The sequence below is a fragment of the Pseudophryne corroboree genome, chromosome 2 (assembly GCF_028390025.1).
Source record: "Pseudophryne corroboree isolate aPseCor3 chromosome 2, aPseCor3.hap2, whole genome shotgun sequence".
Taxonomy (NCBI): Eukaryota; Metazoa; Chordata; class Amphibia; order Anura; family Myobatrachidae; genus Pseudophryne; species Pseudophryne corroboree.
The window spans coordinates 814,940,725-815,012,813 of record NC_086445.1 but is presented as its reverse complement, the minus strand read 5'-3'; the positions used below and the strand labels follow the sequence as shown (position 1 = coordinate 815,012,813).

General features: G+C 44.6%; 1 long non-coding RNA gene across 1 annotated transcript; it reads right to left on the bottom strand.

Annotated features, from left to right (window-relative positions):
- Window positions 1-30,024: 30,024 nt before the first annotated feature.
- Window positions 30,025-54,547, bottom strand: LOC135051282 (uncharacterized). Its single transcript, XR_010242159.1, has 4 exons — window positions 54,477-54,547; window positions 53,648-53,792; window positions 33,116-33,191; window positions 30,025-30,433 (listed from the first exon to the last, which is right to left on the bottom strand). It is a non-coding gene; the product is annotated as an uncharacterized LOC135051282 (long non-coding RNA).
- Between the last annotated feature and the right edge of the window lie 17,542 nt (window positions 54,548-72,089).

Below are 72,089 nucleotides of genomic sequence, written 5' to 3'. Positions count from 1 at the left end.
GGTTTATATTGTACACAGCTGCAGTATTTTATTGCATTATAACAATATTTGGTAACAGTTACATCATATTAACTACCAAAGCATTTTGTACCTGGTCCAGGTTGCTCTCATCCATCAGTTACCTAAACGCTGCTGCAGTCCTGCTGTCTAAGTCCGTTGCCACTCATGGAAGCGCTCACGGGGTCCCAGGTCGTAGAGGGGCTCCAGTTGCTAACAGCAGTTCAAGCAGACGTCTTCATTTCTTCAAAGTCCAAGTTCTTCAGCCTCGTCTTTCAATCGAAAACCACAGTCTTCATTTCTTCAAAGTCCAAGTTATTCAGCCTCGTCTTTCAATCAGAAACCAGTCTTCATTTCTTCAAAGTCCAAGTACTTCAGCCTTGTCTATAAATCATTAAACACAGTCTTCATTTCTTCAAAGTCCAAATTCTTCAGCCTCGTCTTTTAATCATAAAACACAGTTTTCAGTTCTTCTTTACCGGAGTTCTTCAGCTTCACTCTTCAAGTCATTTAACCATAGACTCTAATTCTTCCAGTATCTTCAATTTCTCCAATATTCGTGTACAGCCTGATTATTTATTAAAACTACAGTTATCTTCCTACAAAATCCTCCTTTTCTTTATGCCCTCCGGACAACGTTAACATTTAGTATGGCTTTCACCCTATGAGGAGGAATTCATTCAGCCACCTCGTTTACTCTCCTCACAGGTAGCTGTCCCTTCAGCCAAAACTCGGTTGTTGGAACCCCAACTTACGCCGAGTGTGACAATGGTGTGTTTATGCATAGTTTTGGGTTTGATTATAATGTCCACTACTTTTAAAGATTTTATGTTTTTGACCGCCACTGTTGGACTGATCTTTTCCTACTAGTATTAGATAAGAAATGAAAGAGTGAAAAAGAGACTCAATAACACGCAATCCATGATTTGCTCACTGTGACAAACTGTCATTGTTTATTGGAAGAAGTCCTGATTGGCTCAAAAATGGTGCCAATTTAAAATGACATTTCCTGACCAATTGAGTATGAATCTTTATAGAGTAAGGCTTTCAAAAAATGAGAAACAGTGTCTTCTCAGGGGCCAAAGTTCCAGCGGTGGTGGCAACCTTCATGGAATGATCCTTCTTCGGACAGGTAAGTGCTACTAACAGACGTCGACAAGCAGACACTTCCTGCTACAATACCAGGAATAGAATTTCTCATGCACCAAAATCATCCTAACGATCCTGGGGCTCCATAGAGTCCCACATAAGGAACCCTGCCACACCTCTGAAAGTATTACATTCATATGCACAATGCACATAAAGTGTTATATGACATAGTGATAAATAATTATAGGCAATGAATACGGTTTATATTGTACACAGCTGCAGTATTTTATTGCATTATAACAATATTTGGTAACAGTTACATCATATTAACTACCAAAGCATTTTGTACCTGGTCCAGGTTGCTCTCATCCATCAGTTACCTAAACGCTGCTGCAGTCCTGCTGTTTAAGTCCGTTGCCACTCATGGAAGCGCTCACGGGGTCCCAGGTCGTAGAGGAGCTCCAGGTGCTAACAGCAGTTCAAGCAGACATCTTCATTTCTTCAAAGTCCAAGTTCTTCAGTCTCGTCATTCAATCGAAAACCACAGTCTTAATTTCGTCAAAGTCCAAGTTATTCAGCCTCGTCTTTCAATCAGAAACCAGTCTTCATTTCTTCAAAGTCCAAGTACTTCAGCCTTGTCTTTAAATCATTAAACACAGTCTTCATTTCTTCAAAGTCCAAGTTCTTCAGCCTCGTCTTTTAATCATAAAACACAGTTTTCAGTTCTTCTTTACCGGAGTTCTTCAGCTTCACTCTTCAAGTCATTTAACCATAGACTCTAATTCTTCCAGTATCTTCAATTTCTCCAATATTTGTGTACAGCCTGTTTATTCATTAAAACTACAGTTATCTTCCTACAAAATCCTCCTTTTCTTTATGCCCTCCGGACAACGTTAACATTTAGTATGGCTTCCACCCTATGAGGAGGAATTCATTCAGCCACCTGATTTACTCTCCTCACAGGTAGCTGTCCCTTCAGCCAAAACTCGGTTGTTGGAACCCCAACTTACGCCGAGTGTGACAATAGTGTGTTTACGCATAGTTTTGGGTTTGATTATAATGTCCACTACTTTTAAAGATTTTATGTTTTTGACCGCCACAGTTGGACTGATCTTTTCCTACTAGTATTAGATAAGAAATGAAAGAGTGAAAAAGAGACTCAATAACACGCAATCCATGATTTGCTCACTGTGACAAACTGTCATTGTTTATTGGAAGAAGTCCTGATTGGCTCAAAAATGGTGCCAATTTAAAATGACATTTCCTGACCAATTGAGTATGAATCTTTATAGAGTAAGGCTTTCAAAAAATGAGAAACAGTGTCTTCTCAGGGGCCAAAGTTCCAGCGGTGGTGGCAACCTTCATGGAATGATCCTTCTTCGGACAGGTAAGTGCTACTAACAGACGTCGACAAGCAGACACTTCCTGCTACAATACCAGGAATAGAATTTCTCATGCACCAAAATCATCCTAACGATCCTGGGGCTCCATAGAGTCCCACATAAGGAACCCTGCCACACCTCTGAAAGTATTACATTCATATGCACAATGTACATAAAGTGTTATATGACATAGTGATAAATAATTATAGGCAATGAATACGGTTTACATTGTACACAGCTGCAGTATTTTATTGCATTATAACAATATTTGGTAACAGTTACATCATATTAACTACCAAAGCATTTTGTACCTGGTCCAGGTTGCTCTCATCCATCAGTTACCTAAACGCTGCTGCAGTCCTGCTGTCTAAGTCCGTTGCCACTCATGGAAGCGCTCACGGGGTCCCAGGTCGTAGAGGAGCTCCAGGTGCTAACAGCAGTTCAAGCAGACGTCTTCATTTCTTCAAAGTCCAAGTTCTTCAGCCTCGTCTTTCAATCGAAAACCACAGTCTTCATTTCTTCAAAGTCCAAGTTATTCAGCCTCGTCTTTCAATCAGAAACCAGTCTTCATTTCTTCAAAGTCCAAGTACTTCAGCCTCGTCTTTAAATCATTAAACACAGTCTTCATTTCTTCAAAGTCCAAGTTCTTCAGCCTCGTCTTTTAATCATAAAACACAGTTTTCAGTTCTTCTTTACCGGAGTTCTTCAGCTTCACTCTTCAAGTCATTTAACCATAGACTCTAATTCTTCCAGTATCTTCAATTTCTCCAATATTCGTGTACAGCCTGATTATTAATTAAAACTACAGTTATCTTCCTACAAAATACTCCTTTTCTTTATGCCCTCCGGACAACGTTAACATTTAGTATGGCTTCCACCCTATGAGGAGGAATTCATTCAGCCACCTCGTTTACTCTCCTCACAGGTAGCTGTCCCTTCAGCCAAAACTCGGTTGTTGGAACCCCAACTTACGCCGAGTGTGACAATGGTGTGTTTATGCATAGTTTTGGGTTTGATTATAATGTCCACTACTTTTAAAGATTTTATGTTTTTGACCGCCACTGTTGGTCTGATCTTTTCCTACTAGTATGAGATAAGAAATGAAAGAGTGAAAAAGAGACTCAATAACACGCAATCCATGATTTGCTCACTGTGACAAACTGTCATTGTTTATTGGAAGAAGTCCTGATTGGCTCAAAAATGGTGCCAATTTAAAATGACATTTCCTGACCAATTGAGTATGAATCTTTATAGAGTAAGGCTTTCAAAAAATGAGAAACAGTGTCTTCTCAGGGGCCAAAGTTCCAGCGGTGGTGGCAACCTTCATGGAATGATCCTTCTTCGGACAGGTAAGTGCTACTAACAGACGTCGACAAGCAGACACTTCCTGCTACAATACCAGGAATAGAATTTCTCATGCACCAAAATCATCCTAACGATCCTGGGGCTCCATAGAGTCCCACATAAGGAACCCTGCCACACCTCTGAAAGTATTACATTCATATGCACAATGCACATAAAGTGTTATATGACATAGTGATAAATAATTATAGGCAATGAATACGGTTTATATTGTACACAGCTGCAGTATTTTATTGCATTATAACAATATTTGGTAACAGTTACATCATATTAACTACCAAAGCATTTTGTACCTGGTCCAGGTTGCTCTCATCCATCAGTTACCTAAACGCTGCTGCAGTCCTGCTGTCTAAGTCCGTTGCCACTCATGGAAGCGCTCATGGGGTCCCAGGTCGTAGAGGAGCTCCAGGTGCTAACAGCAGTTCAAGCAGACGTCTTCATTTCTTCAAAGTCCAAGTTCTTCAGCCTCGTCTTTCAATCGAAAACCACAGTCTTCATTTCTTCAAAGTCCAAGTTATTCAGCCTCGTCTTTTAATCAGAAACCAGTCTTCATTTCTTCAAAGTCCAAGTACTTCAGCCTTGTATTTAAATCATAAAACACAGTCTTCATTTCTTCAAAGTCCAAATTCTTCAGCCTCGTCTTTTAATCATAAAACACAGTTTTCAGTTATTCTTTACCGGAGTTCTTCAGCTTCACTCTTCAAGTCATTTAACCATAGACTCTAATTCTTCCAGTATCTTCAATTTCTCCAATATTCGTGTACAGCCTGATTATTCATTAAAACTACAGTTATCTTCCTACAAAATACTCCTTTTCTTTATGCCCTCCGGACAACGTTAACATTTAGTATGGCTTCCACCCTATGAGGAGGAATTCATTCAGCCACCTCGTTTACTCTCCTCACAGGTAGCTGTCCCTTCAGCCAAAACTCGGTTGTTGGAACCCCAACTTACGCCGAGTGTGACAATGGTGTGTTTATGCATAGTTTTGGGTTTGATTGTAATGTCCACTACTTTTAAAGATTTTATGTTTTTGACCGCCACTGTTGGTCTGATCTTTTCCTACTAGTATGAGATAAGAAATGAAAGAGTGAAAAAGAGACTCAATAACACGCAATCCATGATTTGCTCACTGTGACAAACTGTCATTGTTTATTGGAAGAAGTCCTGATTGGCTCAAAAATGGTGCCAAATTAAAATGACATTTCCTGACCAATTGAGTATGAATCTTTATAGAGTAAGGCTTTCAAAAAATGAGAAACAGTATCTGCTCAGGGGCCAAAGTTCCAGCGGTGGTGGCAACCTTCATGGAATGATCCTTCTTCGGACAGGTAAGTGCTACTAACAGACGTCGACAAGCAGACACTTCCTGCTACAATACCAGGAATAGAATATCTCATGCACTAAAATCATCCTAACGATCCTGGGGCTCCATAGAGTCCCACATAAGGAACCCTGCCACACCTCTGAAAGTATTACATTCATATGCACAATGCACATAAAGTGTTATATGACATAGTGATAAATAATTATAGGCAATGAATACGGTTTATATTGTACACAGCTGCAGTATTTTATTGCATTATAACAATATTTGGTAACAGTTACATCATATTAACTACCAAAGCATTTTGTACCTGGTCCAGGTTGCTCTCATCCATCAGTTACCTAAACGCTGCTGCAGTCCTGCTGTTTAAGTCCGTTGCCACTCATGGAAGCGCTCACGGGGTCCCAGGTCGTAGAGGAGCTCCAGGTGCTAACAGCAGTTCAAGCAGACATCTTCATTTCTTCAAAGTCCAAGTTCTTCAGTCTCGTCATTCAATCGAAAACCACAGTCTTAATTTCGTCAAAGTCCAAGTTATTCAGCCTCGTCTTTCAATCAGAAACCAGTCTTCATTTCTTCAAAGTCCAAGTACTTCAGCCTTGTCTTTAAATCATTAAACACAGTCTTCATTTCTTCAAAGTCCAAGTTCTTCAGCCTCGTCTTTTAATCATAAAACACAGTTTTCAGTTCTTCTTTACCGGAGTTCTTCAGCTTCACTCTTCAAGTCATTTAACCATAGACTCTAATTCTTCCAGTATCTTCAATTTCTCCAATATTTGTGTACAGCCTGTTTATTCATTAAAACTACAGTTATCTTCCTACAAAATCCTCCTTTTCTTTATGCCCTCCGGACAACGTTAACATTTAGTATGGCTTCCACCCTATGAGGAGGAATTCATTCAGCCACCTGATTTACTCTCCTCACAGGTAGCTGTCCCTTCAGCCAAAACTCGGTTGTTGGAACCCCAACTTACGCCGAGTGTGACAATAGTGTGTTTACGCATAGTTTTGGGTTTGATTATAATGTCCACTACTTTTAAAGATTTTATGTTTTTGACCGCCACAGTTGGACTGATCTTTTCCTACTAGTATTAGATAAGAAATGAAAGAGTGAAAAAGAGACTCAATAACACGCAATCCATGATTTGCTCACTGTGACAAACTGTCATTGTTTATTGGAAGAAGTCCTGATTGGCTCAAAAATGGTGCCAATTTAAAATGACATTTCCTGACCAATTGAGTATGAATCTTTATAGAGTAAGGCTTTCAAAAAATGAGAAACAGTGTCTTCTCAGGGGCCAAAGTTCCAGCGGTGGTGGCAACCTTCATGGAATGATCCTTCTTCGGACAGGTAAGTGCTACTAACAGACGTCGACAAGCAGACACTTCCTGCTACAATACCAGGAATAGAATTTCTCATGCACCAAAATCATCCTAACGATCCTGGGGCTCCATAGAGTCCCACATAAGGAACCCTGCCACACCTCTGAAAGTATTACATTCATATGCACAATGTACATAAAGTGTTATATGACATAGTGATAAATAATTATAGGCAATGAATACGGTTTATATTGTACACAGCTGCAGTATTTTATTGCATTATAACAATATTTGGTAACAGTTACATCATATTAACTACCAAAGCATTTTGTACCTGGTCCAGGTTGCTCTCATCCATCAGTTACCTAAACGCTGCTGCAGTCCTGCTGTCTAAGTCCGTTGCCACTCATGGAAGCGCTCACGGGGTCCCAGGTCGTAGAGGAGCTCCAGGTGCTAACAGCAGTTCAAGCAGACGTCTTCATTTCTTCAAAGTCCAAGTTCTTCAGCCTCGTCTTTCAATCGAAAACCACAGTCTTCATTTCTTCAAAGTCCAAGTTATTCAGCCTCGTCTTTCAATCAGAAACCAGTCTTCATTTCTTCAAAGTCCAAGTACTTCAGTCTTGTCTTTAAATCATAAAACACAGTCTTCATTTCTTCAAAGTCCAAGTTCTTCAGCCTCGTCTTTTAATCATAAAACACAGTTTTCAGTTCTTCTTTACCGGAGTTCTTCAGCTTCACTCTTCAAGTCATTTAACCATAGACTCTAATTCTTCCAGTATCTTCAATTTCTCCAATATTCGAGTACAGCCTGATTATTCATTAAAACTACAGTTATCGTCCTACAAAATACTCCTTTTCTTTATGCCCTCCGGACAACGTTAACATTTAGTATGGCTTCCACCCTATGAGGAGGAATTCATTCAGCCACCTCGTTTACTCTCCTCACAGGTAGCTGTCCCTTCAGCCAAAACTCGGTTGTTGGAACCCCAACTTACGCCGAGTGTGACAATGGTGTGTTTATGCATAAGTTTTGGGTTTGATTGTAATGTCCACTACTTTTAAAGATTTTATGTTTTTGACCGCCACTGTTGGACTGATCTTTTCCTACTAGTATTAGATAAGAAATGAAAGAGTGAAAAAGAGACTCAATAACACGCAATCCATGATTTGCTCACTGTGACAAACTGTCATTGTTTATTGGAAGAAGTCCTGATTGGCTCAAAAATGGTGCCAATTTAAAATGACATTTCCTGACCAATTGAGTATGAATCTTTATAGAGTAAGGCTTTCAAAAAATGAGAAACAGTGTCTTCTCAGGGGCCAAAGTTCCAGCGGTGGTGGCAACCTTCATGGAATGATCCTTCTTCGGACAGGTAAGTGCTACTAACAGACGTCGACAAGTAGACACTTCCTGCTACAATACCAGGAATAGAATTTCTCATGCACCAAAATCATCCTAACGATCCTGGGGCTCCATAGAGTCCCACATAAGGAACCCTGCCACACCTCTGAAAGTATTACATTCATATGCACAATGTACATAAAGTGTTATATGACATAGTGATAAATAATTATAGGCAATGAATACGGTTTATATTGTACACAGCTGCAGTATTTTATTGCATTATAACAATATTTGGTAACAGTTACATCATATTAACTACCAAAGCATTTTGTACCTGGTCCAGGTTGCTCTCATCCATCAGTTACCTAAACGCTGCTGCAGTCCTGCTGTCTAAGTCCGTTGCCACTCATGGAAGCGCTCACGGGGTCCCAGGTCGTAGAGGAGCTCCAGGTGCTAACAGCAGTTCAAGCAGACGTCTTCATTTCTTCAAAGTCCAAGTTCTTCAGCCTCGTCTTTCAATCGAAAACCACAGTCTTCATTTCTTCAAAGTCCAAGTTATTCAGCCTCGTCTTTCAATCAGAAACCAGTCTTCATTTCTTCAAAGTCCAAGTACTTCAGCCTTGTCTTTAAATCATTAAACACAGTCTTCATTTCTTCAAAGTCCAAGTTCTTCAGCCTCGTCTTTTAATCATAAAACACAGTTTTCAGTCCTTCTTTACCGGAGTTCTTCAGCTTCACTCTTCAAGTCATTTAACCATAGACTCTAATTCTTCCAGTATCTTCAATTTCTCCAATATTCGTGTACAGCCTGATTATTTATTAAAACTACAGTTATCTTCCTACAAAATACTCCTTTTCTTTATGCCCTCCGGACAACGTTAACATTTAGTATGGCTTCCACCCTATGAGGAGGAATTCATTCAGCCACCTCGTTTACTCTCCTCACAGGTAGCTGTCCCTTCAGCCAAAACTCGGTTGTTGGAACCCCAACTTACGCCGAGTGTGACAATGGTGTGTTTATGCATAGTTTTGGGTTTGATTATAATGTCCACTACTTTTAAAGATTTTATGTTTTTGACCGCAACTGTTGGACTGATCTTTTCCTACTAGTATTAGATAAGAAATGAAAGAGTGAAAAAGAGACTCAATAACACGCAATCCATGATTTGCTCACTGTGACAAACTGTCATTGTTTATTGGAAGAAGTCCTGATTGGCTCAAAAATGGTGCCAATTTAAAATGACATTTCCTGACCAATTGAGTATGAATCTTTATAGAGTAAGGCTTTCAAAAAATGAGAAACAGTGTCTTCTCAGGGGCCAAAGTTCCAGCGGTGGTGGCAACCTTCATGGAATGATCCTTCTTCGGACAGGTAAGTGCTACTAACAGACGTCAACAAGCAGACACTTCCTGCTACAATACCAGGAATAGAATTTCTCATGCACCAAAATCATCCTAACGATCCTGGGGCTCCATAGAGTCCCACATAAGGAACCCTGCCACACCTCTGAAAGTATTACATTCATATGCACAATGCACATAAAGTGTTATATGACATAGTGATAAATAATTATAGGCAATGAATACGGTTTATATTGTACACAGCTGCAGTATTTTATTGCATTATAACAATATTTGGTAACAGTTACATCATATTAACTACCAAAGCATTTTGTACCTGGTCCAGGTTGCTCTCATCCATCAGTTACCTAAACGCTGCTGCAGTCCTGCTGTCTAAGTCCGTTGCCACTCATGGAAGCGCTCACGGGGTCCCAGGTCGTAGAGGAGCTCCAGGTGCTAACAGCAGTTCAAGCAGACGTCTTCATTTCTTCAAAGTCCAAGTTCTTCAGCCTCGTCTTTCAATCGAAAACCACAGTCTTCATTTCTTCAAAGTCCAAGTTATTCAGCCTCGTCTTTCAATCAGAAACCAGTCTTCATTTCTTCAAAGTCCAAGTACTTCAGCCTTGTCTTTAAATCATAAAACACAGTCTTCATTTCTTCAAAGTCCAAGTTCTTCAGCCTCGTCTTTTAATCATAAAACACAGTTTTCAGTTCTTCTTTACCGGAGTTCTTCAGCTTCACTCTTCAAGTCATTTAACCATAGACTCTAATTCTTCCAGTATCTTCAATTTCTCCAATATTCGAGTACAGCCTGATTATTCATTAAAACTACAGTTATCGTCCTACAAAATACTCCTTTTCTTTATGCCCTCCGGACAACGTTAACATTTAGTATGGCTTCCACCCTATGAGGAGGAATTCATTCAGCCACCTCGTTTACTCTCCTCACAGGTAGCTGTCCCTTCAGCCAAAACTCGGTTGTTGGAACCCCAACTTACGCCGAGTGTGACAATGGTGTGTTTATGCATAAGTTTTGGGTTTGATTGTAATGTCCACTACTTTTAAAGATTTTATGTTTTTGACCGCCACTGTTGGACTGAGCTTTTCCTACTAGTATTAGATAAGAAATGAAAGAGTGAAAAAGAGACTCAATAACACGCAATCCATGATTTGCTCAGTGTGACAAACTGTCATTGTTTATTGGAAGAAGTCCTGATTGGCTCAAAAATAGTGCCAATTTAAAATGACATTTCCTGACCAATTGAGTATGAATCTTTATAGAGTAAGGCTTTCAAAAAATTAGAAACAGTATCTTCTCAGGGGACAAAGTTCAGACGGTGGTGGCAACCTTCATGGAATGATCCTTCTTCGGACAGGTAAGTGCTACTAACAGACGTCGACAAGCAGACACTTCCTGCTACAATACCAGGAATAGAATTTCTCATGCGCCAAAATCATCCTAACGATCCTGGGGCTCCATAGAGTCCCACATAAGGAACCCTGCCACACTTCTGAAAGTATTACATTCATATGCACAATGCATATAAAGTGTTATATGACATAGTGATAAATAATTATAGGCAATGAATACGGTTTATATTGTACATAGCTGCAGCATTTTATTGCATTATAAAAATATTTGGTAACAGTTACATCATATTAACTACCAAAGCATTTTGTATCTGTCTACAATTTTCATGTATCACTATTATGCATGATTATCTTCAACACTTTTACTTCTTGATTTAGCATTGTTATGTATAAGTTATAGCTTGCAATAGAACTGTGAATTGTACACATATATTACACTTTTATGTGTCACAATTATAAGTTTTAAGATACCATAGGATTATGTAACTAAAATTATGTAACACCCATTATTTGCTGAAGCTCTAAAATAATGTACAGGTTGAGTATCCCATATCCAAATATTCCGAAATACGGAATATTCCGAATTACGGAATTTTTTGAGTGAGAGTGAGTTAGTGAAACCTTTGTTTTCTGATGGCTCAATGTACACAAACTTTGTTTAATACACAGTTTTATTAAAAATATTGTATTAAATGACCTTCAGGCTGTGTGTATAAGGTGTATATGAAACATAAATGAATGGTGTGAATGTACACACACTTTGTTTAATGCACAAAGTTATTAAAAATATTGGCTAAAATGACCTGCAGGCTGTGTGTATAAGGTGTATATGAAACATAAATGCATTCTGTGCTTAGACTTGGGTCCCATCGCCATGATATCTCATTATGGTATGCAATTATTCCAAAATACGGAAAAATCCGATATCCAAAATACTTCTGGTCCCAAGCATTTTGGATAAGGGATACTCAACCTGTATTAGGCCTATGCATTGTTGAAATTTGGCCTTACTTTACATATAATGGTTAGATATTGTGTTTATGCATAGTTTTGGGTTCGATTATAATATCCACTCCTTTTAAAGATTTTGTTTTTGACCGCCACTGTTGGGCTGAGTTTTTCCTACTAGTATGAGATAAGAAATGAAAGAGTGAAAAAGAGACTCAATAACACGCAATCCATGATTTGCTCACTGTGTCAAACTGTCATTGTTTATTGGCAGAGCCGGCCTTAGCTATAGGCAGGCTAGGCATTTGCCTAGGGCATTCAAGCATGTCTAGGGGCATCCAAGCATGTCCCTGCAGTATCTCATGCTGGGAGGGACAGTCTGCAAACTAACTGTTACTTTCCAAATGTATTCAATCAGTACTTGTATACACTGCTGTTTACATTTGTCAAAAAAACTGCACAATGTGCCTTAAACTTCCTCTGACATGCTTGAATGCCCCTGACTTGTGAGACCTCAGACAGACAGCAGAAAGCCCAATAAATGCAATTCCTGGACCTGTGACATTTTCAATGACTATATAAGGTTATTACTGGATGGCTTCTTATGATAACACATGTGTATTTTGGAAGACTGCTTCACAGAAACCTGACATCACCTATACTGCTTGTGCACATGGGGGAGGGGGACCCTGCCATCCTGTGTGTGTCCCTTATCCCTGTGCAATTCCCAGGTGTCTGCAGGGACATTACATGGGCAGTGTTCTCCCCACACTTTATTTCCTAGTCAGTCCATGCCGTAAAATTCCCCTGCCACCCAGCACTGTAACGTGGTCAGTAAGTTGCGTTGTGCTATTTCTATATGAAACATCAGTGCAGCGTGACTTTCGGACACATCAGACTGGAGGGCAGAGCATATCACTCCCACAGTATAAAGTAAAGGGCATGCAGTAACAGACACCAGCAAACACACTGAATAGTGAAGAGAATGGACAGTTTCTACATGTTTGATACTGATCTTTTTGTATAACCAGCAAGTGTGGCAGTACAGGTTGAGTATCCCTTATCCAAAATGCTTGGGACCAGAGGTATTTTGGATATCGGATTTTTCCGTATTTTGGAATAATTAGATACCATAATGAGATATCATGGCGATGGGACCTAAATCTAAGCACAGAATGCGTTTATGTTACATATACACCTTATACACACAGCCTGAAAGTAATTTTAGCCAATATTTTTTATAACTTTGTGCATTAAACAAAGTGTGTCTACATTCACACAATTCATTTATGTTTCATATACACCTTATACACACAGCATGAAGGTCATTTAATACAATATTATTAATAACTTTGTGTATTAAACAAAGTTTGTGTACATTGAGCCATCAAAAAACAAAGGTTTCACTATCTCACTCTCACTCAAAAAAGTCCGTATTTCGGAATATTCCGTATTTCTGAATATTTGGATATGGGATACTCAACCTGTATATGTGTATTATGGGCATTACTAATGTGGGGCATATGTGTAAGGTGCATTACTGTGTGGCATTATGTGTATTATGGGCATTAATAATGTGGGGCATATGTGTAAGGTGCATTACTGTGTGGCATTATGTGTATTATGGGCATTACTAATGTGGGGCATATGTGTAAGGTTCCTTTACTGTGTGGAATTATATGTATTATGGTAATTACTGTGTGGCATTGTGCAGAGTTGAACTGGCCCACAAGGTAACCCCCCGGTGGGCCCCACTACCTGAGTGTTGCAGGTACAGATGCAAAACTAGCGGCGGAGCTAGGGGGCACCAGACAAAATTTTGCCTAGGGCATCAAATTGGCTAGGGCCGGCTCTGTTTATTGGAAGAAATCCTGATTGGCTCAAAAATGGTGCCAATTTAAAATGACATTTCCTGACCAACTGAGTATGAATCTTTATAGAGTAAAGCTTTCAAAAAATGAGAAATAGTATCTTCTCAGGGGCCAAAGTTCCGACGGTGGTGGCAACCTTTATGGAATGATCCTTCTTCGGACAGGTAAGTGCTACTTTTATGTGTCACAATTAGATAAGCTGAAGGCTGCATAAGCCTGAAGCCATATAAGAGCCCGATTTTTTGTTTGTGACTAAGCAGTTGCTAGGCAGATCAGTGTGTTCTTGGGTAATTTTAAAGGGTTTAGGGGTTGGTCTTGGAATAATATATAAGCCGTGGTCATGTGCCTCAGACTTCCTCTTGCCATTTTGGAATGGCCCAGGAAGGCTGAGTACTGATTGCTTTATAGGTTGTTCATATTTATTTAATTTGTGGTGTCCTCATTGCAATGTTTCCCCCACCATCCCCCTCCCTCCCCCCCTCCCCTACCCCCCTTTCTACTTGCTTTTCTTTCAAGCATGGTGCTTGTGGCTCCTGTTCCCCCCGCTGCTATGCCTCGTCCACCGGATCCTCTCCCCCCCCCCACCCGTCTCTTAGCTGCAGCCTGATAGCGCCTGCTGGCCTGCCACGCTGGACAAAGCGCGGCGGTGTCGGACCGCTGCGGCCACGCTTCTCCCCCTGCTGCTCGTCCGTGCAAGGGACACGGTGTCCCTACCGCAGCGGTCGATGGTGTTTTGTCCGGCTGCGCTCCCGGATCTGGTCTCCCCTGCCCCTGCATCCCGCTCTTGACAGCGGGTCCCGGCGGGGTCGCGATGCCGCGGTCCGCGCCTCTCCTCCATCTGGCCCGGTCTGGAGGGAAACGGGCACCCCTGCTGCGGGTGTGGGGCGGACGTGGGTGGTTTCCCCGGCGCACGCGATGCTGCGGATTCCCCTCTCCTCGTGCAGCATTTCCAAGCGCACCGCTCTCCCCTCACCGCTGGCGGCTCCGACGTCCACGTGGGCCTGGCGGCCCAGGGCTGTATGCGGGGGGGGTGATGTGCGGCGGCTTGTGTGGGCTGTAACGGCGCTCGGGAAGCAGCCGCTCCCTGCCTTCCTGGTAGACGGTGCCTTGGTTGGGGTTTACGGCTCCCCCATGGAGGACATGGAATACCATCAGCCGGCTCCACCGCCACCGACCCTGTCGTTGCGTCATCCACTGTCGTTGCATCCCTACTTTGTCACCGATCCCTCCACGATGAATCCACCGACTCCCCGGACTCGCAGACACCTGTGCGGACGAAACAGAGGGGACAACAAGTGCAGGAAGCGCCCGCGCTTAAACATAGAAAACAGGAGGCACAAGCGGGGGCAAACGAACGCTGCAACCCTTGGACAGCGGGCTGAGGCGAGGGAAAAAACCCAGATGGGAGGGAGGAACACGCGGCAGGAGGGGAAGCCCGGCAGTTCTTGTACCTTCATGTAGCGTTTTCCTCTGATTCTCCTGGGCGCCCGCATTAGTTGGCTAGGCTCATTGCGCGGCACGTGGCGTTAGGCATCTCGGGAAAGACAGGGCGCCGGCGGCTACTGTTTCCTCCGCCCCCTGCGGTTTGCGGAGAAGGCGGACGGTGGGGGGGATTGGGGAGACGGCTTTCCGTACTTTTCACTTGTGGTTACCGTTTTTGGATTTTACGGCTTGTTGCACCGGGTCGTGACCTGACGCGTATCCCCACATGGTGCAGTTTTTGTGGCAGCGCACGCAATTTTAATCCTAGGTTTCCGCTTGGGGAGATTACGACGTGAAGTCCATCGTGATCGGGGTGGGAATGACGTTTTTCCTTGGATTTGGGGTTGGGGTCCCCCGGCAGGCCGGACCGCACAGTGGGGTCCCAGGTCACAGGCCCCTCGCAATTGGCATTTCTTTTTGCGCTCCTTGGTAGGGGTGGGGTTTTTTCGCTTATGGCAGGGGCAAGTACACCACAGGCGTCCACTCCGTTTTCGTCACTCATGCAAATTGGTGAGGCCGGTCGCCCGTCCCGTGTCGGTGCCATAGCGGGTAGCCTGCCCGTGGTGGCGCGCCGGCGTTTTAGGTCCGGTCACGCTGTCCCGCATCAGGTCCGGCGGAAGGGGGACGCAGGACCGGCATGGGGCTCGTGTGGGCTCTATGCCGTTTTTTCCTCTCTTCACGACTTGTCTTCCCTGTGGGGTTGGTGCCCAAGGACCCTGGGCTAGATCCGCCTTATCCTACATTTGTCTTATCCTCATGGGGTTTCTTTTCATGCTCCGTTTCCTAGGCCAGGCGCGGGGTGAGTATTAGTCTTTTAGGGACTCTGCGTTTTGTGTCGTGAATATGGGCAGGGTAGTTCCTTTTTGGCTAACTTATACGTTGGGTCGTGTTTTCGCCTCGTCCCCTGCGCCCTTATCCCCTGCAATTTTTCGGGCCTCGAAGGTGTGCCAGTTTTATGCGGACGGGTGTGGTCCCTGGGTTCTCTGTCTCATGTGCCTCTTTGAGAAATGCGGCACTTTCTTGCATTGATGCATACTGTCCGTCTCCGCCCCCCCCCCCCCCCCCCCTTGGTGTTTCTCGCTACCGGGGCTATTTTCCCTTCATGGATCTGGGAGGCATTTTGGTTTGCAGCTATCCTTCTGTAGGTTGCCAGGTCTTGTTCAGGGTCCTGGGTGTGCCCGTTGCCCCTGTGCGCTGCTGGGGCCCTACCGGTTGCCTGAGTTTTCAGGGGTTGGCACTGGGCACAATGGCGGGTTGCTGTCGCCTCCCCGCTGACGCGTTAACGACACTTTTTGGGTTTTATTAACCACTGCTTGGGTCGACGCGAAGTTTGGTTTTAGAGGTTGCAGTCGTCGTTCAGCTCCCCCCCCTTTTTGCAAGCAGGTTTATCCCCATGGGTGGCATCGTTTACAGGAAACCTACGGGCTGCTGCGGGGTCAGCCAGGTAGCGTCACGCAGCTTCCCTTCCCGCGGGATCAGAGATGTTTTCGTGGTTTTGGTTTTCATTCCTATAGTCTTGTTACGGGGAGGTTTTTCGGGCCTCCTCCTCCTTGTTCCCTTCGGTCCTCCTAGGCTTTGCGACCGTTGCGACTTCTGTTTGTCTGCGTGCGGCGCAGTTTTACCATTGCGCGCACGGAGTCGGAATGGGTTTGCAGATGCTTTGTCTCATTTCAGTTTGATAAGTGCCGTGAGTGGGTTCCGGGGGTGGGGACATAGGTTTTCTCATGCCCGTCTTCTGTCGGGCGGATTGTACGGGTGGCTACTCGGACTAGGTATGCTTTGGCTCCTTCCTCGTGTGGGGCCTCTGCTGCGTCCTGGTATTTTTTCAGTAGGTTGGATACAGCGGGTGTGTCCCTGGTAGACGGTTTTCGTGTTCGAGCGTTATCTGGGAGGTAGGTCCAAGGCAGCCATGTATTCTGTCCTTGCGGGCTTTTCCTTCCGTTCTAGGCTGCGCAGGCTGCCGGACCACGCCTGGTCTTTCGCCCCTTTCGGGGGCGCTTAAGGGTTGGGGTTAGGGAGCGCCCCGCACCTGCGGATAGCCGTAGGCCTGCTACGTGGCAACTTTTGGCGGAGTTGCTGGGTGTGCTGCCTCCTGTCGCCGAGTTGGTGTTGGAGGTGGCCCCTGTTTAGATTAGCCTTTGCTTTGGCTTTCTTCTGGGTTTTGCGGGTAAGCGAGGGGTGGCGAACAGCAGGCATTTCGGGATTCCGGGGCCTTTCTCTGTAACGCGGGTTGCAGGGTGGTCGGTTGCTCTGCAGGATGGTGTGATCCAAATCGGATCAAGCATCTGGGGGTCGCTGGGTGTCCTTGGAGGCCCAGGAGGTGGTGGGTGTCTGCCCGCTGCGCCTGGCGCATGAGTATAGATGGGCCTCCGGGGGGGGGTGACCAGTTGCTGATACAGGCGCTCGCTGGTCCTCTCACTAATGTACAATGTTGCTGCTGTGTTTTGGTTCGGTACCCATTCCTTGCGGAATGGGGCGGCTGACCATGCGGCAGCCACAGGGTCTGCCACGGCAGCTGTTCAGGAGCTGGCCCGTTGGCGGTATACTTCTTGGGTCCTATTCCTTGCGGATGGGGGAGGCTGCCATGTGGCAGCCACAGGGGCCTCCACAGCAGCTATTCAGGAGCTGGGCCGTTGGGGGTATACTTCTTAGGTCCTATTCCTTGCGGATTGGGGTGGCTACCAGGCGCAGCCACAGGGTCCTCCTCGGCTGCTGTTCAGGAGCTGGCCCATTGGTGGTATACTTCTTAGGTCCTATTCCTTGCGGATGGGGGAGGCTGCCATGCGGCAGCCACAGGGGCCTCCACAGCAGCTATTCAGGGGCTGGGCCGTTGGAGATGTACTTCTTAGGGCCTATTCCTTGCGGATTGGGGTGGCTACCTTGCGGCAGCCACGGGGTCCTCCTCGGCAGCTGTTCAGGTGCAGGGCTGTTGGGGGTATGCTTTTTATAGGTCCTATTCCTTGCGGACTGGGGCGGCTGACCATGCGGCAGCCACAGGGTCCTCCACGGCAGCGGTTCAGGAGCAGGGTCGTTGGGGGTATGCTTCTTGCAGGTCCTATTCTTGGCGGATTGGGGAGGCTACCATGCGGCAGCCACAGGGTCCCTCTCGGCAGCTGTTCCGGTGCTGGGCCGTTGGAGGTATACTTCTTAGGCCCTGTTCATTGCGGATTGGGGAGTCTGCCATGCGGCAGCCACAGGGTCCTCCACGGCGGCTGTTCAGGAGCTGGGGCGTTGGAGGTTTACTCCTTATAAGTCCTATTCCTTGCGGATTGGGGTGGCTGCTGTGCGGCAGTCACAGGGTCCCTCGCGGCAGCGGTTCAGGAGCTGTGGCGTTGGGGGTATACTTCTCAGGTCCTATTCCTTGCGGATGGGGGTGGCTACCATGCGGCAGCCACAGGGTCCTCCGCGGCAGCTATTCAGGAGGTGGTCCATTGGAGGTACACTTTTTAGGTCCTATTCCTTGCGGATGGGGGTGGCTGCCGTGCGGCAGCCATAGGGTCCCCCTCGGCAGCTATTCAAGGGGTGGTCTGTTGGAGGTATACTTCTTAGGTCCTATTCAATACGGACGGGGGTGGCTACCATGCGGAAGCCACAGGTTTCTCCGCGGTGGCTATTCAGGAGGTGGGCCGTTGGAGGTATACTTTTTAGGTACTATGCCTTGCGGATGGGGGTGGCTACCGTACGGCAGCCACAGGGTCCTCCACGGCAGCTATTCAGGAGGTGCTCCGTGGAGGGATGCTTACTATAAGCCTTCTGCATGTGGATAATGTTTTGTTGCGCCTGTTGCGCTAACCCAAAAACGTGTTTACCCATCGGTTTTTCAACAAGTAGCGTTCAGGAATCGAGGGTGTGAAGTAAATTTTTACATTTTCCTCCGAGGGGGCCTAATTACAATTGGCTCATCAAAGGTCCACGGGAGGTTTTTGAGTTTTCTCCTTCACTTGGGTTAATTCGGTTTTCTGTCATTTGGTTTTCCTATGTGATGTATGTCAGTGTGATGATTTTAGGGTGTTTTTCTTTTGCAGCCGTCGATGTTTTGAACAGGAATGGCTGGTTTGGCCACTCTTACCTTTTTGGGCGGCAGGGCATTACTTGGCACGTAGGACAGCTGATGTTCTGGGTTATGGCTTTTAGGTGGTCAGGCATCCTCTGCTTGTACTGCGTCAGCCGCAGTTTCGACAAGGAGGAAGGCGTTCGTCTTCTCCGGCTGGAGTTTTGCAGGTTTTTCTTACCTGGGGTTTTGGTCCTTTCAGTTAGCTTTCTTTTTTTCCTGGTTTTTATAGGTTTGGATGGCAGGGCGGTTTGTTAAACCTTTGTGGCGGGAAGTCGTTACCAACCAGTGGTCAGATGGGCATAAGTGGTCATTGTGGGGCACCCTCTTTAGAAGGACGGCAGTTGTGTCCTTACCTTGCAGTTGGACATTTAGACGTTCCCCTGTGGGAACCGAACGTTTGCCAGAGAAAAGAGTGGTAAGTCCTGCACAATGCGGGTTATGCAGGGAGGAGGCGGGGTTTGGGTACTCCCCTCCTTGGTGGTTGGATTTCATCCAAAGGACTGGAGCTGGTGTCTGGTAGCGACTGGTCCTTTGCCATCCTCCAATATAAAATCAATTCAATTACAATTATAGCGATCAATAAATATCGTCTGACCTTTAACTACAGCTAACCGTGTCCGTGTCGTTATTTTAGTGTGTTGTTATTTTAGTGATAAGCTAGCTTAAAGAAGTGTTTATGTCAATCGCAATAAAATTATGGGCGCCTTAGATAAGCTGAAGGCTGCATAAGCCTGAGGCCATATAAGAGCCCAATTTTTTGTGATTGCTTGTTTGTGACTAAGCAGTTGCTAGGCAGATCAGTGTGTTCTTGGGTAATTTTCCTATAGGATTATAGGGCTGTCCATCAAGGGTTTAGGGGTTGGTCTTGGAATAATATATAAGCCGTGGTCATGTGCCTCAGACTTCCTCTTGCCATTTTGGAATGCCCTCCCGCCCGCCCTGACTATATTTTTTCCTACATCTTGTCTTTCTCGGTGGGCTCTTGACAGCCAGATTGGCGGGAAGTCGCTACCAACCAGCGGTTAGATGGGCATAAGTGGTCATTGTGGGGCACCCTCTTTAGAAGGACGGCAGGTGTGTCCTTACCTTGCGGTTGGACATTTAGACGTTCCCCTGCGGGAACTGAACGTTTGCCAGAGAAAAGTGTGGTGAGTCCTGCACAATGCGGGTTATGCAGGGAGGAGGCGGGGTTTGGGTACTCCCCTCCTTGGTGGTTGGATTTCATCCAAGGGACTGGAGCTGGTGTCTGGTAGCGACTGGTCCTTTGCCATCCTCCAATATAAAATCAATTCAATTACAATTATAGTTTAAAGAACAGGTCAGCGATCAATAAATATCGTCTGACCTTTAACTACAGCTAACCGTGTCCGTGTCGTTATTTTAGTGTGTCGTTATTTTAGTGATAAACTAGCTTAAAGAAGTGTTTATGTCAATTGCAATAAAATTATGGGCGCCTTATAAGTTTTAAGATACCATAGGATTATGTAACTAAAATTATGTAACACCCATACTATATGTTGTTGATTTGAGTATTGTTGACACCATATAAAATGATGTACCAGGCCTATGCATTGTTGAAATGTGGCCTTACTTTACATATAATGGTTAGATACTGTGTTTATGCATAGTTTTGGGTTCGATTATAATGTCCACTTCTTTTAAAGATTTTATGTTTTTGACTACCACTGTTGGGCTGAGTTTTTATATTGTACACAGCTGCAGTATTTTATTGCATTATAACAATATTTGGTAACAGTTACATCATATTAACTACCAAAGCATTTTGTACCTGGTCCAGGTTGCTCTCATCCATCAGTTACCTAAACGCTGCTGCAGTCCTGCTGTCTAAGTCCGTTGCCACTCATGGAAGCGCTCACGGGGTCCCAGGTCGTAGAGGAGCTACAGGTGCTAACAGCAGTTCAAGCAGACGTCTTCATTTCTTCAAAGTCCAAGTTCTTCAGCCTCGTCTTTCAATCGAAAACCACAGTCTTCATTTCTTCAAAATCCAAGTTATTCAGCCTCGTCTTTCAATCAGAAACCAGTCTTCATTTCTTCAAAGTCCAAGTACTTCAGCCTCGTCTTTTAATCATAAAACGCAGTCTTCAGTTCTTCTTTACCGGAGTTCTTCAGCTTCACTCTTCAAGTCATTTAACCATAGACTCTAATTCTTCCAGTATCTTCAATTTCTCCAATATTCGTGTACAGCCTGATTATTCATTAAAACTATAGTTATCTTCCTACATAATCCTCCTTTTCTTTATGCCCTCCGGACAACGTTAACATTTAGTATGGCTTCCACCCTATGAGGAGGAATTACATTCAGCCACCTCGTTTACTCTCCTCACAGGTAGCTGTCCCTTCAGCCAAAACTCTGTTGTTGGAACCCCAACTTACGCCGAGTGTGACAATATTGTGATTATGCATAGTTTTGGGTTTGATTATAATGTCCACTACTTTTAAAGATTTTATGTTTTTGACCGCCACTGTTGGACTGAGCTTTTCCTACTAGTATTAGATAAGAAATTAAAGAGTGAAAAAGAGACTCAATAACACGCAATCCATGATTTGCTCACTGTGACAAACTGTCATTGTTTATTGGAAGAAGTCCTGATTGGCTCAAAAATGGTGCCAATTTAAAATGACATTTCCTGACCAATTGAGTATGAATCTTTATAGAGTAAGGCTTTCAAAAAATGAGAAACAGTGTCTTCTCAGGGGCCAAAGTTCCAGCGGTGGTGGCAACCTTCATGGAATGATCCTTCTTCGGACAGGTAAGTGCTACTAACAGACGTCGACAAGCAGACACTTCCTGCTACAACACCAGGAATAGAATTTCTCATGCACCAAAATCATCCTAACGATCCTGGGGCTCCATAGAGTCCCACATAAGGAACCCTGCCACACCTCTGAAAGTATTACATTCATATGCACAATGCACATAAAGTGTTATATGACAAGTGATAAATAATTATAGGCAATGAATACGGTTTATATTGTACACAGCTGCAGTATTTTATTGCATTATAACAATATTTGGTAACAGTTACATCATATTAACTACCAAAGCATTTTGTACCTGTCTACAAGTTTCATGTATCACTGTTATGCATGATTATCTTCAACACTTTTACTTCTTGATTTAGCATTGTTATGTATAAGTTATAGATTGCAATAGGACTGTGAATTATACACATATATTACACTTTTATGTGTCACAATTATAAGTTTTAAGATACCATAGGATTATGTAACTAAAATTATGTAACACCCATACTATATGTTGTTGATTTGAGTATTGTTGACACCGTATAAAGCATTGTTATGCCTTACTTTACAGCATTTTTACGTTTTAGGTTAATGCACTGTTATTTGCTGAAGTTCTACAATGATGTACCAGGCCTATGCATTGTTGAAATGTGGCCTTACATTGCATATAATGGTTAGATATTGTGTTTATGCATATTTTTGGGTTCGATTATAATGTCCACTCCTTTTAAAGATTTTGTTTTTGACCGCCACTGTTGGGCTGAGTTTTTCCTACTAGTATGAGATAAGAAATGAAAGAGTGAAAAAGAGACTCAATAACACGCAATCCATGATTTGCTCACTGTGTCAAACTGTCATTGTTTATTGGAAGAAATCCTGATTGGCTCAAAAATGGTGCCAATTAAAATGACATTTCCTGACCAACTGAGTATGAATCTTTATAAAGTAAGGCTTTCAAAAAATGAGAAACAGTATCTTCTCAGGGGCCAAAGTTCCGACGGTGGTGGCAACCTTTATGGAATGATCCTTCTTCGGACAGGTAAGTGCTACTTTTATGTGTCACAATTAGATAAGCTGAAGGCTGCATAAGCCTGAGGCCATATAAGAGCCCGATTTTTTGTGATTGGTTGTTTGTGACTAAGCAGTTGCTAGGCATATCAGTGTGTTCTTGGGTAATTTTCAAGGGTTTAGGGGTTGGTCTTGGAATAATATATAAGCCGTGGTCATGTGCCTCAGACTTCCTCTTGCCATTTTGGAATGGCCCAGGAAGGCTGAGTACTGATTGCTTTATAGGTTGTTCATATTTATTTAATTTGTGGTGTCCTCATTGCAATGTTGCTTGTTGTCCCCTCTGTTTCGTCCGCACAGGTGTCTGCGAGTCCGGGGAGTCGGTGGATTCATCGTGGAGGGATTGGTGACAAAGTAGGGATGCAACGACAGTGGATGACGCAACGACAGGGTCGGTGGCGGTGGAGCCGGCTGATGGTATTCCACGTCCTCCATAGACCGGTGAGCATTCTGTTGTTTATCATTACTTTACAGTTCTTGTACCTTCATGTAGCGTTTTCCTCTGGTTCTCCTGGGCGCCCGCGTTAGTTGGCTAGGCTCATTGCGCGGCACGTGGCGTTAGGCATCTCGGGAAAGACAGGGCGCCGGCGGCTACTGTTTCCTCCGCCCCCTGCGGTTTGCGGATAAGGCGGACGGTGGGGGGGATTGGGGAGATGGCTTTCCGTACTTTTCACTTGTGGTTACCGTTTTTGGATTTTACGGCTTGTTGCACCGGGTCGCGACCTGACGCGTATCCCCACATGGTGCAGTTTTTGTGGCAGCGCACGCAATTTTAATCCTAGGTTTCCGCTTGGGGAGATTACGACGTGAAGTCCATCGTGATCGGGGTGGGAACGACGTTTTTCCTTGGATTTGGGGTTGGGGTCCCCCGGCAGGCCGGACCGCACAGTGGGGTCCCAGGTCGCAGGCCCCTCGCAATTGGCATTTCTTTTTGCGCTCCTTGGTAGGGGTGGGGTTTTTTCGCTTATGGCAGGGGCAAGTACACCACAGGCGTCCACTCCGTTTTCGTCACTCATGCAAATTGGTGAGGCCGGTCGCCCGTCCCGTGTCGGTGCCATAGCGGGTAGCCTGCCCGTGGTGGCGCGCCGGCGTTTTAGGTCCGGTCACGCTGTCCCGCATCAGGTCCGGCGGAAGGGGGACGCAGGACCGGCATGGGGCTCGTGTGGGCTCTATGCCGTTTTTTCCTCTCTTCACGACTTGTCTTCCCTGTGGGGTTGGTGCCCAAGGACCCTGGGCTAGTTCCGTCTTATCCTACATTTGTCTTATCATGGGGTTTCTTTTCATGCTCCGTTTCCTAGGCCAGGCGCGGGGTGAGTATTAGTCTTTTAGGGACTCTGCGTTTTGTGTCGTGAATATGGGCAGTGTAGTTCCTTTTTGGCTAACTTATATGTTGGGTCGTGTTTTCGCCTCTTCCCCTGCGCCCTTATCCCCTGCAATTTTTCGGGCCTCGAAGGTGTGCCAGTTTTATGCGGACGGGTGTGGTCCCTGGGTTCTCTGTCTCATGTGCCTCTTTGAGAAATGCAGCACTTTCTTGCGTTGATGCATACTGTCCGCCCCCACCCCCCCTTGGTGTTGCTCGCTACCGGGGCTATTTTCCCTTCATGGATCTGGGAGGCATTTTGGTTTGCAGCTATCCTTCTGTAGGTTGCCAGGTCTTGTTCAGGGTCCTGGGTGTGCCCGTTGCCCCGGTGCGCTGCTGGGGCCCTACCGGTTGCCTGAGTTTTCAGGGGTTGGCACTGGGCACAATGGCGGGTTGCTGTCGCCTCCCCGCTGACGCGTTACCGACACTTTTTGGGTTTTATTAACCACTGCTTGGGTAGACGCGAAGTTTGGTTTTAGAGGTTGCAGTCGTCGTTCAGCTCCCCCCCCTTTTTTGCAAGCAGGTTTATCCCCATGGGTGGCATAGTTTACAGGAAACCTACGGGCCGCTGCGGGGTCGGCCAGGTAGCGTCACGCAGCTTCCCTTCCCGCGGGATCAGGGATGTTTTTGTGGTTTTGGTTTTCATTCCTATAGTCTTGTTACGGGGAGGTTTTTCGGGCCTCCTCCTCCTTGTTCCCTCCGGTCCCCCTAGGCTTTGCGACCGTTGCGACTTCTGTTTGTCTGCGTGCGGCGCAGTTTTACCATTGCGTGCACGGAGTCGGAATGGGTTTGCGGATGCTTAGTCTCATTTCAGTTTGATAAGTGCCGTGAGTGGGTTCTGGGGGTGGGGACATAGGTTTTCTCATGCCCGTCTTCTGTCGGGCGGATTGTACGGGTGGCTACTCGGACTAGGTATGCGTTGGCTCCTTCCTCGTGTGGGGCCTCTGCTGCATCCTGGTGTTTTTTCAGTAGGTTGGATACAGCGGGTGTGTCCCTGGTAGACGGTTTGATGGTTTTCGTGTTCGAGTGTTATCTGGGAGGTAGGTCCAAGGCAGCCATGTATTCTGCCTTTGCGGGCTTTTCCTTCCGTTCTAGGCTGCGCAGGCTGGTGGACCACGCCTGGTCTTTCGCCCCTTTTGGGGGCGCTTAAGGGTTGGGGTTAGGGTGCGCCCCGCACCTGCGGATAGCCGTAGGCCTGCTACGTGGCAACTTTTGGCGGAGTTGCTGGGTGTGCTGCCTCCTGTCGCCGAGTTGGTGTTGGAGGTGGCCCCTGTTGAGATTAGCCTTTGCTTTGGCTTTCTTCTGGGTTTTGCGGGTAAGCGAGGGGTGGCGAACAGCAGGCATTTCGGGATTCCGGGGCCTTTCTCTGTAACGCGAGTTGCAGGGTGGTCGGTTGCTCTGCAGGATGGTGTGATCCAAATCGGATCAAGCATCTGGGGGTCGCTGGGTGTCCTTGGAGGCCCAAGAGGTGGTGGGTGTCTGCCCGCTGCGCCTGGCGAATGAGTATAGATGGGCCTCCGGGGGGGCGACCAGTTGCTGATACAGGCGCTCGCTGGTCCTCTCACTAATGTACAGTGTTGCTGCTGTGTTTTGGTTCGGTACCCATTCCTTGCAGAATGGGGCGGGTGACCATGCGGCAGCCACAGGGTCTGCCACGGCAGCTGTTCAGGAGCTGGCCCGTTGGCGGTATACTTCTTGGGTCCTATTCCTTGCGGATGGGGGAGGCTGCCATGTGGCAGCCACAGGGGCCTCCACAGCAGCTATTCAGGAGCTGGGCCATTGGGGGTATACTTCTTAGGTCCTATTCCTTGCGGATTGGGGTGGCTACCAGGCGCAGCCACAGGGTCCTCCTCGGCTGCTGTTCAGGAGCTGGCCCGTTGGTGGTATACTTCTTAGGTCCTATTCCTTGCGGATGGGGGAGGCTGCCATGCGGCAGCCACAGGGGCCTCCACAGCAGCTATTCAGGGGCTGGGCCATTGGAGATGTACTTCTTAGGGCTTATTCCTTGCGGATTGGGGTGGCTACCTTGCGGCAGCCACGGGGTCCTCCTCTGCAGCTGTTCAGGTGCAGGGCTGTTGGGGATATGCTTTTTATAGGTCCTATTCCTTGCGGACTGGGGCGGCTGACCATGCGGCAGCCACAGGGTCCTCCACGGCAGCGGTTCAGGATCAGGGTCGTTGGGGGTATGCTTCTTGCAGGTCCTATTCCTGGCGGATTTGGGAGGCTACCATGCGGAAGCCACAGGGTCCCTCTCGGCAGCTGTTCCGGTGCTGGGCCGTTGGAGGTATACTTCTTAGGTCCTGTTCATTGCGGATTGGGGAGTCTGCCATGCGGCAGCCACAGGGTCCTCCACGGCGGCTGTTCAGGAGCTGGGGCGTTGGAGGTTTACTCCTTATAGGTCCTATTCCTTGCGGATTGGGGTGGCTGCTGTGCGGTAGTCACAGGGTCCCCCGCGGCAGCGGTTCAGGAGCTGTGGCGTTGGGGGTATACTTCTCAGGTCCTATTCCTTGCGGATGGGGTGGCTACCATGCGGCAGCCACAGGGTCCTCCGCGGCAGCTATTCAGGAGGTGGTCCATTGGAGGTATACTTTTTAGGTCCTATTCCTTGCGGATGGGGGTGGCTGCCGTGCGGCAGCCGTAGGGTCCCCCTCGGCAGCTATTCAAGGGGTGGTCTGTTGGAGGTATACTTCTTAGGTCCTATTCCATACGGACGGGGGTGGCTACCATGCGGAAGCCACAGGTTTCTCCGCGGTGGCTATTCAGGAGGTGGGCCGTTGGAGGTATACTTTTTAGGTACTATGCCTTGCGGATGGGGGTGGCTACCGTACTGCAGACACAGGGTCCTCCACGGCAGCTATTCAGCAGGTGCTCCGTGGAGGGATGCTTACTATAAGCCTTCTGCATGTGGATAATGTTTTGTTGCGCCTGTTGCGCTAACCCAAAAACGTGTTTACCCATCGGTTTTTGAACGGGTAGCGTTCAGGAATCGAGGGTGTGAAGTGAATTTTTACATTTTCCTCCGAGGGGGCCTAATTACAATTGGCTCATCAAAGGTCCACGGGAGGTTTTTGAGTTTTCTCCTTCACTTGGGTTAATTCGGTTTTCTGTCATTTGGTTTTCCTATGTGATGTATGTCAGTGTGATGATTTTAGGGTGTTTTTCTTTTGCAGCCGTCGATGTTTTGAACAGGAATGGCTGGTTTGGCCACTCTTACCTTTTTGGGCAGCAGGGCATTACTTGGCAAGTAGGACAGCTGATGTTCTGGGTTATGGCTTTTAGGTGGTCAGGCATCCTCTGCTTGTACTGCGTCAGCCGCAGTTTCGACAAGGGGGAAGGCGTTCGTCTTCTCCGGCTGGAGTTTTGCAGGTTTTTCTTACCTGGGGTTTTGGTCCTTTCAGTTAGCTTTCTCGTTTTCCTGGTTTTTATAGGTTTGGATGGCGGGGCGGTTTGTTAAACCTTTGTGGCGGGAAGTCGCTACCAACCAGCGGTCAGATGGGCACAAGTGGTCATTGTGGGGCACCCTCTTTAGAAGGACGGCAGGTGTGTTCTTACCTTGCGGTTGGACATTTAGACGTTCCCCTGCGGGAACCGAACGTTTGCCAGAGAAAAGAGTGGGGAGTCCTGCACAATGCGGGTTATGCAGGGAGGAGGCGGGGTTTGGGTACTCCCCTCCTTGGTGGTTGGATTTCATCCAAGGGACTGGAGCTGGTGTCTGGTAGCGACTGGTCCTTTGCCATCCTCCAATATAAAATCAATTCAATTACAATTATAGTTTAAAGAACAGGTCAGCGATCAATAAATATCGTCTGACCTTTAACTACAGCTAACCGTGTCCGTATCGTTATTTTAGTGTGCCGTTATTTTAGTGATAAGCTAGCTTAAAGAAGTGTTTATGTCAATCGCAATAAAATTATGGGCGCCTTAGATAAGCTGAAGGCTGCATAAGCCTGAGGCCATATAAGAGCCCAATTTTTTGTGATTGGTTGTTTGTGACTAAGCAGTTGCTAGGCAGATCAGTGTGTTCTTGGGTAATTTTCCTATAGGATTATAGGGCTGTCCATCAAGGGTTTAGGGGTTGGTCTTGGAATAATATATAAGCCGTGGTCATGTGCCTCAGACTTCCTCTTGCCATTTTGGAATGCCCTCCCTCCCGCCCTGACTATATTTTTTCCTACATCTTGTCTTTGTCGTTGGGCTCTTGACAGCCAGATTGGCGGGAAGTCGCTAACAACCAGCGGTTAGATGGGCATAAGTGGTCATTGTGGGGCACCCTCTTTAGAAGGACGGCAGGTGTGTCCTTACCTTGCGGTTGGACATTTAGACGTTCCCCTGCGGGAACCGAACGTTTGCCAGAGAAAAGAGTGGTGAGTCCTGCACAATGCGGGTTATGCAGGGAGGAGGCGGGGTTTGGGTACTCCCCTCCTTGGTGGTTGGATTTCATCCAAGGGACTGGAGCTGGTGTCTGGTAGCGACTGGTCCTTTGCCATCCTCCAATATAAAATCAATTCAATTACAATTATAGTTTAAAGAACAGGTCAGCGATCAATAAATATCGTCTGACCTTTAACTACAGCTAACCGTGTCCGTGTCGTTATTTTAGTGTGTCGTTATTTTAGTGATAAACTAGCTTAAAGAAGTGTTTATGTCAATTGCAATAAAATTATGGGCGCCTTATAAGTTTTAAGATACCATAGGATTATGTAACTAAAATTATGTAACACCCATACTATATGTTGTTGATTTGAGTATTGTTGACACCATATAAATCATTGTTATGCCTTATTTTACAGCATTTTTAAGTTTTAGGTTAATGCAGTGTTATTTGCTGAAGCTCTAAAATGATGTACCAGGCCTATGCATTGTTGAAATGTGGCCTTACTTTACATATAATGGTTAGATATTGTGTTTATGCATAGTTTTGGGTTCGATTATAATGTCCACTTCTTTTAAAGATTTTATGTTTTTGACCACCACTGTTGGGCTGAGTTTTTCCTACTAGTATGAGATAAGAAATGAAAGAGTGGAAAAGAGACTCAATAACACCCAATCCATGATTTGCTCACTGTGTCAAACTGACATTGTTTATTGGAAGAAGTCCTGAGTGGCTCAAAAATGGTGCCAATTTAAAATGACATTTCCTGACCAACTGAGTATAAATCTTTATAGAGTAAGGCTTTCAAGAAATGAGAAACAGTATCTTCTCAGGGGCCAAAGTTCCAGTGGTGGTGGCACCCTTCATGGAATGATCCTTCTTCGGACAGGTAAGTGCTTCTAACAGACGTCGACAAGCAGACACTTCCTGCTACAATACCAGGAATAGAATTTCTCATGCACCAAAATCATCCTAATGATCCTGGGGTTCCATAGAGTCCCACATAAGGAACCCTGACACACCTCTGAAAGTATTACATTCATATGCACAATGCACATAAAGTGTTATATGACATAGTGATAAATAATTATAGGAAATGAACATGGTTTATTATGTACACAGCTGCAGTATTTTATTGCATTATATACAGTATATCTCTCATAAGGGAATAATATATGGTTCGTATTGTTTAGTGTGTAGACACCAACGATGAACAATGCATGTCCCTGCAATCGTTCATCGTTGGTTTTCCCTCATTTAGCATAGCAAGCTAATTTGGACGATGTTCGTTAATTGTTGAAAACGAACATCGTCCAAATCGGAAACATCGCCAAGTGTGTAGGTCCCTTTACTAGTAGTTTTATTTTGTTAACTGACACGGAATTGTTCTCTTACATCTTAAATTACTGTATGTATGACATTGCAACATAGCTTTGTGATGTATCTTAGTTGTATAATGACATCTGTGCCGGTGTTTTCTCCCTGTATATAATTGTGATGCTGCAGTTTTACATAATGTGTTATTTATCATGGTTATAAGTTACATACTGTAGGGTTATGTCCCTATATAACACTGTAAAGCACCACTATTATACATAGTAAATTTCCTTACTATTACTAGCTATATTACATTGTTATGTGTCATAGGCATACTGTATATCATCTTTCACATTTTGGTTTAGTATCTAACAGTGTTATGTATCACCTTTATATCTGAATCTACAGATTAATTTCTATATAACACCAGAAAAACTATGTTTTTTTTTTTTAACATTCTGACAAATATTATCAGCTTCCTACCTTTATTACTTACTGTTCTGCAGATCACCTCCAGATCTGGTTGACGCAGCTAATTTGAAGCGCTTCCAGCATCCTGAGCAGGTCATGCTACTTGTACACTTACTTGGACTCTGTGAGGTGGTAGCATTGGTATTATGACATCACATGAGATTATCTATAGGTCATGTGACAGGCCAAACTGTAAGACGAGTACATTAATCTCACTGAAACTTACAGGCAAAGATACACCTTATTACCATTTTTAAATATCTGATGCACAATACAAATAACATAATATATTAATATAAACTTTTAAAATATATAATGAACATAAACTGTAGTAACTAATAAACTTATAAACACAGACATTACCCAAAGTTAGAGCAGAAGTCATTTACTAACGTATCATATTCAAAATCTCTCCAAAGGAGAAATACGTAAGCAACCAAAGTATAATGGCAGGAGCCCAAAGAGTCATCAAAGTTCAAACCATAAATCAGGCATCTGGCATATAATCAACCAGGTAGGATCAGGCAATGCCAAATTATTGAAATGCTACAATATGAATATACCCCGGAACATTATTATATGGGTAATCATATAGTGCTATGCTTTATACCATGCACAGATGCAATTGTGCCTGAAACTTTTGCCTTGTTGAAATGTTTGGCCCAGATTCACTTATACTGGTTAATAGTGGCATGCACTGTCACAGCCTCAGGATGGTATCTTGTGACCAAATTACAGTGCATGCATCTTTTCAGGTAGGAGAATAGTAAAGACTTCTACTGAGACTTTGGGGTATATTCAATTGAAGTCAAAAGCTGTCGTCTGTCGAAAAGAAGTCAGTTTTGACTTTTTTAGGTCGGAAGGGGTTCTGACCTATTCAATATAACCCAAAATTAAAAAAGCACATGGATCTGCGGAATAGCTGCCGATCCGCGCGCTTCTGTCAAAAACGGGGCCAAAACCTTTTCGACCATCTCAATCCGATTTTAAAAACAGTTGGATTGACATGAGGGAGCCGAGAGGAGGAGAGGGTGGAGACCAGCGGGAAGATGGGGGAGAGTAGCGCTACGGCAGCGGCTATAGCAGCGTAGCCGGAGGATGTGTCACAGCCGCCACTCAAAGCAGCATCCATCTGGCTCCAGCAAGCGAGACCTGCTGGAGCCGGGTGGATGCTGCCGTGAGTGGCGGCTGTGACATATCCTCCCGCTACGCTGCTGTAGCGCTGTTTTCCCCCATCTCAGCTCCCGCATCTCAATTTGACTTTTTTTAAAGTTGAATTGAGATGGCATTGAATAGCCCTTGTCGGATCCATTCCGACAAATGAATGTCAGAATGGATCCGACTTCAATTGAATATACCCCTTTATATTAATAAATACAAAATTATATACTTTCTCACAATAGGTAGGCAAGCACATTTACAGTATTCATATGCACCTAAAGGTGTGTACACACTTTGAGAAACACATGTTGAGATTTTGACTATCTGCAATTTTGACTATGTAATTTCCCTAGAACTTCCCCAGAGCCCAGTACCATCGATTTTGACTATCTGTACCTTCGATTTTGACTATGTGCGATTTTGACTATACTTTTGACTTACAGTATATCTTTCCTTGCGATACTGACCTTGCGGGAGTGCGCATAGGTATTGCAAGCTGCCTAACAGTGCGATTTGCACTGACTTTTCTTGCGATTTTGACTACTGTACATAGTCAAAATCGCAACGATAAATCTCACCGTGTGTACACACCTTAACTCTGCATAGGTTCAATTGCAGCTAATAGAAGGGATCAAGCTAAAAGGTGAAGAGAGAAACCTACTCCTCAGAGCCAAGAAAGAATCCTGATATACATGTAAAAGTCACTTTTAAACATTTTAGAAATGTAATTGTAATTTTGTGTCGATGATTAAGAAACCTTTCCCATCCAATGTGCTAAGATACAGAGTGGGGGGAGGGGGGGGGGGGGCAAGGTGGTATACAGAAAGAGAGGAAGAACTGTCAGCTCAGTGGCAGGTCCTTTTACTAGTTAATAATAAAATAGTAGTGCCCCTCTATGTAGCCAACTACTAGAGACAATTTCTAAAATAATACATTAGCGGCACGTGATTATTTGCATTGGTATCAGGATTCCAGTGGTTACAATGCCGCCTGTCAAAATACAGACAGCAGCATCTCGATGATTAATAGACTGACACAGGCTAATTTAGAGAGCTAACCCTTATCCCTAACCACCCTAACCCACCTTTCCCGCAGCTTAATCCTAACCCTCATCCCCCTACAGCTGAACCCTAATCCTCTCTCCGATGCGGACTAACTTTAACTCCCCCCTCCCTGTAGCCTAAACCTAACCCTTCCTCCCCCACAGCCTAACCTCTACCCTTCCTGATTTACACACAGCATATGTAAACAGTCATACACTCCATGTGAGGTGTGACATGGAGCCATTGCAAATGGAGTCATTCCATGATATGTCCCCACTCCCATTACAGAAGTCTGCTGAGGACGGAGCATGTCTAGCAGTGGAGGCAAGTTCACATGAAAAAATATATATATTACGGGCAGCATCTGACTGGGACATGATGGGTAGGGAGATGCTATGTTAGGGGTCCATGATAAAACGTAGGTGATGGGACATGGGAATGGGCACACAGCACATAGTGCATGAGCAGCTCATCGACTCTAAAGGAGGTTTAGGTACAGTACCATGAATATGGTGAAAGTTTCACTTTAGTCTAAGGCTCTCCAGCTATTTTGGCGCTGCCAGTTCTAGCTGGCCCTCTGGCAGTACATGCTGTGTTATGTAGCTCTACAATACTAAAAGCTAAATAAACAGATAAAACTTAAGTGCCATTGGCTGAAAGCCACCTACTTTGCAGTTTGTATTCTGGCTGGTCTTCTGGAGCAGTGCAGGAGAGCAGAGTTCATCATGCTGGAAGCTTGCAGAGCTGTACACAACAAATATGATATTTAAACACAAGAACAATATTTTTAAGGTTTCCTGCTACCCTAAAAAATACATCTAATTAATGGGTTAGGTATGACATGCCAACTTTCTACATTTATAATGTTGATATCGTTATAATGTTAACATTGGCCATATTGACATGCATCATGCAGTCAGCGATGAAATGTTGACATTTTAGAACGTCGAAATATCCTACTTCAAAGACAAGATTGATAAGATATGAGATAATAATAATTTACTTACCGATAATTCTATTTCTCATAGTCCGTAGTGGATGCTGGGGACTCCGAAAGGACCATGGGGAATAGCGGCTCCACAGGAGACTGGGCACAAAAGTAAAAAGCTTTAGGACTACCTGGTGTGCACTGGCTCCTCCCCCTATGATCCTCCTCCAAGCCTCAGTTAGGATACTGTGCCCGGACGAGCGTACACAATAAGGAAGGATTTTGAATCCCGGGTAAGACTCATACCAGCCACACCAATCACACCGTACAACTTGTGATCTGAACCCAGTTAACAGCATGATAACAGAAGGAGCCTCTGAAAAGATGGCTCACAACAACAATAACCCGATTTTTGTAACAATAACTATGTACAAGTAATGCAGACAATCCGCACTTGGGATGGGCGCCCAGCATCCACTACGGACTATGAGAAATAGAATTATCGGTAAGTAAATTCTTATTTTCTCTAACGTCCTAGTGGATGCTGGGGACTCCGAAAGGACCATGGGGATTATACCAAAGCTCCCAAATGGGCGGGAGAGTGCGGATGACTCTGCAGCACCGAATGAGAGAACTCCAGGTCCTCCTCAGCCAGGGTATCAAATTTGTAGAATTTAGCAAACGTGTTTGCCCCTGACCAAGTAGCTGCTCGGCAAAGTTGTAAAGCCGAGACCCCTCGGGCAGCCGCCCAAGATGAGCCCACTTTCCGTGTGGAATGGGCTTTTACAGATTTTGGCTGTGGCAGGCCTGCCACAGAATGTGCAAGCTGAATTGTACTACAAATCCAACGAGCAATCGTCTGCTTAGAAGCAGGAGCACCCAGCTTGTTGGGTGCATACAGGATAAACAGCGAATCATATATTTTCAGGGCCCTGACTACGTCCAGCAACTTGGAATCCTCCAAGTCCCTAGTAGCCGCAGGCACCACAATAGGCTGGTTTAAGTGAAAAGCTGAAACCACCTTAGGGAGAAATTGAGGACGAGTCCTCAATTCTGCCCTGTCCGTATGAAAAATTAGGTAAGGGCTTTTATAGGATAAAGCCGCCAATTCTGAGACACGCCTGGCTGAAGCCAGGGCTAACAGCATTACCACTTTCCATGTGAGATATTTTAAGTCCACAGTGGTGAGTGGTTCAAACCAATGTGATTTTAGGAATCCCAAAACTACATTGAGATCCCAAGGTGCCACTGGAGGCACAAAAGGAGGCTGTATATGCAGTACTCCCTTGACAAACGTCTGAACTTCAGGAACAGAAGCCAGTTCTTTTTGGAAGAATATTGACAGGGCCGAAATTTGAACCTTAATGGACCCTAATTTGAGGCCCATAGACAGTCCTGTTTGCAGGAAATGCAGGAATCGACCCAGTTGAAATTCCTCTGTAGGGGCCTTCCTGGCCTCGCACCACGCAACATATTTACGCCAAATACGGTGATAATGTTGTACGGTTACATCCTTCCTGGCTTTGATCAGGGTAGGGATGACTTCATCCGGAATGCCTTTTTCCTTCAGGATCCGGCGTTCAACCGCCATGCCGTCAAACGCAGCCGCGGTAAGTCTTGGAACAGACATGGTCCCTGCTGGAGCAGGTCCTTTCTTAGAGGTAGAGGCCACGGGTCTTCCGTGAGCATCTCTTGAATTTCCGGGTACCAAGTCCTTCTTGGCCAATCCGGAGCCACGAGTATAGTCTTTACTCCTCTCCTTCTTATGATTCTCAGTACTTTTGGTATGAGAGGAAGAGGAGGGAACACATACACTGACTGGTACACCCACGGTGTTACCAGAGCGTCCACAGCTATTGCCTGAGGGTCCCTTGACCTGGCGCAATATCTGTCCAGTTTTTTGTTGAGGCGGGACGCCATCATGTCCACCTTTGGTTTTTCCCAACGGTTCACAATCATGTGGAAGACTTCTGGGTGAAGTCCCCACTCCCCCGGGTGAAGATCGTGTCTGCTGAGGAAGTCTGCTTCCCAGTTGTCCACTCCCGGAATGAACACTGCTGACAGTGCTATCACATGATTCTCCGCCCAGCGAAGAATCCTTGCCACTTCCATCATTGCCCTCCTGCTTCTTGTGCCGCCCTGTCTGTTTACGTGGGCGACTGCCGTGATGTTGTCCGACTGGATCAACACCGGCTGACCCTGAAGCAGAGGTCTTGCCTGACTTAGGGCATTGTAAATGGCCCTTAGTTCCAGGATATTTATGTGAAGTAACGTTTCCATGCTTGACCACAAGCCCTGGAAATTTCTTCCCTGTGTGACTGCTCCCCAGCCTCTCAGGCTGGCATCCGTGGTCACCAGGACCCAATCCTGAATGCCGAATCTGCGGCCCTCTAGGAGATGAGCACTCTGTAACCACCACAGGAGCGACACCCTTGTCCTTGGAGACAGGGTTATCCGCTGATGCATTTGAAGATGCGATCCGGACCATTTGTGGAGCAGATCCCACTGAAAAGTTCTTGCGTGGAATCTGCCGAATGGAATCGCTTCGTAAGAAGCCACCATCTTTCCCAGGACCCTTGTGCATTGATGTACTGACACTTGGCCTGGTCTTAGGAGGTTCCTGACTAAGTCGGATAACTCCTTGGCTTTCTCCTCCGGGAGAAACACCTTTTTCTGTACTGTGTCCAGAATCATCCCTAGGAACAGCAGACGTGTCGTCGGAATCAGCTGCGATTTTGGAATATTTAGAATCCATCCGTGCTGTCGTAGTACTACTTGAGATAGTGCTACTCCGACCTCTAACTGTTCTCTGGACCTTGCCCTTATCAGGAGATCGTCCAAGTAAGGGATAATTAAGACGCCTTTTCTTCTAAGAAGAATCATCATTTCGGCCATTACCTTGGTAAAGACCCGGGGTGCCGTGGACAATCCAAACGGCAGCGTCTGAAACTGATAGTGACAGTTCTGTACCACAAACCTGAGGTACCCTTGGTGAGAAGGGCAAATTGGGACATGGAGGTAAGCATCCTTGATGTCCAGAGACACCATATAGTCCCCTTCTTCCAGGTTCGCTATCACTGCTCTGAGTGACTCCATCTTGAACTTGAACCTTTTTATGTAAGTGTTCAAGGATTCCAGATTTAAAATGGGTCTCACCGAGCCGTCCGGCTTCGGTACCACAAACAGCGTGGAATAATACCCCTTTCCCTGTTGTAGGAGGGGTACCTTGATTATCACCTGCTGGGAATACAGCTTGTGAATGGCTTCCAATACCGCCTCCCTGTCGGGGGGAGACGTTGGTAAAGCAGACTTCAGGAACCGGCGAGGGGGAGACGTCTCGGATTCCAATTTGTACCCCTGAGATACTACCTGCAGGATCCAGGGGTCCACTTGCGAGTGAGCCCACTGCGCGCTGAAATTCTTGAGACGGGCCCCCACCGTGCCTGAGTCCGCTTGTAAGGCCCCAGCGTCATGCTGAGGACTTGGCAGAAGCGGGGGAGGGCTTCTGTTCGTGGGAAGAGGCTGTCTGCTGCAGTCTTTTTCCCCTTCCTCTGCCCCGGGGCAGATATGAGTGGCCTTTTGCCCGCTTGCCCTTATGGGGACGAAAGGACTGAGCCTGAAAAGACGGTATCTTTTTCTGCTGCGAGGTGACTTGGGGTAAAAAGGTGGATTTTCCAGCCGTTGCCGTGGCCACCAGGTCCGATAGACCGACCCCAAATAACTCCTCCCCTTTATACGGCAATACTTCCATATGCCGTTTGGAATCCGCATCCCCTGACCACTGTCGTGTCCACAATCCTCTTCTGGCAGAAATGGACATCGCACTTACTCTTGATGCCAGAGTGCAAATATCCCTCTGTGCATCTCGCATATATAGAAATGCATCCTTTAAATGCTCTATAGTCAATAATATATTGTCCCTGTCCAGGGTATCAATATTTTCAGTCAGGGAATCCGACCAAGCCACCCCAGCACTGCACATCCAGGCTGAGGCGATTGCTGGTCGCAGTATAATACCAGTATGTGTGTATATACTTTTAAGGATATTTTCCAGCTTCCTATCAGCTGGTTCCTTGAGGGCGGCCGTATCAGGGGACGGTAACGCCACTTGTTTTGATAAGCGTGTGAGCGCCTTATCTACCCTAGGGGGTGTTTCCCAACGCGCCCTAACCTCTGGCGGGAAAGGGTATAATGCCAATAACTTTTTAGAAATTAGCAGTTTTTTATCGGGGGAAACCCACGCTTCATCACACACCTCATTTAATTCATCTGATTCGGGAAAAACTACGGGTAGTTTTTTCACACCCCACATAATACCCTTTTTTGTGGTACTTGTAGTATCAGAAATGTTCAAAACCTCCTTCATTGCCGTGATCATGTAACGTGTGGCCCTACTGGAAAATACGTTTGTTTCCTCACCGTCGACACTGGAGTCAGTGTCCGTGTCTGTGTCTGTATCGACCTGAGGTAACGGGCGCTTTAGAGCCCCTGACGGTGTTTGAGACGCCTGTACAGGTATTAACTGATTTGCCGGCTGTCTCATGTCGTCAACAGTCTTTTGTAAAGTGCTGACACTATCACGTAATTCTTTCCATAAGACCATCCAGTCAGGTGTCGACTCCCTAGGGGGTGACATCACTAACACAGGCAATTGCTCCGCCTCCACACCATTTTCCTCCTCATACATGTCGACACAACGTACCGACACACAGCACACACACAGGGAATGCTCTGATAGAGGACAGGACCCCACTAGCCCTTTGGGGAGACAGAGGGAGAGTTTGCCAGCACACACCAGAGCGCTATATATATACAGGGATAACCTTATATAAGTGTTTTTCCCTAATATAGCTGCTGTATATATTTATATGCCAATTTAGTGCCCCCCCTCTCTTGTTTTACCCTGTTTCTGTAGTGCAGGACTGCAGGGGAGAGTCAGGGAGCCTTCCTCCAACGGAGCTGTGAGGAAAAAATGGCGCCAGTGTGCTGAGGAGATAGGCTCCGCCCCTTTTTCGGCCACCCTTTTTTGTGGTACTTGTAGTATCAGAAATGTTCAAAACCTCCTTCATTGCCGTGATCATGTAACGTGTGGCCCTACTGGAAAATACGTTTGTTTCCTCACCGTCGACACTGGAGTCAGTGTCCGTGTCTGTGTCTGTATCGACCTGAGGTAACGGGCGCTTTAGAGCCCCTGACGGTGTTTGAGACGCCTGTACAGGTATTAACTGATTTGCCGGCTGTCTCATGTCGTCAACAGTCTTTTGTAAAGTGCTGACACTATCACGTAATTCTTTCCATAAGACCATCCAGTCAGGTGTCGACTCCCTAGGGGGTGACATCACTAACACAGGCAATTGCTCCGCCTCCACACCATTTTCCTCCTCATACATGTCGACACAACGTACCGACACACAGCACACACACAGGGAATGCTCTGATAGAGGACAGGACCCCACTAGCCCTTTGGGGAGACAGAGGGAGAGTTTGCCAGCACACACCAGAGCGCTATATATATACAGGGATAACCTTATATAAGTGTTTTTCCCTAATATAGCTGCTGTATATATTTATATGCCAATTTAGTGCCCCCCCTCTCTTGTTTTACCCTGTTTCTGTAGTGCAGGACTGCAGGGGAGAGTCAGGGAGCCTTCCTCCAACGGAGCTGTGAGGAAAAAATGGCGCCAGTGTGCTGAGGAGATAGGCTCCGCCCCTTTTTCGGCGGCCTTTCTCCCGCTTTTTTATGTAAAAATTGTCAAGGGTTAAATGCATCCATATAGCCCAGGAGCTATATGTGATGTATTTTTTGCCAAAAAAGGTGTTTTTATTGCGTCTCAGGGCGCCCCCCCCCCCCCCCAGCGCCCTGCACCCTCAGTGACCAGAGTGTGAAGTGTGCTGAGAGCAATGGCGCACAGCTGCAGTGCTGTGCGCTACCTTATTGAAGACAGGACGTCTTCTGCCGCCGATTTTCCGGACCTCTTCAGTCTTCTGGCTCTGTAAGGGGGCCGGCGGCGCGGCTCTGGGACCCATCCATGGCTGGGCCTGTGATCGTCCCTCTGGAGCTAATGTCCAGTAGCCTAAGAAGCCCAATCCACTCTGCACGCAGGTGAGTTCGCTTCTTCTCCCCTTAGTCCCTCGGTGCAGTGAGCCTGTTGCCAGCAGGTCTCACTGAAAATAAAAAACCTATTTTAAACTTTTACACTAAGCAGCTCAGGAGAGCCCCTTAGCCTGCACCCGTCTCGTTCGGGCACAAAAATCTAACTGAGGCTTGGAGGAGGGTCATAGGGGGAGGAGCCAGTGCACACCAGGTAGTCCTAAAGCTTTTTACTTTTGTGCCCAGTCTCCTGCGGAGCCGCTATTCCCTATGGTCCTTTCGGAGTCCCAAGCATCCACTAGGACGTTAGAGAAAAAATGGTATGCACTTCCTCAGCCAGTGACCTGCTAAATTCCCTACCTGACCACCTCTGGCAACTTCTCTTCATCTGATCCCACAAATGAAAATAAAGTATCAACACTCTTCTCATCCTCCTACTACCTCTACTCTTTGTCCTGTACCCTCACAAATCAGTAAAGCTTTGTCTCCTGTGCTCATCCCTACCTTAACTAAAATATGTAATCTCTCTCTCTTGCCTACACTCGCCTCACACACTTTCTTTACTCTCACAACTTACTGGACCCACTTCAGTCGTGCCTTTGTTTCCAACACTCCAGAGACAGCATCTAAAATACTGTACATATCTAAAAAACAACCATATCTTACATAAGACATTGCAAGAATGCTCTCATTATCTCCCGCATTGGTACTGCGATAATCTATTAATCTTCTTACTTTTGTTACCAAAACAGGCTTTCACCACTATAATCTGCAGCTGCAAGGCTAATCTTCCTTGCTAGACGTTCATCATCTATAGATCAACTCTGTCAGTCTCTCCATTGGTTACCAGTAATCTACAGTATTCAATATAAAATACTTTTACTTATACACAAGGCTATTAACCAAACTACACTAATATACATCTCTTATCTCTCGTCCACACTGATTACTTGCTCCCATTCACTATTAGAGGACATTCTTCGGGCAGCACCCACTCTGTGGATTGCCCTCCCACACACAATAAGACTCTCCTCTAGTCTTTAAACCTTCAAGCGTTTCCTAAAAACTCACCTCTTTAAGCTGCTTATCGAATTCCAGAACCTCCCACATAGGTATGGCCATCAGTGTGGTAACCATCGATGTCAAAATGGTAAGTGACCATTGATAGCTGCCAATTATGTAATGGATGACCATTGATGCTTTCACAACTGATGGTCACCCCATTTCCTTCACTGACTGACCCGTGGGTAGCAGGGCTGCACAGATTTCCCAGCACCTTTAAAAAAAATTTGGTTATGCCATGCCATCAATGGAGGGAAACCATCTGGTTCTTCCCCATCGATGGTAAAAGTATTTTACATTGGCCATAAACTATTGATGATTATGAAGCTTCATAAGCTTTCCTGTCTAATTGCATCCCCTCTGTACAGTCCACACATATCCTCACATATTTTCTCTTTCTTCACTTTCACATCCTCCTGAACCCTGGCCAACATTGCTTATCATATAGCCCATTAAGAACCTTTGCAATCTGGCATTATGTAATAGGTAGCACCTATCCTTAGTGTATATCAAAGCTTATTTCCCCATAGATTGTAAGGCTGTAATCAGGGCCTTACTACTTCTATGTCTATCTGTATCACTGTTGTTTCCAACTGTAAAGCGCAACAACTGTAAAGTGCAACAGAAAATGCTGCTCTATATAAGAAACTGTTGTTAATATTATTATTCCTGGTGACTCAGCAGTAACTAGCTTGTTCAAGGCTGTTCCTGACGGTCATGTGACTGGCACTTCCGGGTCAGATATCCGATGTTCTGGTATTTATCCACTATCTCTAAGCATAATCCTAAACTCACTCCCTGCAAACTATCCACTCGCAGCCGAACACCAATTGCCCCACCACAGCGTAACCCTTAAAGTCGACATTCTGATATTTAATCTGTAAGTATTCTGAGAATGTTGACACACTGCCTGTGATCTTTTGAACAATGTCGGAATTTTGCTGTCAACATTATGAATGTCAACATTGTTATTATCTGAATATCAAAATTATTATCAACATTTTGATTACATTCTATACCAACTATTATATTTATTAAAACTATATATTGTATATTATATAATGTATATCTTTAGAGCATAATCAGGTGATAAATAATGAATAAAAAAAACTTTTTTTTTTAAGATATAGGGGTATATTCAATAAGAGTCGGGTCCATTCCGACATGCAGTTGTCGGAATGGACCCAACAATGCCTATTCAAAGAGCGTCCAAATCCGACTGTCGGATTTGGCCATTCCCTGTGTCCTGTCCTGCCGCTGCTGTCAGCAGCTGACAAGTGCGCTGACAGAAGCGGTGGGGGGAGCAGCGTGCGGCGGCCAGCGGGGGGAGCAGCGTGAAATGGCCGGCGGGGGGAGCAGCGTGAGGCGGCCGGCGGGGGGAGCAGTGTGGCGATTGCTGGATGGAGCTGGCAGCGGGGGTAATGTCTGCAGAGACGGGGGAGGCACTACAGGGAAAGAGGAGCCTGGCCAGGGGACGGCCCTCAAGGTACCTCTCATCCCCATAGCCCACCAAAACGCTTCTCATCTCCTCACCTCAATCCAACTTGTTTTCAAGTCGGATTGAGTGTGTCAGAAATGGGGGCAAAACCTGTCAGATTTGGCCCCGTTTCCAACAGCAGCAGGTGGATCGGCTGGTATTCCGCTGATCCACCTGCTTTCCGACAGCATTCCGACAAGTCGGGTTTCCCAACTTGTCGGAAAAAATGTGCCCCTATTGAATAGGTCGGAACCCCTTACTACCTATTCCAGTCAGAAACTGCCGTCTTTCCGACAAGACGGCAGTTTCCGACTCTTATTGAATACAACCCATAGGATTAATTTTATTTCTGCTAAAAAGAAAGACTTATGGTAAAACTTAGCTTTGTTAACTTTTTTTCTTCGCGATCCATGGGATCCATAGGGTTAACCTTCGGTATGATCTGGTGGAGACCAGGTCTGGAACCGAACAATAAAGCTTTGTAAGCTGAAGAAAGGAGAGAAGAAAGTATGGTACACACAGAAAATCACAGTCTCATAGAGAAGAGAAGGAAACTGGTGACTGTAAGGCATCCCATTGAAGCGTGGTGCACCCTGTATAGCCCATGGACCGCGAAGAAAAAGAGTTAACAAAGGTAAGTTTTACCATAACTCTTTCTTTTCTTCTTCGAGGTCCATGGTCTACACAGGGTTAATCTTGGGATGTCCTAAAGCAGTTGTTATAGGGAGGGAATGCTCGTAAGCTGAAAGGAGGACTTGGCAGCCAAAGGTTGCATCCTGAGAGCCAAACGTATCAAAGACATAAAACCTAAGAAATGTGTGGGCAGAAAACCATGGGTGTGGTATTGAAGGTCGACCACACTTAGGTTGACAGTGTCTAGGTTGACCACTATTGTTCGACAGTAACTAGGTCGACAGGGATTCTAGGTTGACAGGGTCTTTAGGTCAACATGGTCTAGGTCGACAAGTCAAAATGTCGACATGAGTTTTTTAATCTTTTTTTGTGTCATTTTCACTGTACAGTGACTGGCAACCCCAATTAGTGCACCGCTTCACTCACCATGCTTCGGGCACGTTACCATTCCCAGTCGTAGTCCACATGGATCCTAAAGTATGAAAAAGTTCAAAAAAATAATTTATTTTTTTTAAAACTCATATCAATCTTTAGACCTGTTGACCTAGAACCTGTCGACCTAGTTACTGACGATCAATAGTGGTCAACCTAGACACTGTCGGCCTAAGTCTTGTTGACCTAGAGACCAGATACCAAAAACCATGTAGCAGCCTTGCATAATTGTTAAGCAGACACTCTGCGGCATGATGCCCACGAAGGACCCAAAGAGCAAGTAGAATGAGCAGATACTGTACTTGAAACAGACAGATCAGCCTGTGTGTAAGCCTGTGTGAAGCCAACATTCCAATATTTGTTTATTGGATGGCTAGCCCCGCTTATGGAATCCATAGAGGATAAATAAGGCATCTGTTTTCCTAACAGAACTAGTGCGGTCCACGTAGATACAAAGAGCACAGACCACATCCAACAAGGCTTCCTCTGGTGAGAGACCAGGTTCCTGGAAGGCCGGAAGCAAAATTGGTTCGCTGACATGAAATTTAGATAATACCTTAAGTAGGTAACCACGTTAAGTCATGGTACAATATCAGACATGGGGAGCGACATGAGAGAGCTCCCAAGTCAAAGACCCAACGGGCTTAAGCAATAGCTAGTAGAAAAAGAGTCTTTGCGGTGAGCCACTTGAGGTCTGCCATTTCCAGTGGTTCAAATGGACTGCGTTGTAGAGCCTTAAGAACCAATGACAGGTCCAAAGGAGCTATAAGTGGTATGAATGGAGGCTGTATCCGGAGTACCCCCCTGAAGAAAGGTAAGCACATCTGGTAAAGATGCCAGTCTCTTCTGCAAACAGACAAAGCCTAAACCTGGACCCTGAGAGAAGCCAGGCAAAGACCCATGGTGAGGCCTGTCTGCAAGAAGGCTAACAATCTAGGGAACTGAAGGACCTTGGGATCGTAGTGATGATGAACACACCACTGGAAATAGGAGTGCCAAATCCGGTGATAAATGCAAGCAGATGTTGGTTTCCTAGCCTGAAGCATAGTTTGAACCACCTCCCCAGAGAAACCTTTTTCCTTTAGGAGGGATGTCTCAAGAGCCATGCCGTCAAAGACAGACAAGGCAGGTCAGGATGGAGACAGAGCCCTTGGGAGAGTATGTCTGGATGAAGAGCAGAGGGAAGGGGTAGTCTATGGAGAGATCTATTAGTTAACCAATGGCATCTGGGTCATGCTGGAGCCACTAGTATGATCGTGCCGCCGTCCTCTTTGAATTTTCGCAGGACTCTGGGAAGTAGAAGAGATAGGCTAGATGAAAGGCCCAGGGGACTGTGAGAATGTCCATGAAGCTCACTCCTTGATCTCGTCTTGGCCCCGTACACTAGAACCTTGTGATTGTGTCTGGAGGCCATAAGATTGATGGCTGGAAGTCCTCATTTGTGCCCCAGTATCTGAAAGACCTCTGGGTATAGAGACCAGTCACCAGTGTGAATGTCCTGTCGACTAAGGAAGTCTACTTCCCAGTTGAGGACTCCTGGAATGAAGATTGCTGATATGGCTGGGAGGTGAAGAGTTGCCCAGGTGAGAATCCTTGATACCTCCTGCATCGCTGCCACACAGCGAGTGCCGCCCTGTCAATTTATATATATGCCACTGCTGTGGCATTGTCTGACTGGTTCTGTACTGGAGAACCCTGGAGCAGGGCCTGGGCCATAAGAAGGTCCAGGTAGACTGCTTGAAGTTCCGGGACGTTGATCGGGAGATCCCGTTCCAACAGAGAACAGCGACCCTGAAAGGAGTGACAGCCTATAACAACCCCAAATCGACCTGAGACTGAGGAGTGTCCAGTGTGGGATCCAGAATGGTTGGCCCTTTTCTAAATTGGTCATGTGTAACCACCATGACAGAGATGCCCGAAGAGATCGGGTCAGAATCAAAGTCTGGGACTTGATTTGAGATGGTAACCCTGTCTATTCATACAGTATCAGGCGCTAAGACACCTGGAGTGAAATTTGGCATAATCCACCATGTCGAACACTGAGACCATGTAGCCTAGGGTCTGCATTGCTGAATGAACAGAGACCTTGGGACTACGAAGCAGGTTGTGGATGCGCAACTGCAAAGTTGCAGTCTTGTCCTGAGGGTGGATATGCATTGTACCCTGGGGTCCAGCAGTGTTCCCAGGTACTGCATCCTCTGGGATGGGATGAGAGAGGATTTGGGCCAGTTGATTAACCATCCACGGTACTTCCATACGTAACCTGGGTACCTTGAGGCACTTGTTCAGCAATTTCAGATTCAGAATTGGACAGTATGATTCATTTGGTTTCTGAACAAAGAAGAGAGTAGAAGAGAACCCCTAACCCAGCTGAGACTGTCGAAAAGGGATGATAGCCCCCGACTGTAGGACTTGTGCCCCCATGTATGACAACTTGTATTTGGGATGGTGGGAACGTGAATGGGTCTTCAAAGATGAAAAAGATATTTATACTGACCACATTTTAATGTGGTTATATAATATTGATGACCTCCTAATCACTTGGGAATGGAGACATAACACTCCTTAAAGAATTCCTGGCAAAGTTGAAACAGAACAACTTGAATCTGAAGCTGACAAACAAAGCAAGTCAGACCAAAATAAACTGCCTTGATATTACTTTGAATCTGAAAGTGGATGGCCACATCTCTACAGATCTTTTCAGGAAGAAAACCTTGACCAATAGTATTTTTCACAGCGAAAGCTCCTATTATCCACCTCTTCTGAAAGGGTTACAAAATGGAATTGCTCAGAATAACGGAGCTTTATAAAACGGAATTGCTCAGAATAATTCTACATATAAAATGAAATTGCTCAGAATAACATACCTTTGAGAAAAGATCAAAGATTAAGAGAACGTGGATATAGTAGAAGTGTAATTAAAAAAGCATAAAGAGACACAAAAAAGTACACTAGAGATCAATTACTAATACCAAAAACTAAAACAAATGAAAAAGAAAATGAACAGGAGAACATCAGATTTGTGGGAACCTTTTGCAACAAGTGAAAACATATCCAATTGGTACTTCAAAATACATATGAATGTTCTACAAACAGACCCAACCCATTGCAAAAATCCTGAGAGGAAGAATCCAAATGAGCTGGAGTAGAAGCTCCATGACATCTTGGTACACAGCCATTTGAGTACTTCGAATAAGCAATCTTTTTCAAAGAAGGGATCAATGAAATGTGGTGGATGTAAAGCCTACCCCGTAATGAAAGTTACAAATATGTACCAAGACAAAGACTGGCAAGACATGGCATATGGAGGAGTTTATTGACTGTAGTACGCCAGCAATAATCTATAATCTACAATGCCCATGTAATTTAAGATATATAGGGAAAACAAAAGGCCACTCAAAAAGAGGATTTTGGAACACCTGGGGAGCATTAGAAATGTAGAAAGAGACCAAAGTCTGTTGAACCCAATAGCCAGTCATTTTTTGAAACATCACCAAAGCAACCCCAACTCCCTAAAGTCCTTTGGGATGAAGAAAATCAGTTTGAATATAAGAGGGGGAGGCAAGACACAAGCCTGATCTTTCTGATAAACATCCTGTCACCCATTGATCTCAATGAGAACAGTTATGCACCTTTTCTTAGATAATAATCTCATTTTGTGCTTGCATATTCCCAATCTGAGAGTTAAACAATAATGAATCTGACAGTATGAATAGCTGCATCATATGTTGAAAACACCATCATATCCAATTAGGGCCGGAGTCATAGTCACCCACTTCTTCATCATTACTAAAAGTAAAAATACCCATTTTATTTATTTTATACTAGTATTGCATTGAGATATATTAGCATTTTTCACTTGTCATTACCATTTTAAAAAGAAATCTATTTACATTTATACCTTTGGATACTTACCCAACATTGGCATTTTTTATATTAAAAAAATGCATGTACCATTTTGGATAGAGAGAGACAGAATTCCTTCTAATGATATATACATCTATATACTTAAAAAAGCAAAATCTTATCTGCAATAGATCAACTGTAGAATCCCGAATTCAAGACTATACCCAGAATGGTAATCCCGATCACGTGACCTGAGAACCGAACTTTTACTGCCCTCCTGCCCTGCTTTGACTTAGCGGATGAGGTGAGTAATTCATCTGTGCAGAGAATGTGTGTGAACGAGGACAAATGTGTCCCGATTGCCAGAAGCATAGGCGCTCAATTGTTCCATACTTGGAAGCACTCATTATAGCCTCGGTGACAAATCCCTCCTGATTGACGCTGTGCAATATCTGGTTGGACACACTCCTGTCCATCAGCGATGCGGCGCTGTCCTCAGATCTGTCTATCACAGATCTATGGGGCCCATTTATCAATGAGTTTTATCATAAGCAACGAGTTTTAAAACTCGTTACGTATGATAAACGGTGCTCCAACCAATAAACTCCCAACTTAAATTATTTGAACACGTTAGTTAGGAGCTGCTTGGCTGAAGCACCATTTATCATACGCAATGAGTTTTAAAACTCATTGCATATGATAAAACTTGTTGATAAATGGGGTCCTATATGCGGATTGGTTATATTCACCTAGAAGCGGTATAAATTCCGGATCCGGGATACAATTAGTTTTGCCCTGACGAAGCTGGTGTGTGTGTCTGTGTGTTACAATGTGCTCCACTCAGTATTAATATGAATGAATAACACTAGAAACCTCTGGTGATGTGCTACTGTAATATGTACCACTTTACCCACAAGCTCTGGACTAACGTGTCCTGTGATTGCAGTAACAAATATCTGGTTGATAAGTACTCCCACTTGTTATGCAAAGACCCACAATACTTTGCAAGGATTCATTCTCTACGTTACATATTTTTGGGTAATTTTGAGTTAATAAAACGTACCCTTAACATTGTTGTCCTATGACTACAAGGGATCACATAACAAGTAGACCACACTAGGTAGACTGATCACTCTGTCTATAATCAGTATCCATGAGTTTTAGGGATAATGCCAGAATAGTGGTTTATGACCCAGCCCAGGTATGTCCCTAATGCATGTCAAAAATAGAACTAATGGTGCCCACACACCGTACAATTATCGCATGCTATTTGATCTTTTTAATTCATTGCATCTAGTTCAAATAGCACTGTGAGTATTGTCCCTTGCGATGTACGCTCCCATCTAGTCCATATCTCAAGGCAAAATAGTATGCACAGGCAGATATTTTGTACTACAGCACACATAGGTGGTCATTCCGAGTTGTTCGCTCGTTATTTTTTTCTCGCAACGGAGCGATTAGTCGCTAATGCGCATGCGCAATGTCCGCAGTGCGACTGCGCCAAGTAAATTTGCTATGCAGTTAGGTTTTTTACTCACGGCATTAAGAGGTTTTTTCTTCGTTCTGGTGATCGTAATGTGATTGACAGGAAGTGGGTGTTTCTGGGCGGAAACAGGCCAGTTTATGGTTGTGTGCGAAAAAATGCTACCGTTTCTGGGAAAAACGCGGGAGTGGCTGAAGAAACGGAGGAGTGTCTGGGCGAACGCTGGGTGTGTTTGTGACGTCAAACCAGGAACGACAAGCACTGAACTGATCGCAGATGCCGAGTAAGTCTGGAGCTACTCAGAAACTGCTAAGAAGTGTCTATTCGCAATTCTGCTAAACTTTCGTTCGCAATTTTGATAAGCTAAGATTCACTCCCAGTAGGCGGCGGCTTAGCGTGTGCAAAGCTGCTAAAAGCAGCTTGCGAGCGAACAACTCGGAATGAGGGCCATAGTACATTGTAGTGTATTTAAAATCGGATGTAGTTGAAATAGCATGTAGTTCAAATAGCATACCCCACTTAGTCCAAATCACATAGCACAAATTGTATAGGCTCAAATCGCACCTAGCACAAATAGCAGTGTGTGGGTCCCATAACTCAACTATTGCAATCTATTTCTGTGGTCAAAGGGAAAATATCTGGGTGACAAAAACTCTCATTTGCTATGCAAAGACCAATGATGTTTAATAAGGAGTTACACTATATTTGACACACCTTTGGGTCATTTGGATCAACAAAAAGTTCCCAACACAATGCCCAGTCCGTCTGTAGATATATCTGCAGATCAATTGCTCTGCAGATGTGTCTATCAGTGTGTACCCAGCATTAGGAATAGAGCAAGAAGTGTTTATAATCAGCCTCCCTGAATTTTAGTGATATTGCTGGACTAGTGGTTGTGGACCCAGGCATATTCATAATGTATGTTAACCAACAGATCCAACTTTACTAAAAATAGCAATTTAGTACTGTAGTTAACGGGAAAATATCCGTGCCCTGCACAGACAAATAGGGCCAATACGAATACCAGGCTATATACCTTACCCATATATGTCAAAATAAACTCAGTGTAATCAGGATATACTTGTGGATAGTACCAAGGGAAGAATCCTTACTGATACCACATAATAATCAACCAGTGGAATCCCCTCTTTACCAACACTGAGGGCCATTTGTGAACTGTATTATGGAATGTATGTGAAACTTGATGTTCCCAATTCCAGGGATACATAAATATCTCCTATATAATAGCCCAGATCTGTGACTCTGTGCCTGTGTGTCTAACACTGGGTGGAGTCACAGAGCTGGGAGGAGTCAACCGCATCTGCAGGGAGACACACCATGCCCTGTGCCAGCACCAGAGTCAGGTAAAAAATGCCCCCTGACACTAACTACAGTATAGGGGTGTGGCCATAGCCACCAGAATCACCAGACACAGCTCCAGCCAGCAGCAGCAGGGAGGGTAACACAAACAAATTAATAATCAGCGCTAAATGGTCATAAACGAGATGATTAGGTCAGTAATTACACACATTTAATTCATAGTAAAATTCAATAAAACATCCATATGGAATCAATAAAATAAGTGAAGAAAAACCCTTAAAAAAGGGGAAGTATGGAATGTTACTCCCGATCACATTTAGCTCAAAATGGAGGAAATAATAGGACCTGTTCCTATAATATAGTCCCCTTCTAGGTTTGTGCGGACCAAATGGATAGTCTGAACTAGGCATTAGTTACCACAAGTATGTCCAAGGGTTATTAAGCGGCTCAGCACTCCGCAAGATTGCAGTTCCTTGGTGAGGTGGAAGCAAAGCAATGTCCTCAGTTCAGATGGTATACCTCCAGCACAAGTCCATGAAAATCAGTAGTGGGGTCTTGGTTCAGGTCCTCAGGTCTCCAGATGGTACAAGTCCAAAAAGTGATCCAAGGCAGCTTACTCCAACGTGTTTCGTTGTGTTCACACAACTTTTTCAAGGTGCTAACTTGGCTGTAAACAAGGGTTTATATACCCAACCAATATGGCTGCTAATTTGCATAAGTGATTGACATTAACCGACTCATCTCATAATATGACCATAATATGACCAAAAAAATGACAGACATAAGTATCAGGGGTGAAGCCCATGTTCATAAATATGATACATATATTAAATAACTCCCAAATATCCAAAGGAATCTATTTATTTATGTGTATATTGGTCACATGACCATTTACAGATACCTGACCTGGGCTATAGTATCTAAACCCCGGAATGGCATCTAGTTTATTTGTCCTATTAGTCACTGGCAGGTCTCCTGGTTAGGGGGGGATCCAATCCACTTCTTACACCAAACAAGTGGGGATCCCCTCCCCCTCGCCTATATTAGTGGCATTAGAGGATCAGATGACGCGATCGGATCCCATCCCATCGCATCATCAATCCCCGCCTGGCCGCACGTGATCACGCGGTCGAGCTTATTACGTCGCGTCATTTCCGCGCACCCGGGTGCGCGTCATTCCCATGCGCCCGGGTGCGCGTCTCATGACGCTGCGGGTATTTACTTCGGTTGCCGAGGCGACGCGTCGCTACACGCGCTGTCTCAACCTAGCTGCCTAACCCTCACATACAATATAGGTGGTCTCACAAGATGACGGCTACGTAATCCCGCCAACCATCATGCCAACCACAATAATAACACTATTTGCCATGTACAGTATGTGTATATTTGCATCAATTTAGTTTGCTTGGAGTGCACTGTACAGTAATCGATGAGGATTATCATACTTTTCATAAGACAAAGAAGTAGTTAAAAGTAATACATAATAAATAATATATATATTAATGAACAATAAACAGTGGTGACTCTTAATGAACCTCCATTATTTTATCCAGTAGCCATCTTTTAAACAGAAATAAATATAGAAGTAAATATAAATAAAAATTGATAATGACAATGATAAATAACCCTTTGGTACTTTACCAATTATAAAATAAATCCAGAGAGATAAATGTACCACATAATACTGATGTGTAAAGAATTAATCCCAAAAAGAAGAATACATAGGATCTTGTTTAGAGACATATATATAGGTAATAGGAGATGAATCGTACTATGATCTGAGAACACTTATGTATTGATACGTTACCAGACCTATATAATCACAATAGATGGCACCAGTAATGTATTAAAAAACTGATATCATTAAGAGAGAGGGCAGCAGTCTGAAAAAATAATGATATTACTACTGAGAGGTGGTCATAACACAGAATTAAGTTCAACTGCTTCGTTCAGTCCTTTTGGATATATGGTGTTCAATTTAAACATCCAGTACAGTTCTTGTTTACACAAGATTTTATACCGGTCCCCCCCTCTCTTTGTTATGCCCACCTGTTCAACCGCTGTTAGATGGAGGGAGCTAGGATCCCCCTCGTGGTAGTCTCTAAAGTGTCTAGAGACACTATGCGTGGAGATTTTCCTGACTATATTACGGCGGTGTTCCATGAAGCGAGTCTTAATGCTTCTTGTAGTCCGCCCCACATATTTCTGATCACATCCACAGGAGAGGAGGTATATAATATAAGTTGAGTCACAATTCATAAAACTAGTAAGTTTGTAATCCTCTCCATCTCTCACGTGGAGGTGTGTGGTTTTTGCGAGACATGTGTTTACAGGTGGTACACCTGGTAGCCCCGCATCGGAAGAAGCCTTTAGGTTTTTGCGTCAGCCAGGTGTCCCCTATTGTCTGTTGTGTGGTAACTTTTTTGATAAAGCTGGGAGCAAGAATATTTTTAAGTGATTTAACACAGGCTATATGGAGGGTACTTGCCAGCACCAGCTGGACACCCGCCGCACCTCTCCTGGCTACACACTGTCCTTACCCCATTACACCGACACCCCACACTGAGGACCCCTCCCTTATGCACCCCCATATCACCCCCTACCGCCAGTGGGGGGTCGTGCTGGGCAGCAGCTGGCGACGAGCAGGTTCAACGGGACAGGACACGGACCACACACTCACTAATCCAGCGCAGCACATACGGAGCTCCCTCCTACTGCAACCTCGTATCGCACCACGCTCTGCACCAGAAACACCACTATGCCGCCTGCCTGACAGCCAGACTGCTCCGGCACCACATTCACATCCCCGGCACCAAGCACACAGTGTGGAGCCATCCCGCCCTTCACAAGGGGCAAACCATGTGCACCCGAATGGAGATAAGATGGGACACTGCTCCAGGCACATTGCTGCAGAGCGGGAGCTCCCTCCCTCTACAGCCGAATGCACCCCTCACCCACCCCCTGCAACTCAACATACCCTTCCCCATCACCCTACCCCTCCTTTCCTGCACACACCACACCCCCAATACCCCCACCCACCCCATGTGGATCTCCCCCACCCATGGCACCTTTGGACACCCTCCCACATGCCCCTTGCACACGCACCCACAACTTTCTCAAGCAGAACACCTCCAGTCCCCTCCCCCATCCCTCAACCCCAAGGCCCCCATCCATGGTCTTGCCCGCGCATGGGCATCCAGCACCCACAGCATCTTGGGGAACCACACACCAATCTACGTACCCCTCGCCACCACCTCTCCACCAACCACAGTACCACCCACGACACCCCCGCAACCGCCCCTCCCCCACATGCGGCACCCCCACCCATCTGCCTCTCCCCCACACCGCCCTCTCCCCCAACCACAGCACCTCCTAGGTGATTCATCGTGTCCTGTGTGCGCTGTTCACGCCGTCGCAAGGGGCTACAGCCCTTACCCATTGCACGCCCTTTGTCCGTGCAATATTTAATCACTCACAAAATTATGTTTGGAGGTAATACTCCATATGAAAAAAATATTGCACATCCAGGGTTAAGGAAGCCCCTTGCGATGGTGTGAAGAGCGCCCGTAGGGCACGATGAGCCACCTAGTAATAAATATACTACACATATCTAAGCACAGCTTATTCAGATAGAATAATAGTTCACTCCAATTGAATTTTACTTTGAGAATATATTGGAGCCGCTGTACACATGGCACATTCTTACATAAGCCCTAATAAAAGTTATATTTTAATAACATTAATATCCTTTTTCTGTATGCACCACTCCCAGGACATTTTTCCTTTTCCTCTCTTGAATGTGACAAAAAGAGCGTGCTTAATCACACATCTCACATTTTCGACAAGCATCACTCGCTTTCAATGTGAACAATAAAATGTGCACATAGGTATAGACAAAAACAAAATCCTAACTTCCAGCTGTACTTACCTGGAGCCATCGCAGTACATTCTGGAGCTGCATGCAGGAGCTGTGCTTCACATGCTCTGTGACATTATTCAGCTCTGTGACATCGTCTTACAGGGGCCCATTCAGTAAAATGCTGGTGTGCTGCCTAGCAACCGGGTCGTGCAGTCTACAAACAGAAATAATGTGATATGTATAGTGCATACATATGTCAAAAACATGCTACTAAACATAGACATTATAATACAACATTTTACAAATAATGTATACAAATAAGACAAGGGTAATTTCATTCTAAAGGAGTAATTCAGTATTAAACACTTCACTGCAAGAATATTGATCAGCATAATTATAATGTTTATATAAAATAGTAAGGCACCAGAGCATATTAAAAGTGGGTTGAGTGCTAGAACTACTGCATACATACAGTAGTACTGTGTGTGTATATGTATATATATATATATATATATATATATATATACACACACACATATATATATATATACAATGTGGACACACACACAGATCAGATGTCTAGTACTCAGTCTATTACCAGTGGACAACTTGTCCCAGTGCCCTTCCAGTAGTGTAACTATAATAGAGGGAAGGACGGCACTAAAAAAAGTATACACAGCTTGCCTAGTCTTAAAGGTTGACAATCCAGAGGTTTTTTGCTTCTTCAAGACCCAACTAGGCAGCTGCTGAGGGTTATTTGTCTGTGATAAATGTTTATTTATTATCCCCCATTAAAGACAATAATATAAATAAATTAGATGGGAGAATCTGCAAGATTCTATGGATTTTTTACTAATATGTTGGATAGGTTTAGCAGTCCCCTTCCTTTATTACTTACTGTCCTGCTGATCACCTCCAGCTCTGGTTCAGGTAGCTGATCCATGTAGTGCTTCCAACACACTGAGCAGGTCATGCTCCAAGTGCACTTACCAGGGGTCTGTGAGGGTCAGCACTGCTACTGTGACATCACTGGTACTGTGACATCGCATGCGGTCTACAGAGTACATTAAGGATAACAACACTGGTCAATGATGGATATATATTTAACTTGTAAATAATAATGAAGCACTTATAGGCACATTACCGAGTACATCTACATTTATTAAAAAAGATGTTGAAAAATGATTGTTACCAATGAGTACTATAATACATGGGCTATTTACGCTGGGAATATTTCCCAATAAATGCACATGAGATTTAATTAGCCCTTGAAATTAGGTATTTAAACATCCTCCATTACCCCTGTTCTGTTGATCAGAAAGATATATCAACTGTGTGTGTCCATGTAATTTGTGACTAATGAGCATATAAGAGAAGCGGTCACTATACAAAGTACAATACTGTTGTGTAATATTATACTAACTTGCATAAACAGTATCTGCTTTTGGAGTACGCAAAAGGCAGTGAATGAATACAAATACCACCTTTCTATACATTTGTAGACATTACATTCTATCAGCTTGTATAAAAAGTATCTTTTTATGGTACGTGTAAAAGACTATTGAATACAGGGACATATCTGAAAGTGATCTATAAGACAGCAGAATATGGTGTGTAAAAATATTAATATATCACTTTTACAGTGCTACAATTTTGAAGACTATATTAATGTGAAGTTATTAAAGACACAGAAACACAAATAAGGAGCACATCAGCTTTTGGTTTGAAATCTTTATTCACGTATCTAATTTCTTCAGTTCTGCACTTATCTATTATTTTCCTTATCAATTTTATTATTTCACTATTTTATATCTCAGGAATCAGAATATGATTTATACAACTTGTCTAGCAACATTACACATGGGCATTTAAGCCAATACATTATATTAACATTGGGGATATCGATTTTAGTAAAATAATAATGCTTATATTTTAATATACCTTCTAGTTGTGGAATGTGTGCACCCAAGCAGTAACTAGTTCTTTTTCCCTGACCTTGGGAATTTTTGTGCACTTTCCTTTGTAGAATTTAGTACAGTATGTTGCCTAAAACTGGGTAATGGTTCATCTAGAAAACGTTTAACTTTTTCTAATTTGATTTCCAATGCACAGTCAGAATTTCTCTACTGACACAATGGGATCAGTATGGGATCCTGGCGGGGGGGATCCCAGTGGTCAGGAGACCGATGCCGGGATCCCAACAGGCGGAATCCCAGCAGGCGGAATCCCGGCAGCGAGTGCAACATGTCCCCTCGCGGGTTAGCTGTGCTCACAACACAAGGCCCGGTATAATATTCCTGGCAAAATTGGGAGAAAGAATCTATATTGTCGACGCACAAGTGAGGAAAAAATTATTAAAATATAACTTTTAATTTCTTAATATTTAAGATAATGTGATTATAGCTCACATATTAATCCAAGACAACAGTGAAACATAGAAGTTAAAATCACAAATACTAACAAACATGTGAATGAGAGGAAATAAGAAAATGTGTTAAAGATTTAAAATGGAGTCCACGTGTCGTTATTATTTAGATGGTGTATTTTAACTGTAATCACAGATATGTCCACTTGGTCATAGTGCTCAATATAAAATATGAAGTGTTGAGATTAACAAATATGCTTGCACTGTAAAATTCTATTTCTGAACACCCTGGATGTACTAGGTCTAAGTCCAAAGTTATCCTATATTCGGAATTACTTCATTACAGTGTCACAATGAAAATCACTTCCATATACATATTCATACCACCAACCTATTACTCGCCAAAGATAACCTAAAAGGAATGCTCCCTATTATTTTTTTAAGCTGTGAACATAGGTTAGTGTGGTTGAAGTAGATTATATCGGCTCCATTACCAATTGTTTTATTGGAGCTAACGTATGGAATTCCTGCAGTGATCACCGTATAGATATAAATGATGGACTCTTAGACCACAGAAGATATAACACACACACACACACACACACACACACACACACACACACACACACACACACACACACACACACACACACACACACCCTATTTTGGGTGTCAACAAAAATGACTTTCAGACCAGACTGGATCCTATGTCTTTATTGTATTAAGTATAGGAAACCACACCATCAAAAAAAAATTATACTGTGAACTGTCAACTTAGTAGATTTTAACAACATTAAATTCATGTTAATTAATGTTTAATACAGTCAATGGGAGACAGTCGTTTCCCCTGTTCTTTAACTGTATCAGGTTAGATTGATGCTTCAGAATCAACAATAAAAATATTTTTGAAAAAAATAATAATGTTTGTACTACCACTATTCACAATAATAAGAGAGAAGACTTCTTATATTTATCAAATAAGTGACTATGGGAGTCATTCCGAGTTGATCGCACGTAGCAACTGTTTGCTGCCTGTACAACCAACTAGACACCACCTATAGGAGAGTGCATATCTGCATAGCAGGGCTGCGATCGCTTGTGCAGCACTGCTATGCAAAAAAAGTTTCCTGTAAAAGAAGATCAGGGTAAGAGTTACTTACCCTGTGCAATCGTTCCAGCGATGCAGGTCCCGGAATTGACGTCAGACATCCGCCCTCCAAACGCCAGAGTTCACCAAACCACTCCCGTAAAATGGTCAGTTGACGCCCCGGAATGCCTTCCTCCTGTCAATCTTCTTGCGGTCGCCGCTGCAACTGCTTTTGTCATTAGTGGTGTCGCTGACGTCGCCAGGGAAAGACGCACCTGTGCAATGCGGCTGCCATGCATGCGCATAACCGACCCGTTTGCACCTCTGCGACAAACAGCAGCATGCGAACGGGTCGGAATAACCACCAATATTAGCTGATTTCACTTTATTATACAATAATTGAAGATGGTATTTTTGCAAATAAGAGGTGATTGTTCTATCACAGGCAGCCTCTGAAAACGCTGTTATCTGATGTTACATATTTCTGGATATCACCAGACAATGTTAGAAAATTAAATCCCCACTGTATCTTATACCTATATTAAGTTGCATTATTAGTAATATAATATGTACTCCTAAGGGAATTTTGTCACAGCACATTAATACCAGGACTGCTTATGTATTAGAAACAGCTGTCTAGATATATTTTATCCCCTCAAATAAATATTTTTTTTTATAATATATATATATATATATATATATATATATATATGTGTGTATATATATATATATATATATATATAATAATGGTAAGTGACATTGGGCTTGTTTTGTACAAAGAAAAACAACTGCTGCGAAGCAGAGTCCTCTAGGGGGAGCTTTAACACATCCCTTATAGCCAAAACACAGATGAGAGAGGACACCAGCACACCCTGAGCTGCACAGCCCCAGTGAGGCTGTCAGCTTTCTAAACACAGTAAACACTAGCAATTTATGTCCTATAGAGGATCAGGATAGTGTTCACAAGTCCGCGGTCAGCCGCACTTTGAATCGGAGGACTACCCTAGCGGGGCCCCCGGTTTGTACTCACCACTGATGTCACCTTCAGGCAGTTTTAGGGGTGTGTGGTGTGCCGTGGCGATGACAGCCAAGGCGCAGTGCCCCGCTGAACAACAAGCGGGGAAGCAGCTTTGCACCTCGTAAGGCCGGTGACCGCCCCCCCTAACGTTCACGGTGTAGGTATGCTGTTGCCCAGACAGCATACCGAATATAATAAAATTGAAGAAAACTCTCTGGAGCTGCTGAGGGCACTTTTTTGTAAACTGCCTGTGGCAGGGGGCATAGAGGGGAGAAGCCAGCACACCGAGTTGAAGAAATTTAAAGTGCACTGGCTCCTTTGGACCCCGTCTATACCCCATTGTACTAGTTTTCCCCCAATATCCCTTATGGATGCTAGAGAAACAGTGGTTCTAAAAATGTGTGCCGTGGCACCCTGGGGTACCTCGAGACACTTGCAGGGCTGCTTAAGGTTGGTGGTCCAGGACAAAACCAAATTATTTATGGTCAATGTAATAGACAAAACCAGTGCTGGTGGCTGTCAATTATAAAATATGTGACCAAACAGAAGCAAATCTTGTTCCTCACTACACAGTTGAACCTACGGATGACATATTAACACAATTTACTTAATTCAATAGCTTTCTAACTTTCTCAATAAGAAACTTTTGGCCTAGGGGTGCCATGAAAAAATTTGATACTCAAGGGTGCCATCATTTAAAAAAAGTTTGAGAACCACTGGTATAAAACACCCCAACATGATCATATAATTCTTTTAGGGACTAATGCTGCTTATATTGGGAAAAGTAATTTCCGATCACCTACTTCAGGATTCTATTGCATTGTGGAGCTGCATACAAGCATGGAGACAATGTATCATTACCAAATTTGTAACACTGTATACAGCTTGGAGCTGCTCACATGTATCTTACCATTTCAGGAGTAGACTGTTGAATTTAATTTCTACAGTATGTATTACATTAGAAATCCTGTTCAGCAGGAGCTATCTAACACATTATTATAGCAGAGTTATTCTCATCATTCAAAAGTTCTATTGAGAGAGTCTGTATTATTCAGTCTATGAAGTCTTTAATTATTCAGACTCCCAGTTCAATAGGGATGATAAATACAGGTTGGTGGGGTATAATATTAAGGCTGTCTCCGTTGCTGTTCAAATTGACATTGAGGATGCTATACTGTAGCTGTATATTGCATTTATTACCTGCCTATATCATTCAGCAGAAGTTGACATTCGCATATAATATTCACAATATATTTTGTTTATAACATAATTTAGTTAAGACACGTGGACACGCCGGGATGATAACCGCATACCAACACAACTGCCTAGAATTTATATTATAGTTGTCACTTGTTAATGACTGGCACACTACACTCGGTACTTCTGCTAGTGAGACCACTTCTTGAAAAAGGTCCTTTAAATGACCGAAACATGTTGATTGTTGGATGACGAGCTGTGAGGATTGTACCTAACGCCAGTGACCACGTGCTGAGGAAAAGCCCTGTGCGGTGGTGCCAGGCTCCTAAACATCAGCTTTTTCAGCTAAGCCCACCGCACCTCCTATTTTGGGTGAGAACTCATCTCTTTAAGCACAGGCACTTTGTAGCTATACTAGTCCTATGTGTATATATGTGAATATCGTTTTTAATGTCATGTTTTGAGTGTAATAAAGTGTGTTTTGTATTTTGCCTAAAACCATATTGGTGAAATATCTCATAACATGGGTAATGAAATGGCTTTATAAATAGAAACCACTTACACTCCTTTACTTGGTATTTGATATACATCTCATGCACCTAGCGCCGGTGTCTTCCACTCCATCGTTTTTTATAGTGAGACCAGGAAAGAAATGGCTGGAAATACCTGTATGACAATCTTATTTTAGAATACAATACTGTCGATTGTCTAAGGGGATTACTCAGGTTTGTTAGCAAAAAAAGTACATTTATAAGCAAAACCATGTTGCACTGCAGAAGGGGCAGAAGTAACATGTGCAGAGAGATTTAGATTTGGGTGGATTATATTCAGTGCTGCAAGTATGGCGGTATGGGGCAGTACTGTGTACCGGTATGAAATTGACAGCTAATACGCAGTACTGCTGGACGTACACCTTACTTGAAGCTGCTGCTGTGTGTGTGTCAGGGGAGGAGAGCGCAGCACGCACCTCTCCAGACCCTCATTGCTCAGTTCAGTGGCAGCATGTAGGATCTCAAACCAGCCGCCGGTTCGTGAGGCAATCAGAGCTCGCAGACTGGTGGAAGCTCCTGAGCTTTGATTGGCTCATGAACCGGCACCTGGTTTGAGATACATGCTGCCGCCAAACTGAGCACTGAGGGGCAGGAAAGCCTCGTGCTGCACTCTCCTCCCCTGACACACACAGCAGCAATCAGCGGTGAGCAGCACTGTGGGGAGCATGTGTGTACCTGGCACTGTGGGGGCATGTGTGCATCTGTCACTGTGGGGGCATATGTGTATCTTGAATTGTGAGGGTATATGTGTACCTGGCAGTGTTGGGGCATATGTGTACCTGGCACTGTGGGGGCATATCTGGCAGTGTAGGGGCATATTTCTATCCGACACTGAGTGGGCATATCTGACACTGTGGGGCCATGTGTGTACCTGGCACTGTGGGGGCATATGTGTATCTGGCACTATGGAAGCAAATCTAGCAATGTAGGGGCATATTTCAATCTGGCACTGTGGGGGCATATCTGGCACCATGGGGACATAAATGTGTATCTGGCACTGTGGGAGCATATCTGGCACTGTGGGACATATGTGTATCTGGTACTATTGGGGCATATGTGTATCTGGCAAAGCACTATTTGGGGAATATGTGTATCTGGCACTGCACTTTTTGGGGTCATATGTGTTTCTGGCACCCATATGTGTATCACACCCCATTTTCATTGGCCATGCATATATAAAAAAATGTGAGTCCCAGGGACCCCTAACTTCAGACAATTGGGGTATTACTTCACCATTTCTCGGTCCCATCACATATCACGGCATGCAGCAGATGGGGCATTGCTGGGGTGAGCAAGGAGAGGGCTAGGGACAGGCTGTGCTGTTGGTAGGGTGGGGGTAAGGGTAGATAGCAGCTGTGACAGTACTGGGGGAGGGGAGAAGTGGGTTAGAGGCAGGCAGCACTGGGGGTAGGGAGGTGGTAAGGGTGGATAGCATCTAGGGCAGTAATGGGAGCAAGGAGGTTTATTGCAATAGGCAGTACTGGGGAGTAGGGAGGGGGTAAATAGCATCTGGGGTAAGGAGGGGGTAGGTAGTACTATGGAATGTGCTGGGGGTAGTGGTAGATAGCTGGGGCAGTACTGGGGCAAGGAGGGGGTATAAGACAGGTGGTACTATGGGTAGTGTGGGAGGTCGGGGTAGATAGCAGATAGGGCAGTACTGGGGCAATGAGAGGGTTAGGGATAGGCAGTGTTGGAGGGTAGGGAGGGGGTAATGGTAGATAGAAGTTTGGGCAGTATTGGGGAAAGTAGAGGGTTAAGGACAGGTAGGGAGTGGTTAGGGACAGGTAGCAGTTGGGGCAGTACTAGGACAAGGAGGGGGTTAAGAAGTACTATCAGCAATGCTGAGGGTAGGGAGATGTAAGATTTAGCAGCTCACCTCCACCTTCATGATCCAGCTTACCTGGAGGTCAAGACTCTGCAGCTCACCCTAGGACACCTCCACTGTGGTCTCCTTGTCCAGCCTTATGAACACTGTCCTGCAGGCGACTCGGGGGGATGTTAGGTTTAGGCAACCCCATCCTCGTTGCCTAAACCTAACATCCCCCCCCAACCCTCCAAGGGGGGTGCCGAACCCTAACCACCCCTCCCCGCAGCCTAAACACTAACCCTCCGGGACGCAGTCTAACCATACCCACCGGAGCGCAGCCTAAACCTAACCTCCCCCTCCCTCCACGGCTTACCTCTCCAGCGCTACAGTGTCTCTTCATTTGGCATCCTGGCTGTCGGGATTCCAGCGCCAGGATGGTGCACCCATTCTGGATGACGGTGTAGGCATTCAGAATGGTGTCGGGATTCCGCCGTCTGTATTTTGACTGCCGGTATTCCAGCAGCTGGGATCCTGACTGCTTCCCCACTATAAAAATAGAGCAGTTTTGTTGCCTACAGTACATATAATACAGGTTGAGTCTCCCTTATCCAAAATGCTTGGGACCACAGGTATTTTGGATATAGGATTTTTCCGTATTTTGGAATAATTGCATACCATAATGAGATATCATGGTGATGGGACCTAAATCTAAGCACAGAATGCATTTATGTTACATATACACCTTATACACACAGCCTGAAGGTCATTTTAGCCAATATTTTTTATAACTTTGTGCTTTAAACAAAGTGTGTATACATTCACACAATTCATTTATGTTTCATATACACCTTATACACACAGCCTGAAGGTCATTTAATACAATATTTTTAATAACTTTGTGTATTAAACAAAGTTTGTGTACATTGAGCCATCAGAAAACAAAGGTTTCACTATCTCACTCAAAAAAGTCCGTATTTCGGAATATTTCGTATTTCGGAATATTTGGATATGGGATACTCAACCTGTATAGTATAGTAGAATACTGAAATCCATAAAAAAAGAGAGAATTTTTGTGACCAGCATATAAAAATACAGCATTTGACATTCCAAACAATACAGAGAAGTTTCATAGCTGCCACGCAATAGAGCGAGCATTTTGTGACCGCCATACACTAGAAAACATATTTGTGATCATGACATATCATCCTCTCATTAACTTCTTCTCAAAAATCACCTCATTCAGAATCATCAATCAACCCCATTCAACATAAATAGCCCCTTTATAAATATAACCCCCCTCATCCAGATCATTAAATAATCCCATCATCAATTAATTCAGTTCGTCTTCATCAACTTCCTTATTACCTGCCTCATTCTAATAAAAATATACTCATTAATCTTAATTGACAGCAATAAAGGCATTAACATTTCCATCTTAATTATCTTTTTTACAGTAATAACCTTTGGTGGGTGAGGACATTTTTTTCTGCTGAATGAATTTGTGACTTCTTCCTATTTATCATCACTGCCTGATAGCAGATTAAGCTATTTCAAGAAGATCTACAAACACAGATTGCTTTGCATAATGTACAACAGACTAATGAGTTCTACCAATTATATATTTTTGATTTTAGCAGTAAGATGGATCTCTTAGCATATTTATTTGCTTCGTTACCAATCCCATCATTTAGTTGTGCTAAATATTTAGGGCATGATTTAGAGGTTGGCGCAGGTAATGCACTCCATGAAGATTCCAAATTACCGGAAATCTGCAGCTGCGCAAGGTCCATTCTGTGCCCGTCATTCCCCTCTGCTCCTGAATGATTGACAGGCAGCAGTGTTGAGGGAGTGGGCAGGGCTGCATCCTGGGAGGGGAGAGCCAAGGTTCTGCATGTCACCTGGCCTCACATCCCCTGCTTCAGTTGCTTCTATTTTCCGGGACTTACTCAGCTTGAGGACTGCGTGGAAAATTGCGACCGACTCCTGCATGTCCCTCGTTTTAATCGGATAGAAAGTCAATGCTACTTGCATGCGGCATTGAACTTTGATCCATCTCAGAAGCAGGCCCTTAGTTCTGTGGGATTGTCTGTGCACATTTTTTAATGGTTCAATTTTATTCTTATCTGACTACATTTGAATATGGGGCCATGAGATGATTTTCCATTACTGCTTTGCTATCTGCTCATGCTCAAACTGCTGTAAATATTGGCCCTCATTCCGAGTCGTTCGCTCGGTATTTTTCATCGCATCGCAGTGAAATTCCGCTTAGTGCGCATGCGCAATATTCGCACTGCGACTGCGCCAAGTATCTTTGCTATGAAGAAAGTATTTTTACTCACGGCTTTCTCATCGCTCCGGCGAACGTAATGTGATTGACAGGAAATGGGTGTTACTGGGCGGAAACACGGCGTTTTATGGGCGTGTGGATGAAAACGCTACCGTTTCCGGAAAAAACGCAGGAGTGGCCGGAGAAACGGGGGAGTGGTTGGGCGAACGCTGGGTGTGTTTGTGACATCAAACCAGGAACGACAAGCACTGAACTGATCGCACAGGCAGAGTAAGTGTGGAGCTACTCTAAAACTGCTAAGTAGTTTGTGATCGCAATATTGCGAATACATCGGTCGCAATTTTAAGATGCTAAGATACACTCCCAGTAGGCGGCGGCTTAGCGTGTGTAACTCTGCTAAATTCGCCTTGCGACCGATCAACTCGGAATGAGGGCCATTGTCTTTTGTCATTTCAGATTTACTTCTTAAACTTATTGCCCTTAATATCTGAAAACAGATGACTAAAGTTCTGTCATCATCTGATAAAGTGGAACATAGGGATTCACAACTTTCTTTGTCCTCAGCAATGCCAAGCCTATCCATAATTTGATGCATCTGACTAATAAGTCTGTTACATTTTGTAGAGCGTTCTTGTGGAAAGTTCTTATATTTTCTTTTTCAATCATCAATTATGTGTCCAAATAGAGGGGTGGATTTGCGTGCCCCATGGCCAAAACCAAAACCCTACACTTCAGTCCACTAATAATAACTCTGAGGTGCAGTCATGTCAGTGTGTAGTGCAGTTGGATGGACCACCAATCGGAATGGCTTTCTACTGAGACATAAGGGCCCTACACACTGGGTGATTTTAGCCATTTTAACGACCAACGATATTATCGTTGGTCATTAAAATCGTTACGATATTATCTCTTTTTTTTTCCAACAATCATTTTTGCCTACATAGAATTTGTCGGCAGATAAGAACCACTTGGCCCATCTAGTCTGCCCCTTTTTTTTTTCAATATTATTTTTATCTCTAACCTTATTTGATCCTTATTTCTTTGTAAGGATATCCTTATGTCTATCCCATGCATGTTTAAATTGCTCTACTGTCTTAGCCTCTACCACCTCTGATGGGAGGCTATTCCATTTGTCCACTACCCTTTCTGTGAAATAATTTTTCCGCAAATTTCCCCTGAACCTACCCCCCTCCAGTCTCAGTGCATGTCCTCGTGTCCTATGGCTTCTCTTCATTTGGAGAATGTTTCCCTCCTGGACTTTGTTAAAACCCTTGATATATTTGAAAGTTTCTATCATGTCCCCCCTTTCCCTTCTCTGCTCCAAACTATACATTTTGAGATTTCTCAGTCTTTCTGGGTATGTTTTGTGATGTAGGCCATGCACCATTTTAGTTGCCCTCCTTTGTACAGTTTCTAATGTATTAATATCCTTTTGAAGATATGGCCTCCAGAACTGAATACAGTATTCTAGATGAGGCCGTACCAATGACCTATACAGTGGCATTATTACTTCTTTCTTTCTGCTGCTGATTCCTCTCCCAATGCAGCCAAGCATCTGACTAGCCTTCCTCATTGCCTTGTTACATTGCTTACCTGCCTTTAAGTCATCTGAAATAGTGACTCCTAGATCCCTTTACTCCTCAGTAGTTTCCAGTATAGTGCCATTAATACTGTATTTAGCTTTAGGATTTTTGAGACCCAAGTGCATGATTTTGCATTTTTTGGCATTAAACTGTAATTGCCAGACTCTTGACCATTCCTCTAGTCTACCTAGATCCTCAATCATTTGTTTTACCCCACCTGGTGTGTCTACCCTGTTGCATACCTTTGTGTCATCTGCAAAAAGGCATACTTTCCCTTTAATGCCATTTGCAATGTCACCAATAAAGATATTAAAAAGCACTGGTCCAAGTACAGATCCCTGGGGTACTCCACTGGTAACATTTCCCTCCTGTGAATGCACTCCTTTTACCACAACTCTCTGTTTTCTATCCTTCAACCAAGATCTTATCCATTCAATAATCCTAATATCCAATCCCAAACTTTCAAGTTTATTTAGCAGTCTGCGATGTGGAACTGTGTCAAAAGCCTTACTAAAGTCTAGATAAGCTATATCCATGGCTCCACCTTTATCCATCACTTTAGTGGACGATATCGATGGCTGATTTGTACGATATGACAGTACATGCATCTATATCGTCCAATTTGACTTGCATGTATAAATGAGGATAGATCAACAATGAACAATGGCGGGGCCGCGCATCGGTCATCGTTGATGCATACACACTGACCGATATGAACAATTTAACGTTCATTTGTGAACAATGTCGTTCATATCTGTCATCGTTATCGCCAAATGTGTAGGACCCTATAGGATCGCACAGCGTAGTAGAAAATGTACGGACGATGAGTGGGCCCCCACAGACCCTAATACAGCCTGTATATTTATCACCAAGCCATTTCCCCCCCCCCCCACTATTCTCCTTTCTCCTGCCACATCAAAACACGCACACATCCCCTGGACCTAGATGCAGGCCTCTCCTAACACCAGCTGGTACCAATCACCTGCGCTTGGACCTCTTACCGCTCAGACCTCTTACCACCCCCACCCTCACCCCCCTTTCAGGCACCCATCACCTGCACCCAGACCTCTTATTCCCCCCCCCACTGGTTACCCATAACCTGCACCCAGACCCGAGCTTCTCCTACCACCTCCTGCGCTCACCCTGTTGTTATCACCACATGACTCTCAACATGAACATGCCAATAGCTGCTATTATACAGCCCGGAGGTACACGGCATGTCACTGGTCGCACCTGCAGCCGTTCACACCCCATCCCACACTGCACCTCATCAGCACCTACCACACACACCCCATATATACTAGAGCCATATCCGCGACCAATGCCGCCAGCTGTAACACGCGGAACAGTCATAACTAGCGGAAGATTCCTCCCAAACTCACTCCGCTCCAACTACAGACAGTACCTCGGGTGTATCGCGCCATTGGCTCCCCGGAAGCCGCAGCTATGGCGGAGGTCACAGTGTTCCCCGCCCTAAACGCCGGTCTGCGAGGCTCATAGGCATGTGACTTGGCCCATCGTGTTCCACGCTGTACACCCCCGCCCCCCGTCAGTCCGCCCACTACCCCGGCATCTAATCCCATTACCGGCTTTATAATATAAAGTTTATAGATTGGCTATCAACGTTAGCGGGACATTCACCGGGATACCGACCGGGTTGCAGGGTCGAATGTAGCTTGTGGCCACGCCCCCAGGAGCATGTGACAGGCATAGGCAGCACGTCGGGACCTGTCACAGGGCGCTGCTGTGAAGAATAGGCTGTTCTCTTGGAACTCGAGACAGAGAGAGTCCAGTCCCCTGCTAATAGCCTCCCAGACAGAACAGCGCAGTGCTACATGGCCATGCAATGAGAGGCCTCTCTCTCTCTCTTTGTTGTCACTCCAATCCCCACTCTCTTCTCTCCACCGAGGGTCTCCTCTCCTGTTCTCTTCACTCCTTTCCACAGCACCAAACGCTCTGCGACACTCCCCCCCAGCTCCAAACTTCCTCCCAATCCAGGACACCCAGGAACCCCCCTTCCTCTGTCCTCTTTCCCATCCCAGCTCCTTCCTTCACCCCAATCATGGAACCCGAAACCGCCCGCCCCCCTCCCTGGCTACCCTCACCTGTCCTCTCCTATCACAGCTCCAACCCCCCCATTTGCTGCACCCCCCCCCCCCACAGGCTACCCTCACCTGTCCTCTCTCCCATCCCAACTCCAACACACCCATTTGCAGTACCCGTTACCACCAAATGTCCTTTCTCCCAACACGGCTCCAACCCCCCCCATTTGCAGCCTCCCCCCCCCCCCCACCACAGGCTACCCTCACCTGTCCTCTTTCCCATCACAGATCTTTACCCACATTTGCAGCACCCGTTACCACCTCCCCCATCCCCATTCACGGTTACCGCGACCCTTCCTCTCCCCAAGGTTACCCTCTCAAGATAAATTAATTAAATTATGACATTGGCCCAAAAGAAATTAGTAATAAATTATAAATCAATTAGTAAGACCATTAATTTTTATATATGCTGCTCCCAATATACAATCAGAGCGCAAAATAAAATTAGGATGTAATTTATTTGACCAATGTTAATAGTGCACTGTAAATTCCAATTAATTATAGCTAATGTCCATTCCTTTCTTTATCACAGATAGAGGGCCTAATTCAGAGGCGATCGCTGCTACAACAGCAATCGCATTCTGAAGCCCTTTACACAGTGCACACACGCTGCAGGCGCAATGCGAATGTGCAGCCAGTGAGATGCATTCGTCTCACAGCTCCTCCCCACCCGCGATCCGCAACACTCCCAAATCCCACCCCACACACACAGACAGGTTCCTCTCCTACTCCCCCCTCATATCCATGGCACCCCCGACCTCTCTCTACCCACCCACAGGTTCCCTTCTACTGCTGTATTCATCTTGAATCGACTTTGGATTTAATCAACAGCCTGGTACACTTAAAAATCATAGTGTTAATTAAAACCCCCAAAATATTGAAACTATCCTTATTCCTAGAGGGAAAAAAAAAAACAGAAATCACCTGCGCTCTGTTGTTAGTAGGGGTATATCCCTCTATTCTCTACAATAATAATCAAACACTTGAAAAATGAAAAAATGAATATAAAAATATAAAAGGACGGTAGGTTTTAGGTTGAATTAATATATATTTAATAAGATTGTTATCTAAAAACATATAAGATGTCTGGCATATAAAATCAACTCAAACAACTCAATTCATAGGTCACAAGACATTCACTAATCCCCTTAGGAGAAATATATCATACCCCAGGCTAGGATTCTCTCCAGATTATGGTCCACAAGTAAGTTGTAGGTGAGTAGCAGCTTTGGTAAGTCCCTTTTTTAAGCACACCGTGCAAGCTTTTTCATGCGGATAGGGATTTCTCCAATCTCACCATAAGAGGTAGGGTCCAAAGTGGAGAGTCCAATTGGTGCCGTCCGGGTAAATTGTGAAGAAAAGTTCTCCAATTTTGAGAGGGGATATTTAGTGAAAATGTCCAACAGTGTCGTCTCAACGCGTTTCGCTGGTGTTAACTGCCAGCTTCCTCAGGAGTGAATGATAGAGCCTGACCCAAGGCTCTTTATATACCCTATACAATTAGTAAAACTGCAGACATCTGTGAGTTAATTAATTCAACTACCTAACCGTCCCAAAGAAATATAAAAATAAATATCACATTGGCCTATACTCTGGTCTCACATGTGGATGTTTACATATTTGATCAAAAACGAGATCTGAGAGGTGGTAAAAACTGCTATATTTATTCTGGTAAAATTAACCTTTGTCCGATCATGTGATTTCTATTTATCACATGACCGTATTCCAGCAGCTCATTGGATCGGATAGGTCAGATGACCAATCCGATCTGGAATCTGGGGGATTAGGGCGGAAGCGCCGGCGCCAGCACCAGGCAAAGACGGCGTCATATACATGCTCCAGTAGCCGCGCCCCTTGACACATGGTCCGAGGCGTCGATCAGCGTCACTCGACGCATGACCGGCGTCCTGATGCGACGTCACCACTCCACCCACGGCGCCGATACACGTGTATCACGTGATCGGCCCGTGGACGTCACACCATGGCAACGCGGCTTAGGGCATGGCAACGGCGCAGTTGAGCTCTGGTCGGCGCGTGCGCCCCGGTCCCAGAGCCCATGACAGAAGAGATCACCTAAGTGATCTAATCTATGCAGTACTAGATCTAATCGTTGTATCGTTGGTCATAATGTGTTTTCACAAAAGTGCTTTCCAGTCAAAGTTAGTGCACAAAAAGAAGATATTAAAGAACAGATTAATACAAACATATTTTTCTTTCTTATATGTGTTGATAATGGTATATTCTATATTAAGAGGAGAGATTTTGTTTGGAAATGAGTAAGATATGGAGAGAGTAAGAACCATATGAAAAGAATAGGTATCTTGGAGGAATAATACTTGAGGGATCATCCACAGGGATGGAGAGTGGGTGTGGAATAAAGGGAGGGGAAGGGAAGGGGAATGGAAGAGGGAAAATAAAAAGGGAGGGACAATGCATATAATTAAACAGAGTAAATTTCATCTAGATCACTGAGTTCAATTCAATCGCCTCATTGAGGCCGTCAGGGTATAGTGAGTTACATTTTAGCATCCAGTATACCTCTCTCGTACATAATTTATTGTAACGATCACCACCCCTGGCTGTGGGAGCAGTCGATTCTAATGAGACTATAGTTAAACTACTTGGATCATTAGAATGTGTTTCATTAAAATGACGTGATACGCTGTGTGTGGTACAGTTTTTTATAATATTTTGTCGATGTTCCATAAAACGGGTATGGAGAGATCTCGTAGTCCTTTCTACGTAACGTAAACCACACCCACAGCTCAAGAGATATATAACGAATTTAGAGTCACAATTCATAAAAGATTTTAAAATATACTCTTCGTTGTTCTGAGGTAATTGTATTGATGTTGTTTTTCTAGGTATATAAGAACACATAGTACATCTTGTCTTACCACATCTAAAGAAGCCACATGGTCTTTGTACTAACCAACCCTGGCCAGTGGGTTTAGTGTTTACTTTATTTGCTTTAAAGGTGGCTGGGTGCTAGAATAGTTTTGAGAGTCTTATTTTTCTTGTAAATTACTTGTATTTTATTAGGTAGTAATTTTCCAAGAATTGTATCTTGTTTCAATACTTTATAGTTACGAGAAATAATTGTCTTAAGTTGACCCGAGCATCTATTGTATTTACTAATAAAAGCACATTGTCTTTCCTCTGTTTTTTGAGCAGAGTTTTTAGAAGCTTTAAGATGGATATTTTTTTCTAAAAGCTCTTTTCTATCCATATTTAGTACTTCTTCTAGAGCTTGTTCCAGAATATTATCAGGGTACTCTCTTGATCTGAAAGAATCAATCATGTCAGTTGCTTGTGCACGAAAGGTCTCTATCTCCGTGCAGTTGCGTCGTAGCCTCATTAGCTGTCCCTTGGGTATGTTCCTTTTCCAGGGGGCATAATGGGCACTTTTATAATGTAAATAAGAATTTGTATTGACTGATTTAACATAATTTGAGGTAATTATTTTGTCCTCCGCTGCTCTGAGGGTCACATCCAGAAAATCAACGTGTTCCTGACTATATGTGAAAGTGAAGGATAAATTATAAGAATTAGAATTTAGTGATGATACTAGATCTTGTGCTGAAGATAAATCCCCATCCCAAATGATAAAAAGGTCATCTATATAGTGGCCATAGAAGACCAGGTTCCCGCCCCATCCGCCACTCCACAGGTGGCGATCCTCAAAATCGCCCATGTAGAGATTTGCGTAACTGGGCGCGAACCTGGTCCCCATGGCCGTCCCCATGGTCTGTAAATAGTACGTGTCCATAAATAAAAAATAATTGTGATGGAGAATGAAGGAAATCCAATCCAATAAAAATTGTTTGTGTTCCACACTGAGGTCTTCATCTGAGGATAAAGATCGACAGATGGTTTCGACACCCTTGGAGTGTGGGATGTGTGTATAAAGTGCTTGAACATCCAATGTCAAGAAAGCGTAGCTTTGTTTCCAGGGTATCTTTTGGATTTTATTAAGAAAGTCTGTCGTATCCCTCAGATGTGACCTCAGTGTGGATCCCGTGGTTGCAGGAAGTGATCTATGTAATATGAGAGATTGGAGGTGAGTGAATTAATTCCTGAAATGATAGGTCTCCCTGGGGGGGGAAGTGAGGGATTTGTGAATCTTAGGAAGAAAGTAAAAAGTGGGTGTGACGGGGAATGTGGGGAGTAGGAATCTACGTTCTTCTCTGGAGATGACCCCCAATGAGACAGCGGAGTCCAATAGGAGAGAAAGTTCATTGGTGTAAGTCTGTGTGGGGTTTGTTTTCAAAACTGAGTAAAATTGAATGTCATGTAATTGTCTAAAGGCTTCGTTAATATAATCTTCTCTATTCATTAGAACCCCAATATACAATCAGAGCGCAAAATAAAATTAGGATGTAATTTATTTGACCAATTTTAATAGTGCACTGCAAATTCCAATTAATTATAGCTAATGTCCATTCCTTTCTTTATCACAGATAGAGGACCTAATTCAGAGGCGATCGCTGCTACAACAGCAATCGCATTCTGAA